The following is a 72089-nucleotide window of genomic DNA, read 5'->3' as shown; positions in this document are numbered from 1 at the left end:
GACATACAACTGTGTGATAATAAATTTGTGTTGCTTTTACCCACTGTGTAGTAATTTGTTATGATGGTAATAGAAAACTAAGCACTGCCTGATTCCCTTAACATTTTCTACAGATTCTGAAAGTTAGCTGCAATTTCAGGGATGTTAAACAAGATAATATCACCTGGAGTGGAAGAGTTTGTTTAAGACATAGATAACAGAGATAGAAGTTTATCTAAAAGGATGTGGGCAATATTAAATGAGCAGAAAAGGATAGGATGAAGAGTTTTATAGGATAATATCCATGAGATGAGATTTGAGGAACTTAAAAAATGATAACAATATTGAACCTCTTGTTTTAAGATGAAGAAACTAAAATTCAGAAGCGGCCAACAAATTAGCCCAAGGCTAACTATCTAGCTCTCACCGGCTGATACGGGCCTACTGAATTATTGTGATGTATTCTCAGTCAAAATACTTTCATACCTAGTGGATCCCAGTCACATGGTAGAGCATTAGATGACAAAATGATGAGGGAGGTATCCAATAAGATAGACAGTATTTTCCTATTCACCCATGAATCTTGAAGAAACTTTATTCAAAACAATGTTTTAGGTACAACTGTGTGTAAGGTTTCATTTACCCTCCAGATAGAACTTGTACTCAAGCCCTCTGCTTTATGTGTAAACTAGGATGGCCATAGCTAGAAGTCATGGAAACATCTGGTGAAGAATTAGATTAGGTGACTGCCAAGATCATTTCCTATCCCAGAATTGTTCAGGGCACTCAAGGAACTGATTTATGTCTGCTAAGAAGGATGCCACTCAGAGCTTTACTGGTGTTTGAAAACAATTTTCCAGCCAGCAATGCAAAGAGATAATTCTACAGCCTGGCCATGTTTATGGTATATCGCCCATGAAATCACCACACAGACATGTCACTGCATCATCATAGAACCTTCACCCAGGTTCATATAAGCCAGGTGCTATTGCCTTAAGAGGCATTCATGAGATGTATGACAGCAAGGGACAACATAAGAGCAATTTTTTTTTTTTGGTGCTATTAAAATTCCAGTAGATACATTACCATGAGTAGGCTTTTTTTTTTCTTTGAGGGAAATTAGGCAATTTTATATCTTAGACAAGAGCCCAGCTTTCCAGATATTTGCACAGGTTGCACACATCAATTTAAAGAGCAACTCGATAACACACTTTAAAATGGCAAAGTGAGTAGAAGAATCTTGAGTAGAAGAAAATGAAATACAGATAATCTTTATTAATTTATTTTCTTTAAATTGAGCTAACACTGGTTTATATCACTGTATACAGTTTAGGTATATAGGTTTAGCCCTGAAATTTTTCTACTGCTCAGGACTGGTAATAAGTTCTCAGAGTTTAAAAGGATCCAAGGGCCCCTCCTTTAAATGGGGACCCCAAAAACTGGGGCTAGTCACATTCCACAATCTTCCTTATTCATTCAACTACCTCTCTACCTCAAGTTGATAAGAATAAGACTGATGTACTTTAGTTCGTTGACAGTAATTTAATTCATCAAAACATGGTGTCACAAGCTGGATTGCACACCAACTTTATCATGATTCTGAAGGCTAGAAGTCTGAAACCCAAATATTGGCTACTTCTGAAACCTCTTTCCTTAACTTACAGATGTCTGACTTGTATTTTCACATGGCTTTTCCTATGTACTTATACCCAAATTTCCCTATTTATAAAATCCAGATTGAATTAGGTCCCACTCGAATAGCCTCATTTTAACTTAATTACCTCTTCAAAGACTATAACCAAATATTATCACATCCTGAGGTACTGGTGGTTGAGACTTCAACATACAGATTTTGTGGAGACAATTTTATCCATAACAATTGGAAAAGAGAGAAAATGAATGAGTTCTGTGGTCTTGGAAGAATTCTTTCGGGATGAAGTGATTGTTTCTTGCTCCACTATGGACAATAGAGTGAACTTACCCCCTGATGCATAAAATTAAAATATATTATGTCTTCTTCCCTCCCCAAAGGTTTGTAGAGCTGCATAATCTATGGAACCTTGTATGGAATGGAGTTCTTGGGAGAGCTTGAAGTGTATATTCAACTTTTGTCGTCATTGTGGATACAGAGAATAGTGCTTCTCTGGGATTTCTGACTTTTTAATGAAGTATCTTTTAGCAATAGTTTAGAAGAAATATGGGTGTAATGTCATTAACAAAGAAGATGGGGGTAACAACCATTTTAACTTCCTGCTGTTCAAGAGAGTTCAAGCAAGAGCCAAAAATGTTAGCACAACTACCTATAAGTTTAATGTGGCTCAGATATCTTTGGCTTGTCCAGATGATAGCTAGGCTGAAGACGTGGATGCCCTACCCAAAGAAGGATCTGAAGGTAGACATCACTGCTAAGGCTGCCTGATAATTATACACATTCTATCTTTACTAGTACTTGCTGACTAGGAGCAATTTATGCTCCAGGGAACAATTAGAAGTTTGATTTTTTCTAAAAAAATGATTTATTTATTCATACAGAACTGGGGTACAGGATAGAGATGTGGAGGGTGAAAGGACCCACCAGAGACAGAGTGGGGAGCAGAACAGGCAGATTGATGAAGTACACTGCTGAGAGGAGCAGTGGGCGGGTCAGGAGAGGTCTGCCGCACCATGTGGATCTCCTCCGGGGCAGGCAGTGATCAAACTCATGCAGAGTGGCTTAAGCTTCTTAGTGCTGTGCTTTAACATGCTGTGCCAACAGGGAGGGCCCAGAAGTTTGATTTTTTTTTTTTTTAAGATTTATTTATTTATTCATACAGAACTGGGGCACAGGCCAGAGATGCGGAGGGTGAGAGGGCTCACCAGAGACAGAGTGGGGAGCAGAACAGGCAGATCGACGAAGTACACTGCTGAGGGGAGCAGCGGGCGGGCCAGGAGAGGTCTGCCACGCCATGTGGTCACCCCCGGGGCAGGCGGGAATCGAACTCATGTGGAAGCGGCTCTAGATTCTCAGTGTTGTGCTTTAACCCGCTGCACCACCAGGGAGTGCCCAGAAGTTTGATTTTTAACAAATGGTGTCATTGCATCTAGTGGGTAGAGGTCAGGGATGTTACTACAGTGGGATGGAGAGCAGCCCATGCAACAAAGAAGTTTCCAGGTCAAAATACCAATAGTACTGCTATTGAAAACCATGATCTGCAAGGAGGTCAGTAGGCTTGATCTACATGGGCCTCACATTGGCATGTGCTGCCATATTGGTGTGGCCACCACCATTACATAGAACTAGTATGTATCAGAAGGAGACCAATGACACTTTGTAACTGACAGAATATATTTGCCTCCTTTGTTTCTGCACGTTATAGGCAACCATGAGGATCAAAGTAAAAGGGAAAGAGGTAACCCAAAGATATCATACTCTCCCATTCTATGATTGAAGGTGATGATGGAGAAGAAAGAATATAAATTCAGTTCTTGTCCTATTTCCACATTGGACTTGTTGTGTCATTGATCCTGTCTGTGATACATGAAATGTTTGGCTTTGAATTGGATAAGAGATTGAAATATTAGATAAATTAGATTTCAAGAAAATGACTAGAAAGTTATGAGTCCAAAATGTCCTTAAGCAATATGGAGAAGGGAACTCAACAATGTTAAACTTGAAAATAATGATGAACAATTAAATCATTCTTTGATTATATCCCAGTGACTTCAAATTTGTTAGAGTAAACAAGTTACACATGACCTCTATCTGTGTTGAGGCTTGAACTCATGCCATTTGAAAGCTTGCTTTGTGGTGTCAGGAATAGATGAAGCATTTCATGGAGGGAAAAATATCATAGCCTTGTTCAGCTAGGTGTTCTGTACTTTATTAACTAAGTGTGGTGGAAGTGAACCATCATCTAGATTCAAATCATAATTTAGTGGCTTACTGAGATGATGGTGTTATCTTTGTTTAGTTAAAATATTTCATTTTGGTCTAGTTTCTCCTCCATCTACAAGGTGCATAAATCAGATTTAGAACATTATATAAGGTTTATTTAGATTTACTTGGGGACAGTGGTTCAGCTCCTATTTCTTCTTGACTTAACAAAATGTGTACATACAGAATTCTTTTAAAACTATACTTTAAAAAGTTAGCACTAGGATAAGAAATAAAGTGAGAGTGAGTGGTGAGTACACATGAAAAAAAAAAAACAAAAAATATATATATATATATATGTATGTGTATATATATTGCTTATATATATATATTTTTTAAAGATTTATTTATTCATATAGGACTGGGGTCAGGTCAGAGATGTGGAGGGTGAGAAGATTCACCAGGGACAGAGTGTGGAGCAGAACGGGCAGACTGTCGAAGTACACTACTGAGGGGAGCAGCGTGCAGGTCCGGGAGAGGTCTGCCACGCCATGTGGATCTCCTCCGGGGCAGGCCGGTATTGAACTCATGCGGAAGTGGCTTACGCGTCTTAGTGCTGTGCTTTAACCCACTGCGTCACCAGGGAGGGCCCAACTTTTTAATATATTTTAAAAATATGTCATATTCTTTTCTGAGTACTACTGAGCACTAGATAGGAAATGTATTCCAAATTTAACTTATGACAAGAGACCCATAAAATGTTTTTGAGAATTCCGTGTCAATGACTTTTAACGAGAAAAAAGGGTCTTTAGTTAGTTTTGGAGTCATCTGACAGTTGGCTTTAGGAGAATCTGTGAAGTCTGCAATTGCTTTCCCCCACCTCTTAGTCCTTCCTGCCTCCTTTGGGTACTTTATTTCTCCTTAGCGACATAACTGTCACCCCTGGGATCCTACTATGTTGCCCATGAGCTCTTTCTGGTGCTGTGCATGTGCAGTCATTGAGGGGTGAGAGTTCACTAAATTTGGAGATGTTTTTGTAATCTGGGAATGAAGATATTAAAGAATGAATCTGAAACTGGAAGACTTTTCCTGGAAGACTTCCCCAATTTCAGAGCAGGTGTTTTTGGGGAAGAGGCTGCACCCCCTGCTGGAGACCTGTCAGAACTCTCAAAGCATTCTTGCTGGAAAGTTGCCTTTTGGGAAAGCCAGATTGTTAGGTGAAAGGGTAGAGCAGGGAAGCAAATCTCATTTTAATTGTCCAGAGGATCAGGAAACAGCATCAGGAAGAGAAGTTGGAGCAACACGAGGGCTTTGGGTTGTTGAACAGTCAGTCCCCTGGCTTCTTTCATTGTGTTCACAGACAGCAGTTACTAAGGGCAATGCTTGCTGACTGTGCTTCTGGAGGGAAATGCACGGAACTTTTCAGATTGATCAAGGTTCTCACTGTATGCATTTTATATGCAAGGAATTAGAGATTCAGAATTATTTAAGTACAGTTCTTAGCTTCAGGATCTTATCCTTGGTAAAATAGGCATGCTGAGCAAATGGACAGACTAGCTAGTTTGCAATAGGTGTTGTAGTAGATACATGTAAAGTTACAGATAGATGAATGCATATCAAAGTGAATAGCTGGAAAGAATAGTGGTCTGTATTATCCTCTTCATGCATAATAATCACATATATTTATGATATATTTCAAAATATTAAAAATATTTAAAAATAATAAATATTTAGAAATACTGTTTTGAAATCCAATAATTGTTTAATTGTAAGACCAAGGACACAGCTTAAAACTTAATTTTGAAGAGTAACTTTTTGTATTCTTAAGATACTTGCTTATTCTGAAAGAGAATCAAATAATATATAAAGGCATCAAGAAAAAAGTAGAAAATTGAACTTTTCTAAAGGTAAAAATATAAATGATTTGGCATACTTTGGGACTTCTCTTAAACATTTGTGCACACGCATCAACATATATTTGAGATTATACTGTGCTTTTGCATTTAAGATCCCCTTTTGTCCATGTTAATGTACTTTATTTATGCCATTGCTGTAAAGGAAATACACATTGCATACTTGTTTTTCCTTTTTTTTTTCCAGCTTAATTGAGGTATAATTGACAAATAGAAATTGTATATATCTAAGGTACACTGATTATTTGATGCACATGGTTTATTTACTTTTAGTAAGCAGAGAGAGGTTTGAAATAAAAACTAATTTTTTTTTCTCCTTGTTCTTTCTCACCCTCTGTTTCACTCCCCCAAAGAGGTCGGTCACTTTTAACCATTACTATTTTTAGCAATGTTCCTCTTGTGATGAATTTTATAAATCCAAATACATATTTAATCCCTGCTCTTTCTCTTTCTATTCTTGTCCTTTTACTTCCCAATTTCTGGCAATTATTATTTTAATTCTGCATAGTCCAGGTGAAACATTTACCATCATTTATGAAACCATAATTATTATGAACTTTGTCTTGAGCTTTCCCTGAAAGCTGAAAACCAGTAAATAGTATGTGTTTTCATAGTCATGTGTGTATTGTCCATGCAGTCTAATAAAAGTATTGTATTGCATTTCCTGCTTTTTATGTCCAATATTATAACTTTTTTTGTCATTTGAAGAAACTGCTTCTGTGTCAAGTCAAATAGCTTTGCTTTTATAACAATTTGATTGTTCCTTAATATGGTTCATTGAAACATACCTCTTGGTTTTCCTGTTTTTTTTTTTTTTTTTTTTGTCTTCTATTGAAGTTTGTAAATTCACCAGCTTACAAAATTTATCTTTTACCAATATATATTTTTGGCTTTTTTGGCCCAAGGCTGTCAAATGAATAATGATTTTAAAAAAAGGTTTATTTATTTATTCATACAGAACTTGGTTATGTGTCAGAGGCAGTGAGAGGATTCACCAGAGACAAAGAGGGGAGCAGAATAGAGAAGGTGAGACAGGAGAGGTCTGATGCACCATGTGGGTCAGCTCTGGGACCGGGGATCTAACTCACACTGAAGTGGCTGTGGCTAGCTTGCAGTGCTGTATCCTAACCAGCTGTGCCACCAGGGAGGAGCTAAATAATGATTTTTAAAAAAATCATATTCTCGGCCCTCCCTGGTGGCGCAGCGGGTTAAAGCACTCTACTGAGAAGCTAAAGCCACTTCCGCATCAGTTCAATTCCCGCCTGCCCAGGAGGAGTCCACATGGCGTGGCAGACCTCTCCTGACCCGCCCGCTGCTCCTCTCAGCAGTGTACTTCGTAGATCTGCCTGTTCTGCTCCCCGCTCTGTCTCTGGTGAAGCCTCTCACCACCCCTGAGCCTCTAGCCTGTACCCCAGTTCTGTATGTAGAAATAAATAAATCTTTAAAAAAAAAAAAAAATCATATTCTCAAAATCACCCAGCCTCCTCATTGCCACAGATGATGTCTGCTTTCCAGAAAACAGCCTCTTGGCCCACGAAGTGCTTACTGTAATATAGACTGCTTACTAGTTTGAGCTAATTGTAACTCTATTGGTTGTTAGGCCCAGAATATGTCAGCTACTCTGGGGGGAGCTTCTCTCTTGTGGAATCCTTTGACTTCTCTTTTTTTGGTTTCAATTTCACTTTTTTGTCTGTAGAAAAGTTTTAGATGCCATCTTTACAGATGATGCTGTGGTTTATCACCAGTCTGCACGCATGCTTACCTCACCATGTTTTTTTTTTTCATCTTCATGCTTGATTGGCATTCTTTCAGACTATAGATAGAACTGTAGATTTGAATCTTGTAATACTCGGAGTGCATCTCTATCTTCTATCATCCAGGGTTGCTGATGAGGAATTTGATGCCAGTCAGATCCTGTATTTTCTTACTTGTTTTGTAGATGAGTCTTATTTGGGGCTGCACTTCTGAAAGTTGTTTGAAGGCAGGACCATTTGGCCTAGCCAGAGATAATAATAATGTGTGAATCAATCCCTTAGGAATGAAATGGGGAATGGTGAGAGATAGACAATGTGAAAGTCAGCTCTATTTGATTCATTGGGCCTCCTTTTATAAAGTGGCTTCAATTTTCAATTTTCCTGCAAAGTCTAGGTGAAATGGCCAGGGGATAGTATGTCCTGGATGAAACCAGACACTGATGTTTTATGGTCTCCACACCATCTCCTTGCCAAAGAGATCCCAGGTGATGAGGACTACAAGTCCCATCATGCCATGGTTCTACATGACTCTCGACTTCTTAAAGGGAGGGCTGCTAGGAACAAAGGGTGGAGTTAAGCTGCTGTACTTAATATAAAACCAAACACTCGGGGCCTGTACAGGGGCTTGCTTTTTCCTGCTTTCAGTATGCACCCAGGGTCCCAGCCCAGGCAGCGTTGTTGGCAGGATGTGTTGACCAATCCAGATCTCATTTTCTTCTGTTTCTTTCGCTCTCTGTCATCCCTCTCTTTTAACTTCTCTTGTAAATAAATTTATTATTAACCTGTGTGTTCCTGCCTTTGGGTCTTGTTCTGAGTTTTAAGCACATGGGTGAGGACGCACACACAGGCCATCCTATTCCCTTTGAGGCTGCTATGTAATGAGTTTTCCTTTCTTCATCCATATATAGTCAGTAAGGATTACTAAGCACCTACCATGTATTGGCATATACATGGTAGAGCCAAAGTGTACAAAATATCCAGTTTATGTTTTTAAAGACTTTAGATTCTTAAGAAATAAAATATATTTGGACCAAAATCTTTGTCTTTTAGTAATACCATTAGTTTGTATTCTGTTGAGTTTTTTTTTTCTTCACTGAAGAACCAGAAGATACAAGGTATAGGCAAAATAGATATTATTTTTATTGGTTTTGTGCCTTTATTATTCTGAAATGGATATCTGCTATTGTCATGGATGTCTGCTGTTGTCTCTAAGTGATGAATGTTTTACTGTGAATTATTTGAAAATCCAGTGGTAAGTGAAATGGGGAAGATGAATGATAAAAATGGTTGTCAATAATTTAGAGATCATCCATGTTTATCCAGATTAAGGGTCTTTAGTATATACTGGTCTCAATCCATCCTTTTCAAATCAAGCTTTTTTCCAGGGCCTACAGCTGGAGCTTTTGAAGATGGTGAACAGATATAATATGGCACAAATGAGGCAGAATGGAAAGTAAGGATGGTTTAGGTGTTTGAGAGAAGACATGGAGTAACAATTCATAGCTATTAAAAGTGGAGGTCTGTGACATAAATAAATCAGTCTGCTGAGCAGGGGGATAAAAGCTCTCTCTTTTGTGTAACTAGAAAATAATAGCCCAATTCAGAAGGACATTTTGAGCATGTCTCCTACTGACACCATGATTCTGCCATGTTCTGAAATATTTATTGAAAGTGATTAGAATCGTCAATAATTGTTACTTGATGGAGGTTTGTGGAAATATGCTCTTGCAGCTCTGAGAACCGTGTGGTTCTATTTAGCTAGTTATTATCTCAAATAATTAAGGTCAAAAGCACCATTGATGCTCACTTTGCCACAGTGCACTAAAAATAATATTCTTTGTCTGAAAGCTGCTAAATCTGATACATCACTTTGAATCCTTCTAGTGCATTAGTGGAGTAAACTTATATGCTGGTGGCTCTATGTGTGAATGCTTCTGTACATAGTATTAGTGATGGCAATAGACAGAATAATCTCAGCCACCATGTTCTAGAATTGTAGATCCATAGAAGGCTAGTAGGAGATAGGAGACAGACAAATGAGTCATAGGCAAGGAGGACTTGCATCTCAAAGGTACTTTTCTTTTTTTTTTCATGGTGAGATAGCATTTAGGGTGGGGGAAGAAAGTGTAGAATGAATGCATTGCACATGAAGTGTTCAAATCTTAAAATTAGTCAAATCCCTTAAGCTGATAAACTACCATAATTTCTGATTTTGTTGTTGATTTTACTTGCTTATTATTCTGTAGCCAATTTGTCTTTCTTCTCTTCCTCTTTCCATCCCTTTCTCCCCTTTTATATATTTTCTTCCTTCATGGTTATTTGCTGCTTTGTTCATTCAACAAGTATCTATGGAGGGTATCTTCTTTATAAAACACTATTTAATGTGGTAGTTACAGAAATGCAGTCCTAACCTTAAAGTGCTTTACAGTCATGCTTGTTAGGATCAGAAGAAAACATTTAGAACTTTCCTTTATGTTTTTCATCACAGAGAAGCATTGGGTGTAGAGTCACCTTTCGTATATATGGCTCTACCTGCCTATATCCATACCACAAAAATACCGAAAAAAGTGAAGCAGGTCATGGTCTGGTATTTGTGGGGAAGACTCTGGTCTCACTGTCCTTGGTGGCATTTTACCGTCTCTCATCTGTAATAATAAATTGAGTCAACTCCATGGCACCTGTAGGTTTCTTTCATTTGAAAGTTCCTTGTTCACAGCTGTCATTAAAAAGCTATCTTGTTATCAGTTTCCACCCAGCCATTGGATTTATAACTAACTACCATTATTTAAAGAGGGCAGCTCAGCCATTGGCCAAGTAGAAAGAAAGGAATAAATGGCCAGAGCTTTTCAGTTCTGATTTTTGCGTCTTTTCTCAGTCATTCATTTAGGAAGGGCAACATGGATAATTCCCCCTAATGTTTTCTACATCTCTCCTGTTGAAAAGAGATCTATTTCTGACATGTCAAAAGCATGTTTTTTGCTGGCAAGAGATTTTTATTTCCTATTCCTAGAACCTTCTAGGATGCAAAGCTTCCAGAGGTGCTGACCGAATCCCTGAGGGCTTGGCTAGTTGGCTTAGCGCAGGCCTTCTTGACATTCAGCAAGGTGGCTGATGATGGCGCCGTCCATCACACCGGCTCGCTTCAGAACACAGGCAGAAAGGTACTTCCTGTTCAGCGCAGAGCCACAGCATCTTCATGCACATCTACTCTGATGTGACTTCGACAGCAAAATAATTTTCAGAATGTTTTACGACCCCAGGCACCTCTAAAATAGCTTCACTTGTCACTGCCATAGCCTCAAATCAGAATTAGACTAATATCAAGGGGGATGGCAACAGCACATTAGCCTGTCAAGCGGGAAGATCTGAACTTATGGGGAATACAGCATGATCTAGAGATAGAAACTATAGAGGAAAGTGCACTTAGCTGTGTGACTTACACTGCTAGGTTAATATGGACTTAGAATTGGAAGAGGATGGAGAAAGGATAAGAATTTTATAAACCGATTTGCATAGCACTTTGCAATTTACCACATGTTCTCATATGTATTTTCTCTCTCTCTCTCTCTTTTTATCTTAATCACAGACCTATAAAGGAGATATTGTCACCCCATTAAGGAAATATCATCAGAAAGGTCAAGACCTGCCCCAGAGGCAGGCAGAACCCTTCACACTCCCAGAAGTGGTTTTGCACTCAAAGTTGCATCCACTATACCTAACAGTTGTCTGGTAGATAGTTGGCACTTAAATAGTTGCTAAATAACTTACATAGTAACTGAGCTGGAACTTAAATCTAGGCCACTTCTATCTTGAGATGAAGTGTTGATTGCCTTCCTGAGGGTTAAAAAGATTATTTAGAATAACAGCATGACTGTTGAGATCACGGTTAAAATTTTGCTCCAGAGCAGTATGGGGCCTTGCTGCTGACTTGCGCTGAGATGCTGAGAACAGAACTGGGTGTGGGGGTGAGATAGGGCAGGCTCTATGAGATTCAGGCAAAGGGTGAGTTTGGGTACCAGAGAATTGGGCAACCAGGCAGAAAAATTCATGCCCATAGCTTAAGAATTCCAGCTAAGGTCAGCCAGTGTATGGGGTGACTGGTTGGGCCATTTTCTTCCATTTTACATAAAAGGAATCTGAGATGCATGGAGGCCTTTTGACCAATGTCACTATTGAATTGAGGACTATTTTACTCGAAAATTCGGGTTGTCATTCACTATCGTATTGTACCTCTGTAGGAAATTGCACTCACCACGGTTACATGAAGATCAACTAAGCAAAATCCAATTCATCATTGGAGTGTTGTGCAATATCGAGGGAGAAGACAGATGTAGCAGTAACACCATGCTGTGACTGATGCCCTGAGAAGTGACAGAGGAGCTTGAAGGAGGGATGTGGGATTGAGCTGAGACTAGGAGAGCCGAGACCCCTGGCAGGAAGAAAGTGTGGCATGAACAATGGTAGGGACTCAAGCCCAGTATTTGGAGTCATTAGGGTGCACCATTTCAGAGGCTGGACAGCAGATAAGGGCTGATCAGGAAGAGCTGAGGCTGCACCATGCTGGGGTTTGGAGCAGAAGAAAAGCCGCTGGTGTAGGATTCTCTACAGGGAGTTGCTTTGAATAAATGTGCATTTGGGAAAGCTCCCTCTTCAGAATTTCTTAAAAGTCATTTGTAATTTTTGAGAAGGGCTCTGCGATTCTCCATTTTACAGAACTGTATTTTCAAGAAATATTTATAAAGTAGAATTTGTAGTGCCTGTAGAGACATTTAAATGCATATTAAATAGCTGTAAATGAAAAAGGACAGCACATGTAATTAATGTGGATGATGCTGCATGTAGTAGGGATTTCTCTTTGTCTTTGAGGACAGGGTCCACAGACTCTCTGTAACCTTCCTGGCTGGTAAAATCCTGCAGGATATTAAATGCTTCAAAAGGCCATGACATTGCATTTGTCTACACTAGGGAAGAAGACTGCTTTCTGATCCTTGTAAATATCCCTTATTGATTTAAAAAATTCAGCCTGACAAAGTATAAAGTAGATATTTAAAATGTGCATAGTGCATGAAATTACCTCACATTACTAGTAAATGCATGCCTTGTAGCAATTATGTCACTTATGCTTACACTAATTAAGTGTTGATGTGTGAGCAGTAAGTTGCAATGATGTCGTTAACTAATGTACATAAATATTCCCTTTAAACTGTAATTGCACTTTGCCACAACGTAAAAGAAGGCAAGCTTAATTTAGGAATTATGTAGGACTGTTCTTTGAGAAAATGTTACCGAATTCTGGAAAGGGAGAGTATGGTTCCAGAGTGCTGTTTCAATTACAAGAGGGGGAGGCGTGCTGGGGAGGGGAAAAGGAAGGGTTTCAGGAGTCTGATTTATAAATCTGTGGAAATATTTACATATTCTCTCTTTTCAGGCCTGGTGATGTCCAGGCACATAGCATCAGTTGCACACTGAGATCCCAGCCAATGAGGCTTCCTGCTTGCATTAGCCTCAGCACAGAGACACTGTGCTACACTTTGTCACAAGAACTTTGCTGTTCTCTGGGAAATATTTGGTGGTGTAGCCATTTGCTGAAGTAAAGATTTATGACACCCAATGTCAATGTGCTTTTATTTTTAACCCTAAAACCCTGTTTACTCCACAGAAATTAAGGCCCAGGTAAGCAAGAGAGGGAATGTATCATCTTGAACTGCTTTGGCAGCCAGAGCTAATACAAATGGTGAGGCTTCTGTGGTTTGGAGTCAGAGCTCGAATTTGTCAGCTGGGTGTCTGAGCTCTCCAGGACACGTATTCTTCTCGTTTGGTGGCTGATAATAATCCCCTCTGAAACTAGCAAGACTGTTTTCTCAAAATATTCTTCTTTTTGCCCAGAACAAAAGAAAGAACAGTGCTGCTTACAGATCTTAAAACAAAGTTTGTTGACATATGCCAAGGAGGAAAGAGCAGAGAGGAGAAGGGCCTCCTTGTTAGTCAGAGATAGCACCTGGGGTAACAGAACAAGGCCTGCGACCTCCAGTTACTGTCTTACCCCTGTCTCCTTCTAGCCCCGTGTGGCGTGCACGGCCAAGAGTCTGGGCTGTTTTCACTTTACTTTGGCCTCCAATTTTAGAGTTCAGTTTGTCAGTTGAGGTTTTACATTAGGGGAAGTGAGAGGCCATTTTTATGCTGCTTACATTGGAAGTTTCTTAAATCTAAGAATTGTAATTGACCTCTAATCTTCACTTAGAAAAATGTTATCCATGTCCAAGAAGATTACTTCCAAGTAAAAGCATTCTATCAGGATGTATCTTTACTACCTTCAGTTCCTTTGGTAGATCTTACTATACTTACTCAGGATAGACTATGCCCATCGGTGTAAAGAATACCTGTACTATCTGTGGCTTAAGACAACAAAGATTTATTTTTCGCTCATTTTTCATGTGTAGCACAGATTATTGGTAGGTTCTGTTCATCAGATAGAATAGGTGCTGTTGGGTGGGAAGAGAAAAGAATTTACAAGGAGGAAAGGACTGTGTTGAAGGATAAAAAGTGGACGGTAAAGAGGGTAAAGGGTGTGGGGTAAGTTTGGATGGTTGAAGTGGGCTTAAACAATGCAGGGGATTTATTGAGTCAGGAAATAGCCCAAATGTCCTCAGGAATGACGCTCTGTTTTCCTGTGATCCTGTGAGTAGCCTGCGTCACTCCCCACCCACATATGTATTGGATTTATCTGTAGTTCGACTTTATGGTTATGGCAAAGTAACTGCTAGCAGCTCCAGGCTCCAAGCTTCCTTTTTCACAGCCAGGAAAAGAGACAGAATGTCTTCCCACTTACACTCAAGCCTAGAGTTTATTTTGATTGGAGCATCTTAGATTATGTGCTTACCCCTGAAACAACTCTGGAGGTAGAGGAACGTTCTTGACTTTTTGGATTAAAGTCAAGTTACATCGCCTTTCCCTGCGCCATTTACTGTGGCAAGAGAGATGCCAGGCCTGGTTTGGTTTAGACCAATCAAAGCCTCCTGGATCCAGTCCAACTCAGGCTCCAAAGTGTTTGTTCCAACAGGATAAAGGGGAAATTAGGCAGTTGGGGAAATATTCTCCAGCAGGAAAACACTTATTCTGGGCAGGCAACCACAATATTTACTTCATGTGGTCTCATGTGATGACCCCAAATGCTAGACTGAAAACCTCCATTTTGGTTGAAAGTCTGAGTTTCTTCTTTTGTAAGGCCTGGAACTTAGAAGCCTTAACAATTGCTGCTACTTGCTATGACCCTACACCTGCTCGCCTCATGTGAGAAGAATAAATTATTTGAATTATGAATGACTTCATCTCACCCTTTATCCTGGGACTGGCATTCCGGCTAAGTTACAGGTGATCAGAGGGGTCCACAGTAAGGAATTCAACACTTAACCTTGAATAATTTTAGAATTATCTTAAAAGGATTTTTGACTTAGGAAGGTTCTAATGAGACAGTTGAGAAAGACAATGCTAGTTACTGAAAAGGAGACAATGATCGAAGAGAGGTTTGAACTGCTCAAGGCAAAAGCAGTGGCGATGGGAGTGAGGGTTGCCCTACGTAAGAAAATTCAAGAAATAGCAAAGGACCTGATAAAAGAGTTTAAAATGGTGGTGAGAGGGTTTAGTGAGAACCGAGCATTGGTGAGTAATGCACTGAAGCTAATGCACCCTTTTCTGTGAGGAAAGTAGTAATTACAAAATACTCATTTCCTGACACATATGAGAAAAGTAATAACGATTTTTTTCCTCCTTGTTTTCTTATTGTGAACATAATTAGTAGGGGGAATAAAGTCATGGAATAAAGACAGTTTGCAATGACCCGAGACTCCATTTCCTTTCATCTGCTGAATTCCTGGGCAGAGGGATATGGCTTTAGTTTGTTCATTCTTCTTTAGATCAGGGATTCTCTGAATAATACTCTTTCCTCCTCTGTTGTTGATGTCGGAAAAAGCTCTAGTTGGAGCTTACTGTCTAAAAAATAAAGGGCGATTTTGTTGAAGGCACTTCTCATAATATTGAAAGATTCCAGTATTTGTAATTAGTAAACTGCTCTGAATCTTGAGAGTGGACCCAATCTAAATTAGAAACTTTAAGAAAGTTAGTGACTGGAGAGAGAGAGCACACCCACACCCCTTATTTCTAAATAGTTCTGGATAAAGCAGGGCAATGAAGCATATGAAATGGAAGCATAAAAGTTTAGACCAAATCAGGAAGGCTTGAATTCACAACCCTCTTATTTAGAAAAGGATGTAAATTTAATTCATATTGTTGACAAAGTACAAAACAAACTGATCACTGAGCACATATGTGATATACTACAAATTGTTGGGTTTCTCTTTCCTTAGCCATGATGTGTGATATAACCAAAATCATTTGTTGGTTTTTATGTGGACAGTTAGGATATTATCTGGTTGAGCAAACAAGGTATCTCTTTGCTTTATAGCATAAGATAGAAATACTTTGCTGAGTAGAGACATTTGGAAAACCTTGGCATATATAATTGACCACCAGTTTCTATTTGGTTTCCTTACTGTCATATGGGGAGTAAACCCAGGTGTATGAGCTGGAATGCCTGGAATACACTGACTTTTTCCCCCCCTGTGCAGTGAAATCCCAAGTGAACAAAAATTCTGAAAAAGGAACTGTCCTCTTTTTGTATGTATGTGTTGAATGGGCTCCTACAACCAACACATTTTTAAAAAAATTTTTTTTTGTCTCTGGTTTCTTGGGTCTGAGGAATGACTCGGCAAACTGGCTGAGTCCTAGTGCTTACACCTCTAGATTTCAGTTTCTTTCTAAGTGATAGTCTAACAATACATTCTTTACTTGCCTCACAAATTTCTTACAAAGGATACATGTGATAAGTCCTACTATTTCAGACTTGTAATTGTCCCGCTGTTACTATTGTAAAGTGCCTCGTAATGACATGGGAAATGAGTCTTTCTATTCTGTCTCTCTCCTCTGCAACTTACCTCTTTCTATCCACCCCCACCCATTCCTATACCTTTTATGCTACATACCAGACACTGCTAGTCTCTTATTCATGGACATTCTTTTGTGCTGCCCTTTCTGCCTAAAACACTGGTGGTCTGGTGACATGTTAGCTACTCTTCAATATATGCTCACGGCATATATTGGCAATAAGACTTAAGTGTTGAAGGACAAGGAAAGTCTGGGCCTTCCTGTTTTTCCTTGATGATGGAGATAGAAGGCATTAGAGAGTCCGTACTATCCCAAATTCTGAGTCACAATATGTTTACATTGTTTGTCTAAAGGGATAAAATAAGAAGTTTGTGGAACTAGGGTTGAACTACAGGCGTTAGACCTACATTCTCAGGTGTTAACTTTCTGCTTGGTAGAGCATGGTGATTGTTTATTCACCTGTCCCTTCCTTATCCTGCTGTGCTCTTTCCTTAGGGCTAATCTAGGCTGGAAGGTTTAATAAAACTTTACTGAAGGCTTATGTATGACAGAAAAGATTCATCTGCAGAAAATACCAGATGATTAAATAACGACTAGAATGCAAAGATGTCAGTACTTTGGTGGTCTTCTCTTTTACAAATCATTGTTTCGAAGTCACCCTACTTCTTTCCTGTGTGAAAAGCATACAGCAGGTGCCAGTGACTTACCTTTTGTTGGCATTCCGTATCTCCCTTGTGCCCTCCCTCATACCCACCACCCACCTGCAAGTCGGGGTATCTGTTCTAGTTATTTATTGCTGATTATCAATCCAGTCCTCATTCACAATGACATTTTCCTTACTTATGATTTTGAGGGTGGAATTTTAGACAGTGTTCAGCTTCTGCTTCACTTTTTCTTAACTGGGATCACTCAGTGGACTCAGATGCACCCCCTTTTCTCCACGTGGTCTCATCAAAGCCTCAGGGCCTCTCCCAGCAACCTCTTCAACAGGGAGTCAGCTCTCCTAATGACATCTTAGGGCTTACTATTCTGGGATGTTTCTTTATAGCACATATTTGCTTTTTGATTTTTAGAATACTGAGTGGTGAATGTTCCTGCAGAAAGTAGGTAAATCTTCTGGTCTCCTATTTCCTGGAAACTGGCACATGCCACTTCTGCCGCGTTCTGCCAGTCAAAGTGTTGCAGTAATCTCCCAGGTTCAAAGGGAAGTTCCATTGACTCCCACTGCTGTAGGTGGCTGTGTCAGCTAGTTTGTGGATGTCTTTGACTGAGTGTAGTAATCATCTGCAGAAAACCACCTGCTCTCAAGGAAGGAGGGGAGTATGGAGTAGTGTCTAGGCAGCTACATTCTTACGCTGTCGCATTAGGAGCTGACCCCACTGCTTAACTTGTTGTATGCTCTGAAGCAATTTAGTTCATTGTGCCTTGGCTCCCTCATTAAAAAATAAAACAAAACAAACAAACAAACAAAAAAAAGTGTTTCCCCCTAACTTCTGTAACATGGGAAATTTATACCTGTAAGTGATAGGGAAATGCTTGGCACTTAGAGAGCTGTAAAGATGGGCAGTTACTAGGCAGTGGCAGAGCAGTTTGCCTGCTTGTTGTCTGGCCACCTTCATTCCCAAAGAAGCACGTGGCTGGCCTTTGCTTTGTTCAGTGACTCAGTGATGACATAAGTCGCTGTCTTTATCCTCTCCCATTCCCCCCCCCCCCCCCATATAAAGCCTTCAAAAGACAACCTACCTTTTCCAAAGGTGATTAAGAAAATTGCTGGCAGTTTTTAAATGGCTACAAATTGTCTCTATCTTGATCAATAGAAATTTCTGCTCTCTTAGCGCCAAGCATTGTTACAGCACCATGTCATGCCTCTCATAGCACTTTTAAAATTATGTTGAAATAGGCTGTTTAATCATCTGTCTCATGTTAGCTGTGAATTACTTGAAAACAGGAATTTGAAACTTTGCCTTTTCACTCCCAGGGCTTAGCAAGATATGTAGCAGTAGAGGCCCAATATATTTATAAAATGAATGACAATATTTTCTTTATTATTAAGTCAAGGTGGAGGTAGATCAGAGTGATTATAGAAGTTGTAATGATGAATAACATATTAGAATTACATTCTTGCAAAATATTTTTGAAAGCTACGAAAACAAATGTGTCATAAAGAGTATGCACAAATGTAGTAACTGATATTTTTGTTTTTCTCCTTAAAGTAATATATACATACCTATATTTCAGATATCAGTTTAAAATTTTCATTTTGTTGGTACCTCGTAAGAATGTGTAACGGTCCCACTGCACTTTAGCATCACCTGAAATTATAGCTGCTCTCTCACTCACATTTTTGTTCTACTTTATTTTTTATGTATCTATCATCTCTCATTGCTTTCTGAAGTTTGTGGCTTTTTACCGCCCATTGTGCAGGTCTTGAGTTCTGGGAAGCATATTTTGTTTTCCCTCTTGGTTACATAACTCTCCCTTTTGGTTTTCCAGACAACTTCAAATTTGCACTTTTATCACTCCTTTCATAGATTGTTGACATTGCTTTTGGGTTTCAATGGCTCTCTACTGCTTATCTTCCATTCCTCAAGGATTATCTATCACATTTAGGTCATTGTTCAGTGCCCCTTGTTTCCAAATAAAATCCGGTTTCTTGAGTTAGTTGTGTCCTCGTGGACTTAAATGGACTAAAGAATAACAATGACAACAAATGAATCACAGCTGAAGTCTTCCAAATGAAGGTACCTAAACCTACTGAAAAGAAATATTTACAAAGCCACTCATTCTGTTTGCTGAATACACTAAGCAAAACATTGAAAAATTAGATGTAGACTTTAAACTCCACTTTTCTTTTCCTAAGTGAATCCCCCACTGGGGTTACCACTGTAGCTGAACAAGCATGAATATTTTAAAGTCATTGTTCTATCTTTTATCTTACTTGGTTTACTGTAAAGAGTTCGTTTACTTTGAAGTGCATTCATGTTTAAAGCTCATGACTGTGATCACTCATTTCATTTGGTGGATGAATAAAAACTAAAATTTAAAGCTGGATATTTTAGAAATGAAACTAAGCAACTTTAAACAGTTAGCTATTGGTCACTGCAACCCATAAATTGTGCTGAACATTATGGGGCATGTTAATAGTGATATCTTCCTTCTGTTCTAAAAGACTCTCAAAGAAATTGTAAGTGTTAGAGATGAAAGGAATTTTTTGACTTTGTTTAGTCCAATTTGCAACTTGATGGGTAATAAACCTGTAACAGTGTGATAATCCCCATTGAAGAGGAGGTCTCAGGTTCTCAGCCCCACCTGAGAGAGGTAGAACTGAGCAATGAGGGGAAGCTAAAGTGGACTTAGGAGAAAGTGGTCTTAAGAGAAGACTTGGAGGAGGCACATGGACCAGAGAGACACTGTGAAGAAGCTGTGCTTTCTTAACCTGGTCTTGATCTTGTGCCAGGGTCTGGGGGGACATGGAAGGAGGCACTTGGAAGAGATGTGGGTGAGAGACCTGTGGAGAAGCTGATGTTGGCAGCCTGTATCTTGACTTGTAGTTTTATTTTTGTAATTTTCCTTACAGACTTGCCTGGCTTCTTCTGCCCCTTTTCTATGAGTCCACACCAGAAGGTGTGTTAGACTTATGGCAAACTTTCAGACCTCAGTGACCTTGCTTTGGGCTAACTGTGTTTGGCTGGGCATTCAAGTTAGTGGGGATGGGTAACTTTGGGTGTTTCATGGGAAAACTATCATAACTATGTTCTTTGACTTCTCTTTATGGTAATGAAGTTCTTTTCTTTAGTGTGGTCCTACACACTAAGAGTGTCTTTTGTCTTAAGGTGGTGGATGGAAGAACCCTTTAGAGCGAGTAGACCAGGTTGTGTTGGGTTGCCCCTCACTCAGCCCTATAAAAAAATCTGAGACCTGAAAGACTGATGATATTGAGAAATCCATTTAACTCTTACGAACTTCAATTTATTATCTAAAAAAAAGGAAATCATCATAACTAATGCATAGGGTTGTCATAACAGTTAAATTGATAGTGGATGCAGAGTTTTGAGGAAGTTCCCAATAAGTGACACCTTCTTTTAACATTATATTGACCAGGATTTTATTAGATTGGAAATGGCAAAATAGGGACACAAATCTAGTTTATTTTAATTCCATTATTTTATGTAGTTCTCCATGCTATACATGTAGCATTTTCTGTGCTGGGCAAGATTTTTCAGTAAAGACATGTTTAGAATTGGATTCTAATTGTCAGATTGCCATTTGTCTTCACCAATCATAACAGAAACAAAAATAAAGTTTCAAATAAAAACAACAGCCCCAAAACTTTTTCTTGTGTGTGCATTGCTTAAATGCAGCATCAAGTTAAAAGTTAAATATTTTTTTAAAGTTAAGTCTTTTTAATATAGACACAGATTAAATGTCACCCATTTGTTCTGCTAAGCATTCCAAATGCTACAGGATTTGTTCCAGATTGTAATTCCTATTAGATCTTTCACACTTTCATTGCTTATCAGTTTATCTTGTGGCTGGCATTGTGATGGTCACTCTGGGTTCTCTCTTCTTGAGGGCTGGGGATAAATCTTGCTGTCCGACAACATTTGCACATATCTCATGCAAAACTGGGCAGTAACCAGAACTGCTGGGAGGCTGTTGAATTGGATGTTCACCAATCCTCCGTTCTTGGAAAGACTATCTTCTTAGCACTTTATGTTAAATATGGATGGGAAAGGCTCTCCTAATCTAACCTACTATGTTTATCTAGCTCTGAAATGCACATGTTCCTTTCTTATGGAAGTCTGACTGGAACAATATTTAATAGAATTCTGTAGAACTGAAATATGTTGCTGGGTCTTAAATACGCATTTCACTTTTCCTTTACATTGTTATTTTAAAGCAAGATTTTTCTAAGAATTTAATGACAGTAGTTTTCCCACTTTGTGGAGAATAATTCTTCCAGGTTTTAATTTTATGTGAAATTATTACTTTTATTTCTTTGCCTTCACCTTCTCACTAATCTACTTCATTCCTCAAAGCAAAGGTGCTTGTATTAGTCAATGTTCTGTAGAGAAATAGAACCAAGAGGATCTATCTGTCTGTCTGTCTGTCTGTCTGTCTGTCTGTCTGTCTGTCTGTCTGTCTGTCTGTCTGTCTGTCTATCTATCTATCTATCTACCTATCTACCTATCTACCATCTATCTATATCTCAAGAGACTGATGGTAAGAAGACATTGGTTCATGTTGTTATGAAGGCTGACAAATCCCAACACCTGCAGTCAACAAACTAGAAACCAAGGAAATTCAGTGTTGTAGTTCAAAGCCAATGGTAGGAAAAAGAGAGTGTTGCAGCTAAAGGAAGTTGAACAGCAGGAATCTTCTCTACTTATAGGATGATCAACCTTTTTGTTCTATTGAGATCTTTAATGGATTGATGAGACCCACCCACATTAACTATAATCACTATGCTCTACTTTAGATCTTTGGAATTTATTCATGTTATAACTGAAAGCTTGTACTCTTTGAATAACATTCCTGCTTCAACTTCTTGACCCTAACAACTATTGTTTGTTTCTATGTGTTCACAAGTCCTAATTTCTTTATCAGCAAAAAGAACACAATAATTATAAGCATAACTTGCTTTTGGGGGGGAACAATTGAGACACGAGGTAATGCTTGAAAAGTACTAAGTAGCTCAACCTACAGTAAACTTTAGATCAATATTAGTTTTTATCATTACTTATTGTATGTATATATGTGTCTGTATGTGTGTATACGTATATGTGTATATAGATATGTGTGTATATATGTATATATGTATATGTATATATATATATATATATATATACTGAAAATATATATTAGTAGTATTCATAGGTAGGTAATTAGTATCTAACAAAACATTTTGAAATGCATGTTAAGTTACAATATCAACAGCATCCTCCCTGATATACAGTGGGTATAAATCGAAAGCCTTGGAAATATACTTGGAACCCCTCTTGTTCCTACTGGAGTCAACGAGCCTATTATTACAAGTCAGACTTTCTTGTGTGATAAGCCATATGATTGTTTCTTCTTTGGGTATTTGTAACCCTGTATCTGGAGTATAGGTAGTATATCTTTAAAAAAATGTAACCTATTATTTATACACCAGTCATTGTGAAAAAATTTGCATTGTGTTTAATAAAAGAACTCTCTCAACCAGAACTGAAGTGTTGTTGCCACAACACTAAAAGGCTAAACAAAGTAAACTGGAAAAGCTGCTTGGTGTTGTGTGAGCACTGCACCTTGTTTTCCTTTGTAGTTTTACCACTGGCAATCAGTGTGGGGCCTTCAGTTATGAAAATATAGCTGCTGGCAATTTAGGCTCAATTTCATTCTTAAGCTGTCATAAATGATCACATGGGAAGATAATACCTGATGGAAATTTTTTTTCTCTTATTTTTCTTATAGAGAGAATAACAGCAATGGTTGAGATCTATGGTATATTACAGTGCTTGGGAAAAACACATACATTCCCAGAAATTCTATTTATACAACAAAAAGATAGAGGCAGTGCCCTAATTGAATTAAAGCGTTTGCAATCACTCCCACTTGTTCCCTACTATTATCTCTATAGATGCTTGAAGAAGAAGCTAAACAGACTAAAATTCTTTTCAGTATATTAACTTGCAGCAGAAGATGTGAGATTTTTTTTTCAGTCCTTTTTATGTTAAAGATTGCCTTCATGTATTTTTGCCACAGATGTGTTACCTGAATTAAATGAAAACTTTAGATCTAACCTCTACTTTATAGGACACATACAGTTTAAAAGAGGAAGCAATGACACACACACACACACGTGCACATCTGTAGAATGCGGGACCCTTTAATCCTCAAGCACCATTGGCTGAGCCCTCCCGGAAGTCATGTAGGGAGAATGAGAGGGATGGAAGTAGAGGATTTTTTTCTTGATCAAATGAGACTTAATGAAACATAAGACACAAAAGAAAAGCAAAATGTGATTCTCATTGGGATATTGGTGTGATCAAACCAGCATTTTTGAGAAAAATTGTAAATTCAATGTGATTGAATAGTTTTCATTAAGAATTGGTGGTGGGAATACTGCAGTGACTGCACCTGAGGGGAGAAACCCTACATTGTGAAAATATAAGCAAGGATGTTTAGGACAAAAATAAAAAAGGGAGAACTTCTTGTAAATTTTGTAAATATTGTTGTAAATTTTGGGCATGTAATTATATTGCAAAATGTCCTTTTTTTTTTTTTCCCCACGGACTGCCTACTGAAGTACATAGGAAAAAAATGTCATTGTATCTATTATTTACTGTATTGTATTTAGTAAAACAATACATGAAATAACTATTGCAGAATGTAAAAAAAAGATAAATGTGTGGGCATCAAACATATAGAATTCATTACACTATGCTCTACTTATCTGTAAGTTAGAATTCTTTTCCATTTTCCATGAAAAGTAGAAAAAATATTTACAGTAAAATTCTTAAAAACAAAATATCATTCGTAATGTTTCTGAAAGAGAATTCATAATGTGTAAAATGAAGAATCTTAGACTAAACAAATCATAGAAGTAGGTTATAAAAGGTGATATTTGATTTAAGTTTTGAAGAATAGCGATAAGAAGTTGACAGCAGAGGGAGAAAAAAATTTCAATGAAAAGGATGGAGCTGTCACAGCCACTGCTCAGTTTAATTCCATTACAGGCTTCCTGAAGTGGAGTAAAGAAAAAATTGGTTGGAACCTAGTAATTATAGGTTTTAATTGGTAGTTCAATAAATTAGAACTTGACTTTGGGTCTCTGAAGGATTCCTGGATAGGTGTGATGAGCATCAACGTGGTCAGAGTCACGTTTTGAGTTCAGTCTGGCTATCAGATTCATGTTGCTCCTGGTGAGTCTGAGAGCAGGGTACTGTGTAGACACTGCTGATCTTGGGCCTGGTAGTCATGCTCCTCTGCCTTACAGGGCTCTGTTGTTGCTGAGGGTGGTGGTGCAGCTTGAAAAGGAAACAAGCAGCTAAAAAAAATTAAGCCATCATCTTTTTAGATAAGGTCTTGTCTAGTTTGGGCTAGTATAACATAAGCTGAAGTCATGTAGGCAGTCTTTCCAGAACTCTCTTTAAAAGTAGAAGCAGCCTTAGGTTATACAACTACCCAAAACCCTAAGAAAATATGTAGGGAAAGCCAGCAGCATCTTGTGTTCCTTATGACACTGCGCTGCCTACTGACAGACTTGTTCTGTGAGAGAAAAATAACTCCCTGTTTGTTTTCCAGGATGCTTGCATCTATGACTGAAGTTCTGTTATATGCAGCTGAATTCATTTAGCAACCGAGGTAAACACAAATGAAGAAGGTGATGGAAGCACTAATTTATAAGGGTGAGAAGCAGCAGGAAGCTGGACATTCTAGGGCCAGCATCAGTAGGGGATAGAAAAGGATAGGAATGTACCCAGGACATGTGAGAGCTGGACTTCACAAAACAACGTGTGATTGGAGGGAAAGAAGGAAACCCAATCTGATTTCAAAGTTTCAGCTTCGCTGATAAGATGGTGGCATTATTGAAAGACTAGAAATGGCTATCAGGAAAGATAGTTTGAGTGACATGTAAATGAAAATTAAATTTTAGACGAGTGAATTTGATTTAAAAAAGGAAAGTCTTAAAAACTCCAAGAGCCGAATCAGTAGTGTGGCATCTTGAGTGCTTAGAAAGACTGACAGAAAGGAGAGATTAGGGTGTGGTAAAGGATTCCTTACAGATTCTAGGCATTCTGCTTACTCTTCCCAAAAGGATGATGGGCTGTACCTATTGGTCATGATTTTAAAATGGGTTTAAATTGGATTTGCAAATATATAGTTATTTCCTCTGGGCACAGCAGCTAGAAAAGTGCTTTGCTTAAAGCTGAGGCATCGGTCTGCTTTGAGAATAGAGTGTGGGCTTGGTGACCTCTAGATGTGCTTTATTCTCTTATGATTCTATAATTATCCCAGGCTTCACATCACTTTCTAGGGAATAACAAATAATTCTTACTAATAAAACACAATTTGAAACTTGGAACTGAAATTACCTATTTTCAATAAAGTGTTGTAATAAAGTTAGTGACTAGAGACTCCCCCGGGAATAAAAAAAAAAACAAACCAACTAAATATATTGGTTGGCCACTTGTGCAAGGCAAAGCTAAAGTCCGTGTTGACTCATCTCATGAAAGATGTGGGTGCTCTGTATAGGTTTTTAATATAAATTTGACAGCAACGGGAAGAAGTAAGAGGACATCATAATTTAATTGTTGAACCTGCAGTTAATTTCTATAGATGGTCTGAAGTCTAAATTCTGCATTAGCTGTGCCAAAAAAGTGCTGCCTGATCCTAATTCGTGCTTTTATTATTAACTGAAACCTGTTTGTTGGTACTGTGGATGGAATTTGCCTCTGGGTTCTTTATAATTTTGTCAACAATCAGAAAAAAATATTACTAGAAAAGGTAGCAAGGTAGGAGGACACTGATACCGATAAAAATTAATCCTAAATTCCCACTGATTCAGAAGAGCAATTATTTGGGAATTTTGCTTTTCAGAGACCTCAGCATATGGCAGAGAACAACTATTAATATACATTATTTATGGTATAGTTATTGTTTCCTTATAAGTCCTTTTTTCCTAAGAAGCACCATATTTGTGATCTGAAATAGACTCCACAGTGTCTTCAAGTATTAGGGGTTTCTCCAAAATTTATCCCATAAGTGAAGTAAATTTGGGACATCCTTGTTAAATAGAATCAGTATGTTTCTTTCTTACAGTTCCCCCCCCCCCAGAGCTTTTATAAAAGTTCTGTGACTCACTAAAAAGGAATAAAAGAAGTAGCATTTGCAATAATATATATCAGAATTATTTGGGAATATTAGGGGTAGTATCTGGTTAATATTAATGGAGTGGTTATTGCTATTCTCTCTCCCTCTCCCGCTCCAAATACACTTTCTTCCTTTGCTTTTTTGATCCACATGGACTAAGTCCCTGGTGCTGCAGGGTTAAAGTCACAGCACAATCAAGCTGTTACCAGCCACTGCAGCACAAGTTCAATCCCTGCTCAGACAGCTGACCCACATGGAACAACAGACCTCTCCTGTCTTGTCCACTTCTCCCTTCAGCAATATATGTCAGTGGATTTGCCTGTTCTGCTCCCCATTCTGTCTCTGGTGAACCGTTTCACCCCCCAAACTTTTGGCCTACACCCCAGTTCTTGTATGCATAAATAAATAAATCTTTAAAAAAGCCTTAGAAAATAAGTTATCTTATAATCACTTCCATACATTTTCAACTATAAGACTTAAATCTCTTGAAAACGCTAAAAATATTAGTTCATAGTTAACTTTAATGTTAAAACTGAAAAGAAATGATTAATTTTTCCATCACAAAAATACTTGTTATCCATGTTTGCTTAGCTTTATGCACAACAGACTTAGCTATCTAAAAATAACTTACATATCTTAAAAATGAATAGATGTTAGTGCTCATATTTGCTTAAAGTTTTTCTTTCTAAATAAACAGTAGATCCATTTTCTATGTCTCCTATTTCTCATACAATCTCTTCAAATTTTCCACAAATGATTGCTTTTATATTATTATATATCTGTCTTTTAAACATATTTTATGTTCAATATTTAATATAGTATATTAGTTCCTCTGAGTTTTTTTTTTTTCAGATGTATTTATTTACTCATACTGAACTGGGGTACAGGCCAGAGATGCAGGGATGGTGAGAGGATTCACCAGAGACAGAGTGGGGAGCAGAACAGGCAGATAGAAGAAGTACACTGCTGAGGGGAGCAGCGGGCGGGTCAGGAGAGGTCTGCTGCCCCATAAGGATCACCTCTCGGGTGGAGGATTGAGTTCACAATGAAGCGGTTGCAGCTCTCTTGCAGTACTGAGTCCTAACCCATTGGCCACCAGGGAGGGCCTACTCTGAGGTTTTATGTAACACAAAGCCTCATCAAATAGAAGTTTTAAACCAGTGTTTCTTTCTTCATCCCAAATGTGAGGAATACACATGACTTAGCACTTCTTCCTTGAACCAGAAGTGAGAAAATGTGAGCAAGACCAGGGGGGAAGGCAGATCTCTAAGGGTCATGCTTACGCAAGCATGACTACCCTAATATGGAGCAGTTGACATTTGTGATTGTCATCGTTCTACATAAAACTGAGAACTGAATGTGATTGCTAAGCATTTGATTCTATAAAACATCTAATTATTTTCTTAATGGGAATTCCACTTGAGAGCATTATTTGGCTTAAATATTTTAACTGCCTTTTGAAAATACACAGACTTAGTAATTTATTTAGTAGATACCTGAGTTCCTTTGAATGTAAAAGTCTCTGGAATATAAAAAGTGAATTAGATGTTGTCCTCACTGAAGATACAGGAATAATATAAAATGAATATGAACATCATCTCATGAAGATTTTGTTCCAGGTCTCAGTTGTCCACAGAGTCAAACCTTTTGTCTGAATTAACTAATTCAGTTCAACTGCAGAATGATTTTATTTTTTCTTCAATAATGCTAATTGAGTAAACAGTGGGTTGTTAGCATTACATAACATGACCCAGAATAAACAGTTTCCTGCTGTAGAGAAGATGACCTTAAGACATTCATTACTGATTTAGGGAGAAAGAGTTTCTAAGAGAGAATAGTAATGATGGCAATATTTGTGAATTCTGCTTGCTTTCAAATCAGCAGTTACGCTGAAAAAATACCAGCTTGGAAACCATTGCAAGACCTATCTTTACTGTTGAACACTTTCATAGGGCCCCCCACACCCAGTATTTTGCGGGGTGTCTAGAAGGCTGGGCTTTCGTATGTGAGCCTTGGGCTTACGTGGTCCATGTGCTATTGATAACATTTCTGGGAAGGGGCATTGTTTCAACGTTAGTACTAATCTCACCACTCTTTTGACTTTCTTTTTCATCACATGAAGGGCTACTGGATGCTATTCTTTGTTCAGACAGTGTTAGCAAATCCTATCCTCAGTGGTATCCAGGTCATCGGATACCTTCAATTCTATAGTCCCTTTCACTAGGGCTGAGTAAGCATGGCTTAATTTTTTCTGGACTCCAGTGTAGATTGTGACTTGAGAGACAGCAAGTCTGAGTATAGGAAATTAATAGGACAGAATAGATTTTTTTGTTGTTGTTGGTCAGAACTTAACTAAATTTAGTACTGATCCCTTGAGGAAGAAAGAAAAAAAATCCCTAATTCAACACCCAATTATTTTTTAAAAAGGATCTAAAGACATAGCAGGAAATTAGGCCAGCCAGTTTGACATCAGTTAAATCTCAGAAGCATTTTAAAAAGATCAAATGCTGGTACATTTAAAAAGCACAGCTTGATAACAGTCAATTAAGGTAGCCTCAGGATGTGGCCAGGAGATTTTAGTAATTTGTATGTGTACAGCATAGATGGAAATTCTAAAAGGCATTGCTGTAAGAATCAAGAAAAACATAGTAAAAATCATAAAGCAGGATGTGGCTATTGGACAAATCCCTCTTTTTTTTTTTTTTTTTTTTCTTTTTTACTTAATGACTTAAGCATGGAAACCTGGGGACCAAAAAAGCCTGGCAAATTGAATTAATACTGTGTAAACTTGAATGTAAGTCAAAATCATTTCAAATTTCTAGCAACTTAGTTTTGTGTTTAAACTGCTGTGGAGAGTGATTTTAATTGTTTGGGATAAAGTGATCTAGTTATGGCAGAATCATCTAGAGAAGTGCTTCTTAAAATAGGGTTCTTGGGTTGGTGTCATGCTTATCTTCAGGGTACATACAGACACCAAGAGTAAGTGTTCAGACAATTTGTTGGTTTTTGACCAAGTAATTTCCTAAAAATACAGACTTGAATTTTATATACCTTTTAAAAATTTAGTTTTAGCAATTAATTTTATTGTGTCTTACCAAGTTCTATGTCTAGGACTTATTAAAATTAAAAAAGATAGTTGTCACCAACAAACAGTTTGAGAAGAACTTATCAAGACATCTTTTTAATAAGTGGCACTTTAAATTTGATGTGTATGTACCATGTTATTAGAAAATACCTATATTTTCTGTTAGTGAAAAAAGAGTCAAACATAACTACATCAAATACACTTATAGCTTTTGAAAATAGAAATTTGAAGAAAGAATTGGTTTAAAAGAGTATAGGAATTGAAAAATATTTTGTCATGTGCTATAGCTGTAGCCAAGGCTGTAGTGAGACTTGGAAGGTCAATTGGATTCCATTTTTCAAGCCTATATTAGAAACCCATGTGTTCTGGCCATGTTTGTACTTCTTTTTTTTTTTTTTTTAATAATTTTTTTTTAAAGATTTATTTATTTATTCATACAGAACTGGGGTACAGGCCAGAGTTGCGGAGGGTGAGAGGATTCACCAGAGACGGAGTAGGGAGCAGAACAGGCAGATCGACAAAGTACACTGCTGAGGGGAGCAGCGGGCGGGTCAGGAGAGGTCTGCCGCGCCATGTGGTCTCCTCCCGGGCAGGGGGGAATCAAACTCATGAGGAAGTGGCTTTAGATTCTCAGTGCTGTGCTTTAACCCACTGCACCACCAGGGAGGGCCATGTTTGTACTTCTTAACATAGTTAAGAAATGCCGGCCAGCTATGTTTCCTTGCACCATTGATACTGGATTGATTTCACCAGGTGACTTGACCAGCTTCTGGATCTCTCTGCTTTGTGTGATATTCATAATAAAGGCATTCCACAACTCTCTTCTCCTTCAGCACTGGTTCCAGAATGAGGCAAGCAGATTAGAGCTTACCCTGACCCCAAGCACAGAGGCAGGGCGTCACACCTCAGCTGAAGTAGGTTATATCTGCCAACCATAGATTTAAACAACCAGAACAGTAACTGTTGTTGTAGGGGCATGTAAAACAATAGTTTTGAGGTGGTTTGTTATGTAGCATTTTGCAGAAATAAGCTAACATTGATTATGATACATTTTGTAGCAAATGATTTACCTTTTCAGCTCGGAAACCACTTCTGAATGTCATTTTTATATATTCAACTTCCTATTTGACATTTCCATTTAGATCTCTAATAGGCAACTCAGAGGCAACATATTCAGACCTGAACTCCTGATTCTCCTCCCAACTCCAGCCTATTCTGCTTGTTCAGTGGCAGTACTTCTCTTTCAGCTACTCAGACTACGAATCTTAAAGTCATCCTTGATTTCTCACGTTTTGTTTTTATAACCCACATCTAGTGAGATGTGAACCATGTTGAAATAAATCCCGAATGTGGCCATTTTTCATCCCTTTCATCTCTACTACCCTAAGAAGTACTCCTTAGCTTCCCCCTTATTCCCTTCCTATTTCTCTGAGTGCTAGTCCCCACAAAGACAACAAATAAAAGTCATATTGTAGAATTCTCTTTTCCAAGCCTTCTGTTGCCTTCTCAGCTACTCAGAATTACTTTCAAAGTCATCATCATGCGCTGAAATGTCCCTCATGTTCCCATGTTGTTTCTCAGTTTCACTTCTTACCTCTTGCTGACCTGTCACTTCTACTGTAGCCCCTTGGTCTCCTTGCTTTCCGTGAGAACCTGTGTGTGTGTGTGTGTGTTTGCTTTAGAAGCTGTTCTTGGAGCGCTCTCTTCCTAGTTATCCATCTGCAGTTTCTGCTTCCTTATTCCACTTCAGAATCTGCCCACTTAGCAACCTTCCCTGACCTTATCTAGAATAGTAACAACCACTCCACTGCTTTCTTCCTGTATCTTGCTCTTCATCTTAGTACTAAGCACCTGGCATTTTCCATATTTATGCATTGAATATGTACCTCTTCTCACTGGGTTGCAAGCTCTCTGAAAAGCATGGGGTGCCATTCCCTGTCTGTATCTCCAGCCTTCAGAGCAGTTCCTCACTAAATATCTGTAGGCAAAGCAGGAATTTAACATTTTGAGAAGAATATGACCCTCACAAACCTTGAGTTTATCATGTGTGAGTCAGGTATTTCAGTGTTGACTGATGACAATAAAAATGAAGAAGATTCTACGTTTCATTTTTAAACAATAAACAGTATAATCTTTAGTGATGTATTTAAGAATACAAAGTATTTTTAGTTGACATAGTATGGGGGAGAATTATATTGTAACACTGAAGACATGAAAGTTATATCATCCATGGTTTTAAATTTGCATGGGATATTGTCTATTGCATGGGATTTTCAGTCTATTTCTAACTAAGTCATTTATAGAACTTCCTATGGGGTAAAAGGTAAGAATCAGGAAATTTTAGAACCACTTTATTTTAGGGGGAATAATAACACTCCCTAGAAAACATGGGGAGCTGTAGGATGATGTGGTTAGCCAGGTAGGAGGTGGTGACTGCCACTTTCAGATTTTGCCCACACTAGCAGTTTTCTGGCATTTCAATAGCACACCGTTTTGGTGAGGACTCTACATGTTATTTCAGCAGCAGAATCTCTGCCAAGATCACAGAGGGAGTGAAAACTCCAGGAAATCTTGTAAAAGAAGCAAAAAATGTTATCATGTGCTTAGATGTCAGATCAACTGTGGCAAAACTGCCGCTGACCTAGACCCAAGTCTGTGCAAGTCTGGTAATTCCAGTGGAAGTTCCTGTTCATGGTGTCCAACATCATCTGAAACTGCGCTCTTCTGTATTAGGGTGCTACTCTCCAGGCTTATGTACACATATTAATTCTTTAATTATTTCTTTATCATTGAATGGTCTGGAGCAGTATGTGCACAGATACTACAAAATCTGTATTACAAAAAGGCAGAAGCTGAGGGAAGGATAATATGTTTTTTGGATAAATAAGAAAAATCTCATTTTTATTCTGATTTACTTTGTCTGATATGAACACAAAAATATATAATTAATTTTCTCTGGTGAAGAAAGGGGATGTAAATAACACTTGTTAAATAACTAAGATGTGCCAGGCACACTGCTAGGAGCTCACATATGTCTTCTAGATAGAATATTTAAAGTTATAGTTTGTGTGTAAGCTCCTTTATGGATTAGAATATTTTGAAGTAAGGTATTGTCACATTTTTTTGGGTATAGCTGAGGCAAAAGCAAGTTTCTCAGACAGGCTACCCACAACACAGAAACGTGAAGCATTTTGCTTGAGACCACACAGCAAGTCTGGAACAGCACAAGGAAAGTATTCTAAAGAATGGAAATTTCTATGAAGTTTCAGCTGGTTCTGTAAATTCCCAAAGCACTTTATATCTTTTAAATATGTATAATGCATATAATGTAAGCAGTAATAAATGACAGGATTTTCTAGGCAATGAATATTTGGTAAAATAACCCTCATATGAGAAACCTAGATTACTCAATAGTTCCACCTTAATTCTTTCTTTTGGCTTTTTCTTCCTGTATCAGACAGATCTTTCAAGCAAAGTCTAGGACATTTTCTGGCCTTTGTGAAATTAGAATGAGATAGGGTATAAAACATAGGGAGGTATGTGCTGTCCTTGTCCTGAATTCTCCATCTGCTGCAGTCTCCCTGCCCAGGAGCATCGAGGAGACTGTTTGGTGTTAGGGTGTACTGCTTCCATGCCAAGGACAGTCTGTAAGCCACAGCGCTGGGTGGCTGTTGACTGCCTCCAGCTTGACCATCAGCCATCGTCACAAGTGTAAAAGGTTCCAGCAAACCCACTGCGAGGATGGGTTGGAGGTTCAGGGATGTTTAATATTTGTTTACAGGAAGAATGAAAGAAAAGGGTTTTTCTTGGAAGATTTTTGAAAAATGGGATATATCTTTTTTTCCCAATGGAAAAACCACTTCTCCAATTTTCTCCCCCTTCTGTCTGTATCACCTATGTTTGATCTTCATGCAGTCTTTTCCTAAGTACTGTGCAGCACTTGGAGATGAATTGAATCCTGAATGTTTTCCTCTTTATTTTTTTCCCCCTGGTAACTGCACAAATCCATTAAGCATTTCATTATTCCCTAGGGGTTGAGTGATTTATTATCCTGACCCTGCTGGTCAGATAAGCAAAAACCTAACTCAGAATGAACAACTGTCTCTGTTTCTTTGAATGATGAGTCGAGAATTTTAAGTAATGGTTGGTGTTTTGAAAAATGGGCAAAAAACAAGAAAAGAAAAATGCTTGATTTTTCACTCAATATTAGCTAAGGGGTACTATAAGCAGAAAACTTTGCTTTTCCTCTATTTTCTGAAAATATGTTCTTCATTTATTTTCTTTTTTGGAAATTAACCACTTTCATTAAGGGAATGTATTAAGTTAGTAAATAAGGTAGCACTCCAAAATGTTTTCTCACAGATTTTTGTTCTCATTTCTTTCTTTCTTTTTTTTCTTCTTCTTTTGTTTGTTTGCATTTATTTTGTTTGGAACCAGTTTTTTTTTTTTTCTAATTTGGGGTGAACTTGTAAGAATTAGTAAGAACTTTCTAGCTTTATTTATGGATTTCTTCACCAGTGGTTCTGATTAGTTATCTTATATGAAATTCTATGTTGGCACTCAAGAAAACAGAGGTAAAATAAGCTATGTCCATAGTTAATGTGACTAACAATGACACACTCAGCTTCTCAGCCTCACATCTGTGCTCATTATCTCTCTCTCTGTCTCTCTCTGTCTCACACACACACAAACACACACACACACACACACACACACACACTGCAAAAGGGGAGCGGTGGAGGAGAGGGCAGTGCAGAGTGGGATCAAAGAAGAGAGAGATTGTGCTGCCAGGTACTCAGGCAAGAGATTCCAGAAGTAATTTTTGATTTGCATCATGATTTGCATCATGTTAGAATGTAGAGAAGATTTTTACTAACTAAGGGAAACTTCCAGGATTATAAAGAGGACTGAACAGACCTGGGCTAGAGAAAGCTGTGGGGACCAGCAGTGCTTAGCATGCACAATGACTGGGAGGGATGTAGCAGTGAGAGCTACCCTGAGTGTGTATCTCAGGAGACAGAATCACAGGGAAGGAGAAGGCTTGAAGGAGGCTCACAGGGAAAATTCAAGAGATGGAAAGAGAACCTGAAGAAACACTGTAACTTTATGAACTTTTCAGGGAATCTAGATTGAGTGGCATTTCACGTTTTTTATCTTCTAGGCTTTTAATTTTCTGAATAGAGTGGCTTATTTAACTTGAAAACGCAAAAGGAAATGAATTACAAGGAAATAAAATACATGTTTGTATTTTAGTTCATATTGATGACACCCCTCTTGCTCCACAAAGACACGGCTATAAACACTTAAATTTAAGATGTGATTTAAAGGTACTTGACAATAACTAGATATAATTATTTACCTATCATATTGACAAAGATGATAGACATTGACAACACATTTTTTTTTGGATGGCCATCTTACAAAATTTATAAAAATTTTAAAGGTGACTACTTCTTAACTCTAAAATTCTACTTTCAGGATTTATTTTTTTAAAGTTGCACTATATTCCTAAGGGAAAATTATTTAAGTTAATTATGCCTCACTTTACAATAAACTATTTCTTAGGAATTAATATATTTATTGATATGGAAGGATGTTTTTTTTTTAATTTTATAGCAGTTTATTTTTACTTCATTTTGTACATTTTTTTTTCCATCTCAATTGTAATCCCTGCGGGTTTCCCATCACCAAGTCACCCATGTGCTATCACCATAATCCCAAGCACTTCCCTTCCCACCTCCCCCCCACCCCCATTTTTGATCCCATTCCCTACTCCACCCCCACAAAATGTCTCTGGTATATGGCTGTTCATTAGAAGGATGTTTTTATGTTATTGCTAAAGTATGAAAAACAGATTGTAAACAACTTATTGATGTTACCTTATTTTAAATATACAGTACATACAGGAAGAGGCTAGAAAGATATAAATCAAAATGCTAATTGTTACGGTTTAATAGTGGATTTTCATTTTGTAATTTTATAGCATCTTGTATTCTCTTTGATTTTTTTTAACAAGAGCATTTTTTATTTTATAATCTGATTTGAAAACCTTCCATTTAAAAAATCATTTCATAATTTGGCAGTTACACTTGAGAAAACAATATTGATAGATAAACATCATCAAATCCAGTACTTTTTCACCTTTAAGGTACATATGAATGGTCTGGTGTGTGCCTGGAACTCTGCATTTTTCACAAGTTCCCAGGCATTGTCTGGTTTGCTAGTTGTAGACCATGGTCTGAATAGCAAAGTCTTAGTAAACTATAAAAAAACTTGTGTTACAAAATTTTACTACTTTTCTGGTGCCTATTTTATTATAGGCAGAAACATGCGTGGAATAATAAAAGCTCAGAATCAAAGCTAGAACAACTATGATCATTTAATAGTTCTCTAAACTACCAGAGTAAGTTGATTCCATCTCCATCTGGCAGAGATACCCAAAGTCCTTCTGAATTCATATGACTGTCCTGGGCCTCCTAATCTCATATCACAGGCTTTCTTTCAAAATGTTCTCATTTTATAGAGCTTCTTAGATAACCATCACCATTTGAAGCTTGCCATAGAAGGTTTGTTTTCCTTAGAAGACTAGAGTGGTGACTTTTCTTTGGTAAAATAAGCAATGCTTAAATAGACTTTCTTGACATTTTAGCCTTATACAAATTGCTTTAACATTTTAACATGCCTATGATTAATAATTGCAAAAAAAAAAATGAGTAAAACAGCAAATTCAGTCTAATCAGGCTCAAGAGAAAGGAATTTTCCCAAAATGTATCGAATTCTGTATACTCAGGTTTTTGTCAAATTTCTTCCTCAATTCTTAGATTATTAACGCCCACAAATGGGCTAAATAAATGTGTCACTTCCATTAAAGGGCTAATCAATTAAAAAGGAAGATCCTAAATTGCCAAACACACTCTGTCAGTCTGCTTAACTAATATCTAGTATTTCTATTTTACATTTAATGTTCTTAATGAGTTGACTAGTGCAGCAGTTGTTGTTAACAACATCTTGTTAGCTAAGGCTGCACTCTGGCAAAATGCCATTGTTTATCATAAATTCACTGCTTTGATATGGTTTGTCCTACTACAACTCAATGTTCTGACACTATTGGCCAGTAGGGAAATGATGACAGCAGAGGTAAGATTTAATAGATGGAAACAACACTGTGTTCATAATAATGATATCTTCGTAAAATTTACTAAGGTAAGGTATTTGAAGCTACAGAAATGAAGTTTTCTCTCTGGTTCCAGTCCCACAAATTTGATAGAGGATAAAGTTTGGGTGTTGGTTCCTTTATACTGAGTAATCTGTGAGGCTGGAGAGCTGGTGTATCAGATCCAGAAAATACCAATGACAGCATTTCATAGGAAGCCAGAGATACATTCTAAAATAATTAATAACTAAGTTCTTGGATTGAAAAGAGAGGGCCATATAACCACTTTGGAGAAGTGTTAAAATTTCTGCTGATTTGACACAAAAGACAGTCACAAAGACCACACAAAACTCATTACACACCATCGAGGTGAACATAACAAACTTGTTGTGAGTGTTGAAAATTCCTAGAGTATTTAAGATTGGTCACAACACAGAGAAGCTTCAGAGTCTTACAGTCCTATAGATCATATATAAAAGATACTACATAGATATGTTCCAAAGTTGACAATAATTGTATGCACACATAAGATTACAGCAACAGATAATGGAGCTGAAAGCTACCAATAGGAAAATACCAAGTTGGTCAGCCTTGACTGCAGCCAGATTACTATCTTCTCTATAGAAAATATAATTTTGGGCCCTCCCTGGTGGCACAATGGATTAAAGTGCAGCAATATGAAGCTTTCCACAGCCTCTGCAGCACGAGTTCGATCCCTGGCCAGGGAGCTGACCCACACGGCATGGCAGACCTCTCCTGACTGCCCACTGCTCCCCTCAGCAGTGTGCTTCAGTCAGGCTGCCTGTTCTCCTTTCCTCTCTGTCTCTAGGGAATCTTCTCACCCTCCTGCCCCTCTGGCCTGGACTTCAGTTCTTGTATTAATAAATAAATAAACCTTTAAAAAAAGAAAATATCACAATTTTGTTGTGATACAAAGAGACAACCAAAGTGAATACAAACAAAATACGTTCAGCAATATATTGTAGAAACAGGGCAGGTTGTTAATTAGTAAAAATATATATAGTTATACTGGATCTTATAAAGTTTTGGTAATTATCAGCATTTAAATATTTGTAAATTATTGTGATTTATTTGGCTAATATTCTAAATGATAGTCACCTGCCAACCAAATTTTATGTTTATCCTTTGAGAGATAACTCAAAATCGTAGAAGCTTCAATTCCAACAAAATGTGCCTATGTCTGATACTACAGTGACCTGGAAATCTAGAAGGAATGTTTCCTAGCAGGCTAGAAGTCAGGAGCAAGTTTTTCCATCATAAAAGGAAAAGTAAATGGGATGTGTGAGGAAGTTAATAAAAGACTCAATCAATAGGAACCTTTCCTGTAGTTCCAAAGTGGCTGGTTTCGTGTCATTCAGAAACAGTATGATTTCCCCAAGCTAAATTACCTGGGGAGATTGCAAGGTCAGATGAAAAAGCTGTGAAAACAGTTCCATCTATGTCAGCACCTCTCACCCACCCTCTACCCATCCCCCAAATATTCATGAACATGGTTCCCTTGGATCATATCTTGGTGAAATTTATCTCTGATAGAACAAAGTGTTACCAAGGGCTAAACAATCCTAAGCAAAGAACAAAGAAACCCAGAATATAAATATGCAAAGGAGCAGTGAAATTTTAACTTGTGTCTCAGATGCCTGAGGAGAGTTACCTTGGCTAGAATTATTTTAATATCCCTATCATTTAGGACAGGCTCTTATTTCAGTGGTCCTAAATAGTCTCATTTCCCCCATAATTCCTTGTTATTTTTAGAGCATGATTATGTTGAACATGAGCTCTTCCAGAATACAATCATGACAACAAAGTAGAAACACCTATGTTAATATTTTACCTATTTGTGAAATATTGGCAGTCTCTTCCAAGAGAAACATGGTACAAAGCAAGAACGCAGGGCTTCAAAGAAGATCATCTCTGGGTAGCAGAGCAGAGACGTCACAAACAACAAAGGCAACGAAAAGGAATTGTGCTTTGAAAGAAGACCTGATAGGTGAAATGGGAAACTGCTTTGACTCATCTTTGTGGCACCGAAAATTAAAAGGGGAAAATAAGCTTTAGTGAAGATTCCATTTTGGGATGTAATGAATTACAGTTGAGACCCCGTGAGGGCACATCCTAACACTGTTCAAGGCCTGTAGTAGATGCTCAAAAAATGTGGATGGGAGAAAGAGACCCTTTGGAGATAGATGACCTGGTTTTCATTCTGGCTCAGCTACTTATTAGTTTTCTGATCTTGCACGTGTTCACATCTTCAAGCTTTGTTTCGTTAGTGACAAGGTGAGCGTAATAGTAGGGACTATCTCAGGAGTACCCAAAGTTATAGTTTAATATTGCCATTACTTTCATTATTACTTTACAAACGATGGGGAAATACAGTTCAGATAGATAGGTTAGTCTCTCCTACTTCAGAAAAATAAAGGTGGTAGCATTTGACTATTAGCCAAGGAAGACTTTGCTGTGGACATTTTGTTTGCTGACTTCTTTCAACCTGGACAGATGCTATGACAGGTCTGTTTTCTGAATGCTTTGAATTCTGATTCACAGCTTCTTTTTGTGACTAGTGAAAATAGACATTGCTCGCTTGATCCTGGCTCTGAGGTTTTCCACGCACAGCCTATGGTTGGGATTCACCCGGGAGGGTCCCAGGGCAGCCAACCTTGCCAGCTCGAGTGGCAGGCCCTGTGTTGGGAGCCTCACAGTCAGTTAGCGGAGCTTCCTGCCGCGACTCACCTCGCTGGCTTCCAGAGAAGCACCTGCTTGCCCACCTCTTCCCTCTGTGACGAGGTCACTGCACTTGCGTTCAGGGAGTTCTCCAGCTTTGAGCAACCTAATTAAATCTGCCTGCTTTTCCACGCAGATAATAATCAGCCTTTCCAATTCTTAGGTTACTGGCTGGCTGGGCAGCAGGTGCCAGACAGGAGAGAGCTGCCCTGTGAGACATTGTACTTTGAGCTTCAGGTTTCACCTTGCCCCAGCACATTAGGCTGACAGCCTGGTGAGTGACTTGTCTGCTCCCACATGCTGTGGAGCCAGGGAGGCGAGAGCATGTTGCTGCCATCATGGAGCCATTTAAGGGCTGTGACTGTTGTTGCTATCTCTATAAAATGGACTGGATATTGCCTTTTATGCTGAAGGAGGGGAGCAAAACCCACCAGATTTTATGTCTGCTTTATATCAGCTTTCAACCTTAAACAACTATATTAAGTGCTCTTTGGGTTAGACTGAAATGCTTGAAGAACCTCATTACAGAATTTAATTATCATGGCATTTTATAAAGGGGAAAGATGAGTCTGGCTGGGAGAATCCTGCTCTTTGAGTGCTGATGATGCTGGTTTGGATTTCAGTAACCACTAGAAGGTGCATTTTCATTTCTTGCTGATATACTTTGTGCAAATGGAAAGTGGAAGGGGCAGGGAGGAAAAAAAAATGCCACCAATCTGTTTTCTTTTTTGAAATTGTAAATTACACACACAAAAAAGAAATTGAAACATGAATAGACAAAGACTTTGTTTATTTATTGCTAGGAGAGACCCATTAGGATGCCGCGCTGTGTTTCCATGGCATTGTGGAGACATAAACAGAAAACACGGGCTAATGCATTCAGTTAGGCACAGATTTTAAAGTCTAATGTGCAGTCTAAATATATATCACATGCATTCTTGCTGTTTATTTATCTATTGTATACCCAGCAGTGAAAGGGGAGACTGCCTAACTAATGGGAGGCTGTGCTCCATTTGTAAATGTGCCTCCACATTCCAGCCTTGACTCGCGATGTGTGTCAATGTGTGATGCCCTGTGCTCTTTGTTACCTTGCAACCCATTCTTATCAAACTTTGCCTCTTTTTGACTAGAGGCAGCAAACTCAAATGCCTTAATTTACCTTCCAGGCAGGTAACTTAATGGAGGGAAGAGAGTTGGAATAAGTGTGTATGAATCACTGTGAGTGATGAGGACATAGTAGATTGGAAAGCTCATGCTCTGGAAAAGCAACAATTCTTGATAAACACAAATGTAGGTTTATTTCATAAGAGCTGATGATTTTCAGGACAATCTGTAAATCTGCATTTTCCACAGATAATATCAAATTTTCAAGAGAATTTGTAAATTTGCATTGTTAACTTGAGAGCTTCTGATTAAAAAAAATTAGCATATCTTTTGGCCCAATGTGGTAGACCAGGAAGACTGCAAGGGCTGCCAATTTATGACATCTGACTTGTGATAGTAACTTTGTTGCTTTTTTTTTAAAGGCAAAATTCTTACCTCTCTAGTCATGTGTATTGCGCACTACATATGATTTAATTGAATCAATGTCCGAGTACCCTCTGGAGTCAAGAAGTCAACATTTGCTTGTTGATACCTTAGAACCTTCAACCGACTCTTCCTTCAACAAAACTATCAAGATGACAAGAACAGAAAAGAACAAACCCAAAGAGAGAATAATGTTAACACTGTTTCAGTGGGAGAACAACTGAACACATGTTTATAAGTCAGGTGAATGCCCTTCAAAGAAGAATTTATTATTGAGTGGGTTAATTGTGGGGAGAAAATAGGGCTCCCCAGGTTTAGTAGATACTGCTTATAAATGCTCCCATCTACATGATACCCACGTGGATACCATCCTTAATCAGAGATTGTCCACCATCCTAATATTGTGTGTTTGTCTCTAAGGGGTAGAAAGTGGTGTGTGAGAGAGAAGAGACTGTGTTTTCTCTATTATAAGCAAAAACTGAAAACTTTCACCCTTTTTAATAAACTCAGGTGTGAGTAGATTTATTTTTTAGGGCAGTGTGTTTTGACTCAAAATACTTGCATAAACCTTCAGAGATGGGAATATAAAACCTTGTTCCCTAGAATCAAACAAATCAAATACTAATTTAAAAATATATATTTCTCTTTCTTAAAGGTTTATTTATGTACACATAAACTGGGATATAGGCCAGAGGTGAGGCGGATTCACCAGAGACAGAGTGGGGAACAGAACAGGCAAATTGACTGAAATACACTGCTGAGGGGAGCAGCTGGTGAGATAGGAGAGGTCTGCGAAGCCCTCCCTGGCCCAGGATCGAACTTGTGGAGTTTCGGGCCCAGCACCAGCCTCCCCCGTGAGTGTGGGGTCCATGCCCCAGGGGCCACGTAGGCCCGTGGCTTTGCACTGAGATGCCACGTGACCTTTCTGCCCACACACCTGTGACCCACCCCAGCGACGTGGAGAGCATTGGGCATCCATGCACCGGTCCCTGCTTCTGTGCTGGCCCCACTGCCACCGGTGGGCGTAGTGACCAGAGCAAGAGAGCTCACCCTGTTGCAAACTCAGCTCCCTGGCCCAGGATCGAACTTGTGCTGCAGAGGTTGCCCATTGCTTCATAGTGCTGCATGTGTGCCCAGGAAGGGCCCTGAAAGTACATATTCCTCTAAAAATAATTTGTTTGAAAAATAGTTAAAAGAATGAAATAACTATCTTGAAAAATGTAAAAAGGGATTTCCACTCAGTTTTACTTTTATTCGAATACATGCACTTTTTATCTGAAATTTTGCAATTATGAGGGTTCTTACTGTCTTGGGCAAGCTCCTTTTGTCTCATTGCTATTTACTTTACATGGAGTCGTGGTTATACTCTGGTTGGGGACTACCTTTCCTTCTTCCATCTTTTCTTGTTCTTTTTATTCTCAAAGGTCCATTAAATAGGAAACACCTTATTATAGCTGCAAAGTGAGTGTGCTTCCTTTTCACCTGCTGGCCTGTTACAAAAAGGGCCAGGTTTTCTGAGAGGAGGATCCCCTTGCTACCTGTATCATAGTGTGCTTGAATTACCTGCCAAGCCCTTGCTGTATAAATTATAGCTGCCTGCAGGGAACCCTAATTCACAAGTCTGATGTCTTAAAAAAATATTTTCAAGGTTCAACTCCATAAATCCAAATTTTTTGACTGCATTAGGTCTTCTCTTACTTTTCTTCTTGTGCTTAGAATTAATTTTTTTTTAAAGTGGGAGTGGGAAAAAGATACATCCTCCATGAAAAATAATGCTGTATAGTGATGAACCTTAATTAATAAGCTCTAAGTATACACAAATATTTATTTATTTACTTATTATTTACTTATTCAGATAAACCAGTCCTTCAAACCTTTTAACCCTTCAAGATTGCCTTTTCTCTTTTGCACACTTGAGTGTATGTGCACACTGGTATGTATGAAAGCTGGCATACACAAATCACCAAGGGGTTTATCTTCATTGAGAAACCGAGAAAATGGTAAGTATTTACTTGGTGACTGCTTGCAAGTTTGGCAGAATCTTACTTCTCTCACCAAATTTTCTTGCCTTTCTCACAGCACTTAAACACATTGAATTTCCAGAGTAAATAATGGACATCTGAGTCTAAAAGGAAGTTGAGCTCTACGACTGATGCTTGAGGGCAGATGCAGCAGCATGAGAATGGCATAACAGGTTGAGAGCAGTGTTTGAAATATAATTTGAAGAGAAAATTTTGCAAATTAAGTAAATCTGAGGAGAGGAAAGAGATAGAAAAAATCAAGATGAGGCTGAGTGATCATTGGAGTGAGGTTAAAGCTAAATATGATGATGATGGTGTTGATGCTATAACTAAACATACTTTTAAAATTACTTTCAAAGACTCTTTGCTCTGGTTGGTTATATAAACTAGAGTCAGAAGTTTGGGCAAGTGAGGACTTAGTAGGCATACAAAAATGAGAATGGCAGGGCAGGGGAACACCCAGGGTATCTGTATGGGTATCTGTGGAATGGAGGGACCACCAGACTGACTTGATTTCCAAGAAAAGGGAAGTGAATACTGAGGAGAGAGCAGACAGGGGGTAATTAGTATCTCAATGGAATTTTGTACACTTTACTCTTAGTAATGTGATATAAAACCTTCCATTTGCCATTGTTCCTGAACACTTTGGGTGCACATGGAAGTTCTGTGGAAGTTCTGATAATAACTTTCAGACCAGTGACATAAATGGTGTCTCTACACAGGGAGAAGCCTATCTGTTTAGACAGAATAACAAAAATAATGATGATGATGACAATGATTCTAGTCCTATGAACTGTTATTTAGTAAAGGCTTAATATGGTCCATTGTTTCATATGTGTGTGTATGTATGTATGTATGTATGTATGTATGTATATACACACACACCATCTTATTTAATTTTCATGACAACTTTAAGGAATTGGGGCTGTTTGCTTCCTGCTTTATCCTTATCCATAGTTCTCTGGATTGTTCTGATCCTTCATAGGACACTAGGAGAGAGCCCTTTCTAGAGTTCTGGGTTGCTTTTTTGACATTTTCTTCTAAGCTATAAAAGCAGCACAAACTTGGATATGAAATTTATTACCCAGTACAGATTAACCATTGTCAGTAGCAAATGGCATATAAAGTTCTCTCTTGGATGGAAATGTTTAAGTTAACCCTTTGTTGGATAACTCATTGTTTCCTTCCCATTTGTGATACAAATTTTGCTCCAGACTATTTCCCAGGTGGAGCTAAGTAGGCTCTGGCATCACTTCTAATTATGGCTTATTTTATTTTCATAGGGCACCTCATTATAATGCAATTATCATACATCAGGGGCATCTTGCCAGGGCACCTGGGTATTGGAACTTGCTCAGTACAGATTTAGCTGAGAACATGAACTTAACTGGATCTTGTCTGTCTTTACTCTTGGGTAAAAGAATGTAAACTATTGCTCTGCTTTTCTATTTTCTCACCTTATTTTTAATTTCTCTCACCAGCACTCCTCCCATAGCCCCCGATTCCCACTCCAAAGGACAGGCTGCTCCTGAAACTTTCTCCTGGGTAATCTTTTTTTCAAAACTGTACATTCTCCTTTGATCAATACTTTATCATGATTCATTTATATGAGAGGTAATATCATTCTGTTTTACAGATGAGATTTAAGGAGGTAACGTAAACACCTCAAGGTCACACAGCAGGAAGAGATAGAGTTAGAATTCCAATCTGAGTCTGTGTCTCTCATGACCAGCCTGTGTCTCTGTTATTCTGACTCACTCCACTAAATGCAGTAAGTCATGCACCTTTCAAGTCTATGGCAACTTTCTCTTTCCACCATAGGCTAGACAATCTGGGGTGATAGGTGTATGAGCATTCAGTATCACAAGATTTATTTACAACATATACCTCATTTTTCTGAGAATTTTTTCAGTTGAAACTTTTTTTTTAAGATTAAAATGTAGAATCACTATCTAGAGCTTAAGTTAGAATTAGTCCTAGTTGTCACTGACATTACATTTTTATAAGGATACTTACATTATTAATTATTTTAATTATATTTGTGAATATTTGTGTCTACAAGCCTTTCACTCATCTTTCCAAAGTTCAAGTCAAAACTTTCCTTACTGAGTTTACTGTAAAAGAGAGAAAAGGCAATCTTGCCTAATAAGACAAGCATGTAAGATAACTTCAGCACAGAAAACACCTTTTCTTTTACTCTATTAATAAGCCCCAAATATCAGTTATTAATGAATATGCCAGTCAATCTGTAAAAATGTATTCCTTTTTATACTAATCAACAATCCTTGAGAATATACATTGCTCTATTACATTGTGTTATCATGGAAAGTATTAACTTTGTTAAAATATATCTGTGTTTTTCCGTCCCAGGAATCCAAGAGACTGTTTTGGCATGTAGTATCTGTGTTTTCCCATCTATTAAGTTGCTGGGATTAATAATTACATTGTTAGCCAAATTTTCAATCATACATATATGTAGCGCAGATTTACAATTACCTCCTAATGTCTGTACTTGGCTTCAACAATTATGAATTCATAGCCACGCCTATTTCTTCTATCTCTGATGTTTCCTGTGTATTTTTATTTTGTGCAGGGTAAGGAGGACTGAAGGGGGGAATATAGAATTTTAAAACCAAACCTCAAATAGATCATTGTATGAAAATTTGAGTCTCATTTTCAGTATCTGTAAATCAATTCCAATTTTTCTGCATAGTTTCAATATGTAGCAGACACTCAAATTATTTTTTCCCATTAATTCTAAGAAATGATTGAGAGATCAGCAGGAAGATGTAATGATTGTGCTATGTGCTTTTTTATGTGGTTACCTTCTTTCCTGTATACCTACGTAACTTCCATTTGTGAAGTGTGTGGACTCAAAAATGGTAATGACTGATGCCTATGCAGCGTGTTAGCTATTTTTCCTAACACTGGCTTCTCCTTCATCAACTACCCCAATCCCCAGTAGGGATGGCTTTCCCAGACAAGGAAGTATGTGATGATAATGGGTTGAAGTTGCTTCTATGAAATGCATGAATTTTTCATGTAATTTAAATACAGATTGACTAGCAGGGGACATGGTTCACTGAGGAGCGCTCTCGTGCTGTGTCTAAGCATTGTGCCCTCAAAGGTTTTCCCTCCACCTCCCATGGAGATTTGAGGAAGAAAATTATGTAACTAAATATTCAGCTTTGTCCTGCTGTCCTGGTTTCTGTCACTCTGCTTGTCCTCATGGCTATAGAGGTTGGGCAGTGTCATTTTACACTTATTCTCCACAATCTTGACTGGTGGCCTCCAAATGGCCCTGCTGCCATAAAGAAGTTTGATGGATGGAGTTGAGCTACATAGCTAGAATTACTCATGTGTTTATTTCTCACAGTGTTTCATTATCAAATGGAGGTGCTTGGGACACACTTCTTGATGATTCACGTTTTTTGGTGATTCTAGTCCCTAGTCCGCATTTTGGAGATACAAGAGTAAAAATGACAGACTCTGTCTGCATGCAAGTGATGCGATAATGGAGGAGATAGACAGTGTGAAAGCAAACAAATAAGTAATAATATTTGCACTAAGTGACATAGAGCAAGTGAAAAGGTGATGGCTGGAGAACAGAGATTAGAGGAAGCATCTGTCAGGGTTAGCAGGGTCATTGTAACTTGAAATGTGATCTGGGAGCATCAGCAGTTTAAAGAAGCCTTTAAGAAATGCACATTTCCAAAGAGTCACTGGACATATGAACAACGATGCAAGATCTACTAACTCATTATCTTTGGGGAAGCAACTTTGCAGTAGAGTCTGTGTTCCAATATTTTCAGAAGTACATGTTGTACAATGATTTCGAAGACCCATAGCTAAAAACAGACTGTCATGTTCCATGCCCATCATGGGTCAGCAGAAGGCTCTTCTCTTCCTGGTCTTTTGTGGACCCAACTGAAGCATCTGCCATCGTCTCATCACTGTTGTTTGCTATCAGGAATAGGAGAAAGCACTGGAGGGACTTGCAGTTGGTGATATATCACTTCTGTGCACAGCCAACTGGAACAATGGAAATATATCTGCCCTGCTTTCCACAGAGCGGATTCCATAGAATCAACATGTGAATCAGAGAGGGGGTGTGGCATGCAGGAAAATAATCTGAATGAATGTTGGAATATACCAAATCTTACAACAGCAAAATCTTTGATCCTTATTGTGCATATAAATTGATTACCCAAAAAGCTAAAGAAAGTATTTATCTGCAGGACAAAAGGGAGATTGTACCCAATCATCCTTGAGTGCTTTTGAGGCATCTCATCACTCAGTCATTCTTCAGCAGCCAATAATATCTTGGAGTCCAGGATGCAAAAGGCAGAAAAGTGAAGGAACTAGCTAAGGCCACTGAGGGAGTCTATGTGTTGAGCCCTGAATAGAAGGCAAAGGTGTCTGGCTCCTGTGGTCTCAGCCTGTAAGCACACCATATCTCCTAAGAGGTCATTTGATGCTGGGAGGGGAAAATGAAGTGGAGATAGAATGAATAGATTTCAGTGATAACCCTCCCCCTTCTATGACATCTTTGTGATGAGATCTCCTGATGTCTCCACATGCATATTAGTTATGTAATGTGGTGAGAAATTGCTTCTGTCATCAAAAACATAGGACAATTACAGATGTACTTTTAACATTTTGAGTAGTGAGTAATCCTCTTGCAAAAAAAAAATGCTTTTATAACTTATCTTTGTAAATGATGAGGCATGATGGAGGTAATGCAGAGAGCTCTGGAATGGGAGTTAGGATACCTGAGCACTAGCCTTAGCTGTGCCAGCAATAAATTGTGTGTGCACGCACAAGACATTACCTTGCCTTCGATTAGAATTCTTACCCTGAAAGCAAGAAGGCTGAATTAAATGAACTCACTTTTATCCTGCCTTTATAGTCTATACTATGTTATACAATTTACTTTTCAATGAAAAGAATTCCTTTTAGATTACAAAATTAGGCATGTAAGACATAATTTATTATTTTATTTACATCGACTGAAATAAGACTCTGAGTTCTTATCACCAAGGTGAAGTTCAAACTCAGATACTATTGATAACCTTCCACACAGGGATTTCACTGCTTTACCCAGACTAGTGCTTTGTATCAACACACCTTCAGGTCAGCAGCCATAAACCATACTGGTCAGCACTAAGATGTCCACTGGTTGGTGGTGTGGTGCGTGCTTAGGCATAGGTCCTTATGCTGAGGACAAGGTACTGTGTCTGATGTCATTTTTCTCTTGTGAGTTGATAGCCATTTCCTTTCTGCTATCTCCCGAGAATCTGCTATGGGTCTCTGTTACCATTAGCCCTTTAGGGTTCTTTTTCCTCCACAGTCTAAAAGCATGCAGTTCTTTTCTTTTCTTTTTTAAATATTTATTTATGCATACAGAGCTGGGGTACAGGCCAGAGTTGCAGGGTCGGTGAGAGGATTCACCAGAGACAGAGTGGGGAGCAGAACAGGCCGATTGAGGAAGTACACTGCTGAGGGGAGCAGTGGGCGGGTCAGGAGAGGTCTGCCCCGCCATGTGGGTTAGCTCCCTGGCCAGGGATCGAACTCATGCTGCAGTGGCTTTAGCTTCTTTGTGCTGTGTTATAACCTGCTGCACCACCAGGGAGGGCCCTCTTCTTTTTTAATGGTCATCAAATGTTATTCTTTCTTCCCTTTCTGGAAGAGAAAGCCTCAAAAAGGATTTTATATTTTACAAGCAATAGAAAGAACTTATGACTTCAAGTACCTTCTGCTTCATACTAAAAAAAAAAAAAAAAAAAAAGTCTTGAACAAGGAAACATGAAGTGCCTGGATATCTGCTTAACATATATTTTTGATTTATGAGGGAGAAATAGCAAATACCCAAAACATTTTTTAATCCATTCATAGTTTGCTTTCTGTATAGACTGCTTAAAATCTATATAAGCAAAAACGAAATTTCATATTTAAACTACTCATGGTCCAATGATACAGTCTCTTAGAGAAAATTAATTTTTGGTGTATATACTTTACACATATGCACTGTTACCACTATTATTAAAGTTAACTAGCATTGAGTGTTACAAGAGCAATTCCATTCCAACAGGTCATTAGTGCAGCAATGTGACAGTTATTCAGTTCTGGAGAAGACATGACGAAGAGTCAGCTGAGAGTTTTTGGAAATGATAATGTGATCCCTAACAAAGAAGCATGAGAAGAGCCTGTTTCTTTTCTTTTAGGCATAGCTAAATTTGATTTTTTTTAAAAATTTCAACTATTTGAGTTAATATTTCTGGTTTTTGAGGCTATAAATATTCCATATAATATAGTACTATTATCTTATTTCCAGAGATGACAAAATGGAGGCTCAAAAGTTCAACTATTGCCCATGTCAGTAGGACAGACTTCATCATAGTTCCTTTGTGTCTAGAATCTTTACTAATAAATTTGAAACCCCCTTATATATATAGACCACTATTTTGTTTTTATTTTGTGAACTCATTTATCCTGTCCTTTGGAAAGACACAGTTTAAGCCCAATGCAATTTTCATTTTCTATATTTTATAAAATTACAAATATAATATAAATATATTCTCAGTGGTGAAAAGCTTGTCACATAGTTAATTTCTTTATCTTTAGGATTCTTATTTCATTGTTTTCCCTTTTTGTTGCTGTAACTTTAGAAGATAGCATTTCAGGATTAATCTAACACATCTTTTAAAAGGATGAACCAGTTGTAACTTAACACTTAAATAAGCTACCTGAAACTGCAATCCTTTCATTTGAATACTTCAAGAGCATCATCCTTGAAATTTGCAGATTTCTGTATATCTTTGTATTTTTGTTCTGTTTACCTAGGTAAGTTGAACTCGACCCATTTAGTGGAGGTGTGAAATGAATAGCTGTATTTATTGCATGATGAGTAACAGTCGGTAACAAGCTATATGATCCTTTACTTAATCTCATATAGCCATCTAAATTAGATTTCATTATCTCCATTTCACAGTTGAAGAAAAGTTTGGAGGTGATCAATTTCATTCCTTCACTTATTCAGTTAATTAGCAAGTGTTTCTTAAGCACACCTGTAGACACCGTGTTAGTTACTGCAGATACAATAGTGGAAAAATTATAGTTCTCTCTAGAATGCCGTTATCATTAAGTAACAAAGACAAAAAACGAGGCAATTGCCATAGAGCAAGGCTGAGAGGGAAGAACTAGAAGTTATGGATGGGAACAAGAAGCAGGGCCACCTGACTAAAATGTGGCAACTAGGAAGCACAAAAAAAAAAAAAAAAAAAATGTGACTAAAATCCTAAAGGGAAAGTAAGAGTAGCTAGGTAAAGGGGAAGAGAGGTAACTCTAGTTTCTTTTCTTTCTTCTTTTTTTTTTTTTTAAGATTTATTTGTGCATACAGAACTGGGGTACAAGCCAGAGGTGCAGGGGTGGTGAGAGGATTCCCCGGAGACAGAGTAGGGAGCAGAACAGGCAGATTGGCTGAAATACACTGCTGAGGGGAGCAGGATGTGGGTCTGGAGAGGTCTGCCACACCATGTGGATCACTTCCGGGGCTGGGGTCGGACTCGCCCAGAAGTGACTATGCTCACTTACAGTACTGGGCTTTAACCTGTTGGCCACCAGGGAAGGGCCTGATTCTAGATTTCTATGGAGAAAGACTACATGCTCGAGTATCTGAGCCATAGAATAAGCACAACATATTTAAGAATGTTTGTGGATGGGGTTAATGGGTAATGGTGAGAGATGAGTCTGAAAAGGTAAGTCTGAGAGGACATGTGATTTTGAATGACCTTATTTGACATGCTAAGAAAATTGAATTTTGCCTTGTAAGTATTAAGGAGCCATTTTGGTCAAAACAATGACTTACCTTATTTTTATTCTGAAAAGAATAGAGAATTGCTTAAGCAGGATATGGCAAAGTTTTTCTATAAAGGACCAGATAATAAATTTATTCAATTTTGTGGGTCATATGGTCTGTCTTGCTACTGCTACTGTAGAACAAAGCAGCAATACAGACAATACATTCATATGTAAATGAACAGACATGGTTGTAGTTCAGTCAGACTTTATTTACAAAAGTAGACAGGGTACAGATTTGACCAGCAGACTGTAGTTTGCTGAACTCTGGTTTAGAAGGAAATGAAAATCAGGAGACGAGAGGCTGTTATAAGCAATCCTATCTAGCAGGGATGGTGGTCTGGAAGGAGACAGAGATAATGCAAATGAAACAAAGTAGGCAGATTGAAGAGATAAATAGAAAAAAGGAAGAGTGAAAATAGCTCTTAAGGAATAGACTGAGCCTTGGTGTAAAGACTGTGCACCAGCTGAGGGTAGGCTAATGGGAAGGTCAGGATGACAGAATGGGGTGGAAAGAAAAAAACCCCTCCATTTTAAGAGTAAATTAAGAGTAAACTATGGACCAGCATCCACACAGAGGTGTTACGTGGCAGGTGGACATACAGTTTAGGTGCTCAGGAGAGCATGGGGCTAGCCATGAAGCTTTGCTAGCCCGAAGCTTTGCTAGTAGTTGACATACTTGAAGTGTAAGTGAGGCTGTGGCAGTGGAAAATATCTTATAGGAAGAAAACAGAGGGCTGGGAATGTAACCCAAGGGAATTTGTCTCCAACAGGTATAGTTAGAATAAGTAGTTTCAGTGAGAGGAGCCGAAGAGGAGAATGTAGGAGCAAGAAGAAGTGATGTCATAGAAGAGAGATCAACCAAAAAAAAAAAAAAAAAGCCAAAATCTAAAACATCTAATTCTGTGTTCATTAATTTTTGATGAGTGGCTTTGTACTAGAAGAGTGATGAGGTGCAAGTCCTGTCTGTGTGCATTGAGGAGCACAGTAGAGGGGGAGTGTTGACATCTCTTTTGGGAAATATGATTGTGAAATGAAGTAAAGAAATAAATGAGGATATGTTTTAATATAGCAGGGAGACATTGGATGACATCATAATTCTAATGGGAAAATACTTGTTGAGAGAAAATATTGAAGATGCATAAAAGAGAGTAGTTGACAGAGGGGAGTCTCTGGAGTGTATAGAAATGTTCCAGGCCAGGTTATGTGTTCATATAGATGCAGAAGAAAGATCACAGTTTCTTCCACTGGGATAGGAAAGCAGGAGGGAAAATGACATATTTTATTGAGTTAGTAGCAGTGGACAGGGTAAGAAGCTGAGCAAGTTCTGTTTTCTCTAAGGAGTTTGAGGCAGATTCTCTATTGAGAGGAAGGGATTTTTTGGTGTTTTAGAGGCTAAAAAGATGTGAGTGAGGAAGGTTGAAAGCACATCTTTGGAAAACTTAAGGGGAAATGTTTTTGGCAGTTTTTCAGTTCTTACATGACAAACCCAATACTGGAATTCATATTTTTGTACATTTAGAACCACTGTTCTGGTCATTACTTTAAATTGTCAGTGAGAACATCTGCAACTTTATGTTTACATGCAACTTCCTAAGTTACAGGGGACCACAGCAATACTGGAATTTAGTTCTGTGTGCTCATGATTTTTTTTCTGGGAGGGGGTGCACTTCAGAGGTGCAGGGGGTGAGAAGACTCACCAGAGATAGAGTATAGAACAGGCAGATCTACTGAAATACACTGCTGAGGGGAGCAGTGGGCAGTTGAGATAGGACAGGCCTGCCCCTTGGTGGGGAATGGAACTGAGACTTAATCCTTAGATCACAAGAGGTCCTCTTGTCTTTTTTTTTTTTTTTAAACGTAACATTTATGAAGTAATAATGGAAAATTCCTCAAAAAGGATGTAACACACAGGGAGGGACTTCTGTGTGTCCCCATGTGCTGTGAAGGAAACAGACTGGAAGGAGAAATATTTTAAATATACATTTGCAACCCCAAGCAAACAGCTTACTAGAGTTTTGGCTTCAAGGGTATGTGAAGAGTATGGCAGAAAACAAAAGCAAATATGAAGACAAATAATACAGAACCAAATCAGGGATAAATGAAATTATTTTTTTTTCCTCTCTGATAAGAAAAGCTATAGCCCAAGTGAAAATTTCAGACAGTGTCAAGGCCTTCTTACAACATCATGTTTTCTTTGAAGATTTTAGGATGGTGAAAATGGCTTACCCTTGCTCCACAGTCCTCAGACCAAGAGAGTGAAAAATGGGTTGAAAAATTTACTCGCTTGTTGAAAGTTTCTCACTTCTACCCTATTATTTATGGTCAATCTCTTGCTTTTGGCTCCAGGAAGCAGTTATTTATTAGCAATTTTGAAAAAATTCAGTGTAAACTCATAGGTCAGTGATAAATCCACGCAGAACTGGTGATGAGAGTGGGCTCCGTAGCAAGCTGACCTATGGATGGAAAAACTTTATTGCTGTTTCCTGAGCGAGTGCATTACTTGTTCCAGTCTTACAAGGTCCACTCTTTTTGCTATCCTGAAGAAAATGGCTTATTCTTTTAAACTGGTTAGATCTTCCCAATGTTCTTGAACAGGAGAGAAGCACCAAAGGAAGTAGGCAAGTTGGAATTGTATAGAACTTTTGAAGGAGTTCTATACATGACAGGATGGTTTATCAATTTCGTATCTATCGGTGTACATAAACTTGCTTATTTTGGACTGCCCAATTATGTGCTACATTAATATTTTACATGCAGCACAATACATTTCATAATGTCACTAAAATGAAATCAGACAACTACACACACTGGCAGCAAACCAAGTCATGTAAAACGTGGTTATAGAATTACTCACTGGACTTCTGCCCTGTTCTAACAGTCTCCAGTCAAAGCAACACAAGGACACATATCTACCAATCACTACTTGATAACTTAGATGATGTTTGAAACATGAATGTTTCACCTTTCCTTATATTGGAGGTTAATGTTCCCCTTCAGGATTCTGTCACTTAGGCAATTCTCTCTTCCCAGACAAAAAAGAATAGTGGGGGATGGACAGTGCCCAGTCAACTAATTCAGAGCTACCACGTGCCCTGGCAGAGATCCGCAGCTCTGGAATTAGTGAGAGTGTGATCTATTGGTAAGGCATTTTCTATAATGTATTAGCAAGGGTCACGTATATCATAAGTGTGTGTATGCCATGAGCTAATGTTTTCTAAGTTATTTTTGGTAAATATTTATTTATTCATACAGAACTGGGGTATAGGCCAGAGGTGTGGGGTGCTGAGAGGATTCACTGGAGACAGAGTGGGGTGCCGTACAGGCAGATGGACAGAGTACACTGCTGAGGGGAGAAGCAGGCAGGTCAGGAGAGGTCTGCCATGCCATGTGGGTCAACTCTGGGGCCTGAGATCGAACTAGCACTGAAGCGGCTGTGGCCAGCTTGCAGTTCTGTGTCCTAATCTGTTGTGCCACCAGGGAGGACTCTTTTCTAAGTTTTATTTCCAGTCATCTGGATACTTTGTATGAGATTAGGCTTCCTTATAGCTTTATAGTGGTCATGAATAAATGGAAACTTGAAAGTGCTGTTCTAGACTTTAGTTCACAAAATCTGACATTAATCTTTTTATGGGGAATTCTTTCTTAGCTATTGCTTCAATCTATAGGCTGTGTTGTTTTAATTGATCTTTTTTTTGCTATTACTGAGTATTCATTTAAAAGCTTTATGATTAAAAGTTACTTCTTTCCCTTACTTTTCATTTAGCTAGATGCAAGTTTTGTCTTAAAGTAACTTTTTGTTAGAAAGATTAAATTTTAAATTGCAAATTATTTCAAACCTAGAGAAAAACCATATAACATACACCTGTATCCACCACTGAGATTAAAAAGAAAATGACATTTTTTTTATTTGCTCCAGAAAGGGTATCTAAAATCTGGACAATATTATTAATAAACTTGCTCAGTGAAGGATGACAGTTTTGTTTCTTTGTTTTTGTTCTTCCTTTATTTCTTTTTGTTATCTCATTGAGCTGGTTAGTGACTTTCATATGATGTTGAATAGAATGATGATTTTAGCACTGTTATTTTTTCTTTTAAAGGGAATGATTAAAATGTTTTACCATTAAGATTGCTAAAGGACTTACAGAAGATTTTTTTTTTTACTAAATTAACAATGTCTCCTCTTATTCCTAATGTGCTAAGTGTTCCCACCCTCTATTCCCTGCCCCTAAGAATATGGGTTGACTTTTATCATGTATTCTGTTTTCTTCCAGAGATGGAGATATCTGTGTGATTTTTTTTTATGAAAATGTCATCTTTTTAGAAAATTTTTTAGATTTATAGCAAATTTGAGAGGAAGTTTTGGCTATTTCCCCATATATTCCCTGCCCACACATATGCGTAGCCTCCCTGCTACCAAGATGCCCTGCAGTCAACAGACCTACATTGAGACATCATAGAAAGTTCAAGTTTATAGTTGACATTATGATTCACTCTTGGTTTTGTACATTTTATGAGTGTGCACAAATATTTCGTGACATTTAATCATCATTATGGTATTCTACAGTTTTTTTCACTAACATAAAAATCCAAAGTAAAACACCCATTCATTGCTCCCGTGTTCCTCCAGCTCCAGTCACTAATTTTATTATTGTCTCTGTAGTTTTACCTCTTCCGTTTTGTTATATAATTGGAATCATACAATCTTTTCATCCTATTTAACCTTTTCGGATTGGCTTCTCTCACTTAGTAATATGAGTTTATATGTCCTTCAGGTCTTTTTCCTGATGTGATTGCTCATTTCATTTTAGTGTTAAATTCTAATTTCTGAAAGTACCACAGTTCACTAGCCCATTCACTAATGAAGAATAGCAGCTTGGGTTGCTCCCAACTTTTGGCAGTTGTAAATAAAGTGCTATAAACATTTTTGTAGACATAGGTTTTCAACTTTTTTGGTTAAATACTAAGGAGTGCAATTGTTGGATCCAAAAAATTGTTTAATTTTGTGAAAACCACCAAACTGTCCTCCAAAGGATTGTACTCATCTGCATTCCCACCAGAAATAAATGAGAGTTCCAGTTGCTTCACAGCATGGGCAGCTTTTAATTATGTCAGTGGTCCAGGTCTTGGGCACTGTAGTAGGTGTGTAGTGTCATCTCATTGTTTAAATTTGTATATCGAGCAGTACATCTCTTTATATGCTTCTTGTCATTTGTGTATCTTAGTGCACTGTGTGTCTGTTAAGGTCTATTCAAGGTCTTTTAGGCTCACATTTTAATTAAGTTGCTTTCTTCTTAATGGAGTTTTAAGAAATATTTGGATATTTCGGAAACCACTTGTTTACATTGTAAGTATTTTGTTCCGATGATGACTTTCTTCTTGTTCTCTTGATATTGAAAGAGCAGAAGTTTTAAATTTTAATGGCAACTACCTTATTGATTATTTTGTTAATGACTCATGCCTTTGGTTTTATATCTAAAAAAGCCAGTGCCATATTCAAGGTCTTTTAGGTTTTTCATATGTTATCTTCTGGAAATTTTATTGTTTTGCATTTTATATTTATATTTGTGCTTCATTAGAAATTAATTTTTGCAAAGTTATGAGGTATGTGTCTAGATTCATATCTTTGCATGTTGTTCTATCACTATTTCATGAAAAGATGATCTTGTCTCCCTTATATTGCTTGTGTTCCTTTGTCTGGAGGCAATGTTAGCTCCAGAAGATATTTTGTTTGTCTTTCTTTTTGTTTTTTCATTATAATAGGTTTTATATTTTTAGGGCAGCTTAGCATCATAACAACATTAAATAAAAAATACTGAGCTTGCCTTTATATTCCCTACATACACACGTGCAGACTCTTCCCTATTATCAGCATCTTCTACCAAAGTGTTTCATCTGCTGCAACTGATGATCCTGCATGGGCACATCATTATCTATGGTTAGCATGTGCATCTATGGTTAGCATGTGGCAGAATTTTATAGCTTTTTCAGATTGGTTTCCTTCACTTAGCAACGTGCATTTAAGTGTCCTTCATGTTTTTGTTGATAACTCATTTCTTTTTAGCATTGAGTGATATTCCAGTCTGGATGTATCACTGTTTATTAATCTGTTCAGCTACTGAAGGACATCTTGATGATTTCCAAGTTTTGCCAGTTATGAATAAAGCTGCTATAAACATCTGTGCACAGGGTTTTATGTAGGTACATGTTTTCAACTACTTTGAGTCCATGTTGGAATGTATAGTAAAATCCTGTTTGGTTTTGGAAAAGAAAAAAAAAAATTTGTTTTCCAAAGTGGCCATACTGTGTTGCCTTTTACTAACAGTGAATGGGCATTCCTGTTGCTCTACATCATCACCATGTTTGGTGTTACCAAGGTACCAGACTACCATTGTTTTAGGTGTATAGTGGTACCTAGGAGATTTTAAGGAACTTGTTGCTAGCCTACTGGTATTTGGGCAAGGATCATATCTTGTCATTTCTAAGTCATTCTGCCATAATTTTTTTTTTTTTTTTTTTTTTTACTATGGAGCACTAGCCCGCCCTGGTCATTCTACCCTAGTTTACACCAGAGGATGATGCACACATGTACATTTTCTTGTGTACTGGCCATCTTCTCTGAGTCTGCCATAATTTTTTTATATAGCGTGAATTCTTTTATTGAACTTCTAATCTTCACTGTGATGCTAAACAGATTTCTGTCACTCCTCAGTGTCAGACCAGACATGAATCCTTTCATGTTTAATTGGTTGAAACCTAGAACTTTTCATCACTTTCAAATCATCTTTAGCCTCCAGAAAGCAACTTTGCAAAGTAAAATAAAATGAAATAAATAAATAAAATGTGTGAGTACATGAGATAGTGGGTGTTGGAAAGAGCAGCATTTGTGCTCCAAGTAATGTCTTTCAAAATGGATTCAACAGCAAATTATAGCTTCAAACAAAATGTAACCAAAATGCCAATGTGGAAACTAGAGAAATCAGTGTGGAAACTAGAGAAATCAGTGTGTCTTGTGTCGGTGACTTCAGAGTAGGAACGAGGATCTGGGCTCTTTTCTAATAGGTATCGCGACATTTTTAACCTTGATGGCTCTATGAGGTCCCTGTGACTTCCAAAAGTATCAGAAAGCATTGTCTATAAAGCTTTTTTCTATGATAATATATATACACATTATTTATATCAAAATATAGATTTCCTAATCCAAATAGGCATTCCCTTTAAAAAAATATTTTAGCTTCAACATTTCCTTCAGTACATTTTTATAGCTAACCTCTAAAAACAAGAGAATAGAAAATAACAGTATTTCTATTTCCATTGATGAATAATTTTAATACTCAGACTTTGATACTTCTCTAAGTAGTCACATATAAAGTTATATTTTTACTTCAGAGTAACATTCTAAATATATTTTGGTTACTTGTTAATTCTTTATGAAAAACTATAGAAAATAAATATCAAAAACTGCAGTAATAACTTATTTGAATGCAAATGGAATTATTTTTCATTAGATAAGTCTTTTGACTCTTTCCAAATATAGAAGACATCCTCAGATAATGAGTGGGCTTCTATTACAGTTAGTCAAAATAAAAAGACTTACAAATGCCAAATGTAGTTCCAAAGAAAAATTTCTAATATAATAATATGATGAATAATTATCATTAGAATAAATGTATAATCTTTTAAAATGATTGCCTTAAAAAATTCTCTGTTCCAGCAGATATATAAATTGTGATATGCTTGTTCAAGAGTCACACTTGGTGGAGTCAGAACAGACTACAGTGCATAGAAAATGGAGATTAAGTAAGAAGGAAAGGATTTCCTAATTGGGCAGGCTGCTAAATCATGTCACAAAATAAAGGGCAAAGAAGGTCAGTAATGGCCACTGGGAACTAGTGGCTAAAACTGAAAAATGAAGTCAGTGTATGGGCTTAAATGGAGAAGGATCTGAGAGATAGGTGTAAAGGAGAATAAGTTGGCAATTTATAAATCATGATTTTTAAACCATTAAAAGGAAATTTGGTGAAGGACTATGAATGTGATTGATATAAGAGAGATCATTTGTGCAGTGGAAAATTGTCCAGATTTAAGTTATAAGTCATGGGTTTGATTCCCTCTCTGCCACACATCAATAGTACGAGCTTGGGGAGGGTATTTGGATTCATATACTATTTTATATGTATCTCTGTCACAGTCCTTTTGTACTAAATAATTAGGAGCCATTTACACATCTGTCTCCTTTCTTAGACTCTGGATATTTCAAGACAGCTTTCTGAACTTATTCATGTTTGCAGACCCTAATGCCTGGAAGAGAGAGTGACATAAAACAGGTTATTAATCATTGTTTATTGAAATTAAATGCAGAGTTGTTGTGAAAAATTAAAATGATGAAAGTGCTTTAGGAAATGGAGAGGACTATACAATGGTAGATTGTTTTTACTAAAAGTAAAAGTCTAAGAGCTGAAATGTAACAAAGTAATAAAGAATTCAATAAAAGTCACTGTTCAATTTTATATTTTCAAGTTGAAAAGGGTTGAGATATTAAAGTGTTTTTTGTTGTGTGAGTGTCAGCAGAGGTTGACATTAATTCTGAACAACTGAAATGGCTGCAATATGATTGGACTATTTAGGGATCACATTTGCATAGTCATGAATATCAACTCGCCACTTTGTCATTTCTGTCATTCTGGTAGTAAAAGGGATTAGATTTCATACCCTATCTTTTCTCAGTGATATCCATGGATTTCTTTACACCTTTGTGCTTTAAAGGAGAGGTGAGTGGTATTTTCCCCAGACTCAAGTTAATTTGAGTCACTACTCAAGTTGATGGGATGTCTCTCCCCTACTTTGTGGGGCAGTGGGGCACCAGCTCCCTAGTGGGCCTGTGTTTCATGTTCAGCAGACATCACACAGTGCAGTTTATGCCACCCAGGCAGAAATAATCTCCATTTCTGTCTGATCTGGCCTTGTAGATGATTCTAGTCTTCTCCAATAGATAGAAGAAATGCCTTACTCTTCTATGAATCTTGAGGATAGCAGCATTGACCAATCCATATTGAGGCCTCCTGACCTCAAACCTAGGGCTTCTATTGGTACAACTCTGGTGCATATGAGGAGAACGGAAAACAACAACCACTCTGACTATAACTGCCAGCCAGCTTCTGGTAAGGATGCTGAGCCGTAGTAGTTCAATATCTTGCCGAGTTATACTGTCCCATTAGATAAACCCCTTCCTATTTATTATTCTCCCATTTCATCTCTGAAAAGGGATTGTTTCCAAGGATTACTCTAGCTGATTATCCAGAGGTGTCAGGCATGATTAACATCCTACTTCACATCATACATCATCTTTTTTCCCCTTTGGGGCCCCAAGAGCAATGTCCTTTTCTGCTCCTTGCTGCCACAACAAATAAGTTCCCCGGTATTGTATTTACAGAAAGACATATTTCCTGATGTCTGTGCCCTGCACAGGTTAGCAGATTGGATGGCAGTAGTTAGGATCGTCATAAATCTGATGCTGGATGATATGTCTGGGGTGCTGTCTGCAGTCAGACTCACGGAAATGCTATAACCGACTGTCCGAGAAGTGACAACCAGAAACAGTACAAATGTTCTTGTCCCTCGCACCCTCATCTCAGTGGTTAACAAAAGGGAATCCTGAAAGTCAGAGTCTCACTGTGAGAGCTGAAATTGGTCATCATTTTCCACACGTGCTGAGTTTAAAGCTTTGAGGTGTCATAGAAGGATGTGTTTGGGTGGAGAGTGAGCAGACCTGGGCTTTAGAACCACCCCTGCCTCTTTCCGGTTTCCACTGAGTCAGCTGCGGAAACTTAGCTTCAGTTTCTTTGTCTACAAATGAGACTAATAATATATACCTTGCCATTGGTGAAGATTAGTTCTCATATTATACATGAAAGTGCTTTTGATTTGCCAAGTGCTGTAGAAATACAAAGAGTGTGTTATTTGCTGTGAGCAGGCATTGAGACCTTCTTGGTCTCAGTTAGAGAGTGTAGGTAGGTTCACATGGTTGCTTCTGCTGTCCTGCTCACCTGTCTAGTCTTGCTCTGCCACATTTCTCTGATCTCTTGCTGTTGGCAAATCCCTGGGTCTGGACAGACAACTCCCTGTTTCTGGATTTTTCCTTAATCCCCAACTCTCTGCCTACTTTGCTCTCCATCCTGTGTTCATGCTCACCACCTTGACTCTTCCCCTCTTCTCAGATGTCTGTAGTTCTAGAAAACGTTTCAAGAACTTTGTCAGGTAGGTGTAAGTGGTATCCTCGATATGCTAAATCCATATGGGCTTTAAGGCTGTATGTGGTTGAGGTTAGGAAACTAGATTTTTGTCTTCCAAATGAGAGTCTATAAAATTTAAGTAAGGATTTATGGATTAAAAGGGACATTGGGTAATTAAGTGTTTAATAGTAGCCTGAAATAAAGCTAGCTTAGCAAAAACCTATATTTGGAAGTGGGTCAGAGAGAAGAGATTGAAGAGGAAGAACCTCTTAGAAGCCTTCATTTTGGTTTTGTGTGCTTATGTTGATTTTGATAAAACAATAAAGCAGCATAATTTTATTATGGGTTGTATGAATAGAAAAGAACCACTGGAAATCTTGAAAAGAAATACTAGAATTTCCAAGTGGACCCGAAGATATGATAAGGGTAAAGAGAAATTTAAGGAAAGAAAGAAAAGAAAGAGAAAAGAGGAACTAGAAGCAAAGTTAGCAGATAGTGAATACAAAATAAGGCGACAGTAGACTTCTTGGCAATTGCTAACGTAGGAGTTACACATGTGATTTCAACTGAGGAAGGAAAAGTTCAAAATAAGTTTAGACTTATGTAGGTATACTCATGAAAATTCTGGGCACAGCTCAGCTTCTTCCTGGGACATCTTAGTGACAGCCTCACTCCTGCTGTGCCAAGAATCTAGAGCAAGCGTCCACGTGGACACCCATCAAGCCTAGTTCTATAAAAATATTAAAAAAAAATCCAAATCATCAGCTTGTATCCTGGCAAAAAAAATCTCACAAATTATAAATGATTTATTTGTTATCCTTTGATCTTTCTTTTGCTTTGACACAAATATTTTCATAGTACCCTGGAAGATGACCAGCTTCAACTTGAGCATTTTGAACTTGACCAAACATAGTAATGGGAGGAGAAACAAGCCCTTTCCACACCAACCTCTGTTCTTTGCCCACCCTGCATGTTTGCTCTACAAGGGACATTGCACACACTTGTGGACACTCCAGGCCGCTTATGCACATGTCCACGCTCTGTGCAAATCTCCAGCAAACACTGCCCTTTTCCTCTTCTTGAGCTTGAGGATGTACGTATTGACTGCATCTGTACTCAGCAAGGCGCTCAGGGGAAGTTAGTGCAGCTGGAGCTGGTTGGGCAGGAGCTTTGATGCTGTGGGTATTGGGCTCAGGGAAGAGACTAGTGGGCATGTGCCAGTGTCCTTGCAGTTTCTCCCCGTGGTGGGCACCCAAGAACAGGAATCACAGAGTACAAACTTGGAAGTGTCTCAGGCAGAGGCTTTTGGCCATGCTCTAAGTGCATACTCCAAGTGAAAGGACTTAAAATGTCTTCTTTTTTGTTTTATTAGGCCTCACAAAAGATTTAAACAGTATTTGGTTTCCCTCCCTAGCCCCCAGGCCAACCAAACTGAAGCCCCAAATGGGGACATAGGAGATGAAATTCCATTATTGGCTCAGATAACACTTCAGCTGGCTTTTCTATTTGTCTTTCCTCATTGGTGAAATGGGAGTAGCTTCCTCTCCCAGGGACATTTAAAGAAGATAAATGTTGAGTTTCAAGAATCTGAAGGAATATAACGCGAGCTGATGAATGTGAGGAAATAATACTAACGTCTTTTCTCCCCTCCCAGCAACTCCTTTCCTTTGGGCCTAGGAATTCCACATGTCTCCCAGCGGGAAACCCAGGGACTCTTTGGGGCCAGGAAGCTAGCACCACTAGTCACGTTCTTCCTCTCATAACTTCAGTACCCAGGGCTTATTTCCCCCCAGTGCACATTCTATGTGTTTTTCCACTCAGGTGGGATCTAGCAGGCCAGGTAGCTTTGCACTGGGGCTGCAAGAGGGCACAGCCTGCTGCTTTTAATGCAAAGGTGAGGGAAACCAAGCCTCTAGCACCACGCTGGAAACATCTGACTCAGGGCCCAGTAATCATCTCTCCTTAATGGCAGAGAAAAGCGTAGCCCCTTCTTGGGAGAAAGAAGGAAATCACAGATGTGAAAGAAGTGAGAGGAGAAAATGATTGGGTTCATTTGAGAGGATGAGCCAAATTTTCCTGCCTTCCTTATTTGATCCTCCTGAGTTTATCTCTTCCCTGAAAATAAGCACCTTGAGGCAATTAAAAATGCTGAGCTCTCCAGTGCTCTCACACTGATTTGGTCTTTATAGGAGGAAATTAGTTCTGAGACAACAGTCAACAGCCTGTCCTTCGAGGTGGCTCAGGGAATACAAACCTCACAGTCACTTAGGCTCTTTCTGCTGACTAACTTCCTTTGAATGGAAGGCTTTACACATTGCCTTTGTTTCTTGAAAGTGCCAAAGGGAAGTGGGACCACAGGGGAGTGAGGACCACACTCCCACCGGTGGAGTCAGTCATCACTTTCAGGGAGGTGGAAATACAAATGAAGGCCTGAAAGTGTTCATGTTTTTCTCCTTCCCAGGGTTACATTTAGGGGCATCTTTCAAATACCTGTGTATTTTCCTCAAATCACTAAAGCAAAAGGCAAACCAAAACAAACCAACAGCTACCAAGAGGGGACAATTTTCCCTTCAGCTGAGGCACTATTTGTTGGATTGTAGCCCAGAAGCGATTTTTATGGCCATGTTATAAGTGACTGGAAATCAGGAGGTTTTGATGGAAATGCAGGCTGACTTCTTGCTGTATTGATGCTTGTGAGTGCCAGTATGATAAAAACGCCCTTCTTCTTCCACGCCATACCCAGAGCTCTTTAATTCTTGTAAATAATGCGCTGGCCTCTTGTACTGAGGCTGGTCACGGAAGCAGCCCGGCTGGGGTGGGGGTCGGGTGGGGGGGATATGATTAAGGAATAAAATTCCCATTCTGGGTCAAGAAGCACGATAGTGGGTTGATTCTGGCCACCCGATTTGAACTAAAATGAAAACAGCCCACCAACTTTCAATGGCATAATTATCTCTGACTAGCTGTGAAATGGTTAATTGCCTCCTCTTCCCTCCAGCCCCCATCTGGGGATAACTGAGAACTGGAACAAGGCAGGCACTGACCTCTGTGCATCCTCTCCACAAATTGCCTTGATGTGGAAAATAGCAACCCCCTTCAACCTCTGAGTGATTTTTTTCCCTTTCCACAGTATCAGGAATGAGAGATACTCAGCATTGATAAATTTTCTGGCACTGGATTCTGGTACAAGCTCAGAAAATGTTGTCTTGGTCAACTATTTGATTGCTACAAATTAAGCAGAGATCTTTACCTGAGGGATAGTATGTTTCAGGCACATAATTCTAAGTTCCTGCACATGAAACCAAGGACTCTTCCATCGGAAAACTCATAAAAAATTGAGGCTTTTGTCATTGCTCTCAATCACAGGTTGCTTTAAAAATTTTAGTCCAGACACATTTATCACTTTTTACCCTCCCCCCTTCCAAAAAGCATATGTTCCAATCTATTAAGTTCTTTGCACATCTAAGCCACAAAAAAAGAGGTCAAATAATATAGTTTGGCACATTTTGCATTTTGTCACTTGCCATCAAGTTTTGTAGGTAGAAAAAAAGTTGACAACTGCCCTTGAAAACATGAGAATATGGAAATTTCCTGCCTTGACAGGTTTCTTTTTTCCCTCCCTAGTCTCACAAATCAGGCAGTCTCTGTATTCTATGAAATGTAAAGTTTAGTTGGATGACTTTTCATAAACTTCATTTTTAACACATTTTTCTCCTCTTGTATTTCTATAATATATGCAAAATGCCAGGCTCCTCAAAAGAACTTTACAGGTCATTTTCCTGCCATAATAGTCGAATCAGCAGCAAATGCACTTCATGGTTTAAATGCAGTGACAGAAGTAGTCTGACAGCAGAAATATGTACTGGATAGTAACTTCCACAAAAGCCTTGAGATTTTCACATGAGTAGAGATTATGGCTTTAGAAATCGCTTAAAAAAAGATAAGATCAGCTGTGTAAATATGGACGAAGAGCATTTATTGGCTCTGTATTATCAAGTGCCCTTCACCTAGTGACATTATTGATTTTCCACCATTGTCTTTATATGTATTGGTCCAAGAGGACAACCATAATAGCTGTCTCCCTCAACAATTAATTTTGATCTAGTCCATGTGATGAGTCTTCCAGAAGCCCTTGAAAGAGTGACTTCCAGGTCACGGTGTGCCTGTGAGGACACACACACACACAATGAAGGATTTTTCCCTGTATTTTTATGAATCTCCTGATGGGAAAAGAGCTACACAAGTAAACCATAAAATTGCAATTATTATTATCATGACTTATCTTTTGAAAGACAATATATTTAAATGAAATTGTAGTAGTGTGCAAAAAAGCTTATTTTCACTTTACTCTCTCATTTGGTAGTAACCTGATCAATTAAAATTCTCTCTTTTAATATTGAAAATTTCCATATTATTTGTTAAAAAAAATTACCAGACTATAAACCATAAACTTTCCTTTCATGATTATATTGATTTTTACTTTTTAGTTAAAGGTTAGTTTATAAAGATGTCACTAGAAGGATGACTAAGTCATTTTAGTCTATTATAATAGACCGGCTGACTTAAACAGATTTATTTCTCTCAGTTCTGGTACCTGGGAATTCTGAGGTCAGGGAGCTGTCATGGTTGAGTTCTGCTGAGGGACCTCTTCTGGTGTGTAGATTGCTGTGTCCTCACATGGAGGAGAGAAGGAACTTTAGACTCTTCTTACAAGGGCACGAATCCCAAAGGTGGAGATTAGGGCTTCATTGGGGGCACAGAAACATTCATTTCATACTAGGAGGAGAAAGATTTCCATTATGGTTCTACTCAGACTAGTCTGAAAAATTTGTAATGAATGTGTTTGGGTATGTGTAGGGTAAGTGGTTTTTTATGCCATTAGCCTCAGTGTCTATCACCTGTGGCCTTGAATGCAGAAGACACTTGGGAACACGGGCGCTGGGCACGCATGCCTGCCTGATTCTGGAAACTTGGCGTGTGGTGTGCGCATGTGCGAGTGTGAGTGTGCACAGCCGAGTCTGGAGACTGAGGTTGTAAGGGTGGCACCACTCATAGAAGGATGGCAGTGGCAGAGTGTCTGTGAGAGGAGAAGTGACTATAGACAGGCAGGACCGTGAGATGGGGCCAGAGAGCACCCAAAGAGAAAGTAAAGATTTGCCAGGGGCCAGGAAGGTTGCCAGTCTCCTGGCCCCCCAGTTTCCCTACTTTGCCAGCCTGTAGGCTTCCTCCACAACACTTGGCATAGAAAAGACATTAAAATTTGAAAAAGCCACTGGGAGTACAGGACACTCCCATTTGCCCAAACCAATAGAGAACCTGCCTTGTGCTTGCTGGCACTACAGTATGTTTAATAGTATTCTTTGTATCATAATGAATGCTCTCTTTCCAAGTACAAAGAGTTTATAAAGTTCCTGTAGAATTTTTTATTCATGGCAGTTAAAATAAAGGACCAGTTGGCATTTTAGTTTTGAACCATCTATCAGAGTGGCTTTACTTTTTCTTTCTGGTGCACATCCCCTTCCTAGTTTCTTTCTCATCTTGAGTAACTGCAAAAATACAGAAAAGTCTAGAGAACATGATAACAAGTATTCTGTAACAAACTAGCCCTCAATCTACTTGCTAATGTAAGAAATACATGAGTCATTTCTTATTTCTCAGGAGTGTGAGACTACATGAGGGGTTCTGCAGATCTTATCTGGATTTGCTCTGTATCTGTGGCCAACTGGAAGGTCAGTTTGGTAGGGGCAGGAGCAGGTTCTGACTAATTTGTGAAGGTCAAGACTGAGCTAACTCAGCTGTGCTCCACATGGCCTCTCATCCTTCATTAAGTTAAGTTCTTTTCATGCTGAAGGCAGAGTTCCAAAAAATCAAAGCAGAAGTGTGTAAGAACTCTTGAAACCTAGTCTCAGATCTGCTGTTTGTATTAACAAAGTCATAAGGCTAGTCCAGCTCAATAGGTGGAGAAACAGACTCCTCCTCTTGATGGGAGGAGCTCTGAGGTCCTAGTTTAAGAGGTGTGGCCTTTAGTTGAGCCTGTTAATGTAATCAACTTGTCACACACATTATTTCAAATCTCCTAGGATGATACTTATTTCTATTATTATATTCTGAAAATATGAATAAAATGTTAACATTGAATGAGCTGATGTTCAGCAGGTTTCATTTATCTGCACCAGAGCAGTCACTATCATGATACCCAGTCCCTTTTAAAAAATACTTTATGGGGCGGGGCCTTCCCTGGTGGCGCAGCGGGTTAAAGCACAGCACAAGCTTAAGCCACTTCCGCATGAGTTCGATCCCCGCCTGCCCCAGAGGTGATCCACATGGCAGCAGACCTCTCCTGACCTGCCCGCTGCTCCCCTCAGCTGTGTACTTCGTAGATCTGCATGTCCTGCTCCCCAGTCTGTGTCTGGTGAAGCCTCTCATCCTCTGCATCTCTGGCCTGTACCCCAGTTCTATATGAATATATAAATCTTTAAAAAAAAAAACTTTATGTGCACAAACCCCACATGTATAATAGTGGCTTTAAAAACTGTATGTGATTTTTTTTGACACTCCTCCCATTAACTCTTTAAGGATCCTTATGTTTGAATGCAGGTTGACTTTAGCCAGCATGAGAATATGATTAGAATACCATGGAAGGGACAGTGCATGGGTTCCAAGTCAAAGGCATTAAAGGAGATATAGTTTCTCTGATGTTCTCTGCAGGAGGACCCACACTTTGAGAGCTCGGGGTGATTGTTTTGATGACACCACTGTGCAGAACTGGAGTCCTCATGGAGAGACCACACAGGGCTAGACATATCTGAGGGGTCCCAGCTCTCCCAACTCCAAGATGGAAGAAAGGTAAGTGAGCCACTCCATCTGGGTGCTGAGTGAAACAGAAATGAGCTGTGCCCCCTATTTCCTGCCCAACTGGCTCTTGGTGAGCTGTACTGGTCAACCTGGGCAGCCATTAAAAATACTATAGATCATAACTTATATAAAAGGAATTTATTTTCCACTACTGCCAGGCTAGAGGTCAGAGATCATGATGCTAGTAGGGTTGGTTTTACTGAGAATTTTTTCTGACTGGCTGTGTCTTCACACAGCTGACAACTAGTGGGCTCTCTATTCCTCCTGTGGGGTTGGGGCCCTATCCTTAAGACCTCAGTTACTTCCTCACACTGGGGATTTGGACTCAACATTTACTTAGTACTATTTTAGGCCATCTAAATTCTGGGAGTAGTAACCACCACTTACAGACCACATATTCTATTGTTTTGTGTTTCAAATATTTACATAAATGCTATTGTGTTTAATGTTCTGTTATTTTCTCTTGGACTCAACATGCCTTTGAGATGTATTCTTGTGGCCATATTATCATTTTAATTGATACATATTAGTCTAGCATGTAACAATGCTATATTTTATGTAGAAATTCCATCAGTTGTGAACATTCAAGTTGTTTTTAGTTTTGGTGCAATTATAAATAATACGAAATAAACATGTTTTTATATATTTTTCTCATGACAAAGCACAGCCTTTTCCTAAACTGTATTCACTGGGTCTTAAGCTATGAATACTTTAAAATTTTCCAAAGTGGTGAAATTAGTCATCAAGTTCCTTTTCACACTCATTTTATTAACTACCAACATTGGGTAGACTCCTGCATCTCTGCATATTTACCAACATTTGATAGTTTTAGATATTTGACTCAATGCCATAATGATAGCATTAGTAAAGTTTAAATATCTATTTCCTTTAAGTATGAGGTTAAGTGTCTTGAAAGGTTTGCTGCTACTTAGGCATCCTTTTTTTTATTTTAATATTTATTGTTTGTCTCTGATTCTATTAGTTTTTGCTCACTTTTCATTTATTTTTAGGAGCTCTTTATGTATTGTGACCATTAACGTGTTCCTAATTTATGCTTGTGGTGAAATCATCTGATATTTGCCTTGTCTTTTCCCTTGAAAAAGGTGTCATTAGAAAAATCTCAATAATTTCATTTATTCACATATAACTATATGCATATGTAATAATATAGTAAGTATATGTATACGACTATAGATGGGTTATGTGAATATGCTTTAAAAACAAATTGCATGCTTATTTTCCTTTTTAAGAAATAATTCCCTGAAATGTAAAGATATTGTTGGACTTGATCTTAAATGGAGGAATGGTACAGTATTCTCAATATTTTTGAGCTACATTTTAAATAAGTTCATAAATTCCACTTATTGATAAAACAATTCAGATTGTCAGTTTCCCATATTTTCTTGAGAACTGATGAGGCTTGGTAAAGATTTAAAACAGTAACTGGAAAGTGAAATTGAAGTTTTTACTCAGTTATGTTTCTGGGGAATATTCATGCAGTTTGGTTCAACCAGTGAATGAGTTTTATCTTAATGCTGGACCTTGAAATTGCTTGATGTTAAAAGTTCTCTCGAAATGTCCTGTGTGTCTGTGTGTTATATGAAATTGACCAGCTCCATTGCTACTAATTTCACCATTATTGCCCGTTGTGCAGCACATCAGTAGGTAGATGTAAGAAACTTCAAAGTGGTTTATAGAAGGTTATGAGGATAAGAGGAGAGAATGGGGAACTTGTAAGGAATAGAATCTGATAGAACTTTCTGTCTGACCCATGAGGTCTATTTTATCTTTCATATAAGATGTTGGCAGTATACATGTTTCATACAAATTTATGTGTTAGATTAATGCATATACCTGTTTTTTGGAAACCGTGTACACAAACTGCCCTTACACAATCCGGGCACACAGATGCAATATAACTCCTGCACTACCTGTCTTTCCCCTGCATTTTGGTAGAAATTGAAAAATACTGAGTACCTCAGAGTTAGAGAGAGGAATAATAGCAGATGTATAATCACCACACTTTTTTCTCCTTTTCAACTACTGTGGTTGAATAATAGCAGATGTAAAATCACCACACTTTTTTCTCCTTTTCAACTACTGTGGTTGTCATGCCTTTTGTGCAGGCACACCGCCTCAGGCCAGGGCTGCAATAACCCTGGGGTAAGATGGGTGTGGCTTCGTCTTGACTTAGGAGATTCTGATGCAGTTGGTGGCAACCAGGCTGTTCTCCTGTCAGCACTTTTCAGAATTTGTTGCTGCTTCAGAGCCCTGAGCTCTGTGTATGCTTGTCTATCACAAAACTTGAAGCTTGTTCTGGAGTTTCCTATGTGGTGTTGTGGAAGGAACAGTGGAATGCAAATGCAAAACGTATTCTTCATCTCCCTGTGTTGCCACCAACCAGGTTTGTATCTTTTTTATAGTGCTCTTACTTGGCACACACATCTCTTTCATCTGTAGTTGCTAAGTCACATCATAGTTACTACATTAATCACTAGCTCCTTTTTAGAATATGGTTTTATCAAAGAGAGAGACTTTGTTTTCCTATCTTTCTGGCCCATTGCTTAGAACAGAGTGGATGCTTGAAAAAACATCTACTGAGAAAGGCATGGTCGTCTAGAGGGTCTTTGTACCCTCAAGAATTGAGAGATTTTTGTACCCTCAAGAATTGAGAGATTGGAACCCAGTCATTCTTCCATGATTCATAACACATGTGTGGTTGTCATTATGTTTAAAGTGGCTAATTTGCTACCCTTCAGCCCATTTCCATGTGTTAAGGAATATCCCTCTCATGTGGTGAGATGATACAAGAATATGGTGCCAAAGGAGTCAGTTCAGAACCAGTGTGTGTTGTGGCTGGTGGTGGGAAAGATTCCCATGGAAAGAAGATAGATACAGCAATTGGTTCATAGAGCACGAAGAAAAGACAGCTCACTTAATTTACATATTGTACAAATCTGTGTATTAACAAGTTAGACACTTTGTGGGCTCAGTCATAGTACCAAAGCATATTGATGCTATACATAAATCCTGAAGTTTGGAAAAAGCAAATACTGGTATGTTTTTGCTGCAATGAGTATAATCCCTAATACAAGGAAACCAGTATTCCAGGGCAGAGTATTGGGCACAGAAAAATATCAACAGATGATACTAAACATGGATGTGATTTCTAGAACAATTCCTGGATCTCATGAGGCTCACCTAAGGTAGTTTCCTAATTTCCTGTGAGAAGCGATTGATGTTAGCAGGCCCAGCCTTATTTATTCAGATTGTACACACACACACACACACACACACACACACAGAGTCACAAGCTACACTAAGTATCTGCTTAAGATAACTACTTTAGCCAGTTGTATGCTTTTTATTTTCTAGTGTGAGCTCAGTTCAGACTGTATAACTAAAAAATTAGTCAAGATTATGAAGTTTAAAAACATATGCACATGTTTCACTTGGTTACTCACTTTTCTTTGGAGGAACTGTGCATAGGGAATAGTTTTTCATGTATTCCAGTAAACACTTGCAATGTGTTTTCCATGTTCCAATAAATTTAATAAGGCAAGAATTCTAGAAAAATGTTGAAATGGAAAACTCAGCAATGGGGAAAAATGAAATTATCATTGAAGAAAAGTGTCATATATTATGAATTGCGAGTGACATTAAAGCAGTGTGGAGGCGCAACCTAACTTGAAAAACAGGTGCAATGAGAATGGATATAGTTCATCAGTCACAGGTGGAAAATGAACATTTATAATAACTCTAGTGAGGATAGTCTTAGTGTTAGTTTCAAGCTTTGAGTTTACATTCTATGACATATCTAACCCAAATGCTAATCTTCAGAGAGAGTGATATCATTCTTAAATAATTTTTCTCCAAGTCCTAACCAATGGACTATATTTTTAAATGCTTACTTCCTTTTTTATTTTATTAAACAGTAAAGAAATTAAAATGGCAACATTGCAATTATATATTTGGAGAAACTTATTTGACCTAGGAATCAATCCAAACTCTAGTTCCATGAAAAACTCACAAACTGGTCTTAACACAGATTTTTTTTTTTAAGATTTATTTATTTATGCTTACAGAACTGGAGAACAGGCCAGAGGTGTGGTGGGTGAGAGGATTCACCAGGAACAGAGTGGGGAGCAGAACAGGCAAAGTACCCTGCTGAGGGGAGCAACAGGCAGGTCAGGAGAGGTCTGCCACGCCATGTGGGTCATCTACCTGGTGGGGGATTGAACTCATGCTGCTGTGGCTTTGAGAGCTTCATAATGTGATGCTTTAACCTGTTGCGCCACCAGGGAGAGCCCTCAACACAGATTTTTA

Source organism: Condylura cristata, unplaced genomic scaffold (assembly GCF_000260355.1).
Source record: "Condylura cristata isolate star-nosed mole 26May11 unplaced genomic scaffold, ConCri1.0 scaffold00006, whole genome shotgun sequence".
NCBI lineage: Eukaryota > Metazoa > Chordata > Mammalia > Eulipotyphla > Talpidae > Condylura > Condylura cristata.
This window is presented reverse-complemented; position numbering follows the sequence as displayed.